The sequence below is a fragment of the Eretmochelys imbricata genome, chromosome 1, assembly GCF_965152235.1.
Source record: "Eretmochelys imbricata isolate rEreImb1 chromosome 1, rEreImb1.hap1, whole genome shotgun sequence".
Classification (NCBI taxonomy): Eukaryota; Metazoa; Chordata; order Testudines; family Cheloniidae; genus Eretmochelys; species Eretmochelys imbricata.
Window position 1 is genome coordinate 236,657,976 of NC_135572.1, and position 72,089 is coordinate 236,730,064.

General features: G+C 42.2%; 1 protein-coding gene across 1 annotated transcript; it reads right to left on the bottom strand.

Annotated features, from left to right (window-relative positions):
* Window positions 1-1,863: 1,863 nt before the first annotated feature.
* Window positions 1,864-43,427, bottom strand: LOC144269863 (1-acylglycerol-3-phosphate O-acyltransferase Pnpla3-like). The gene is made up of 9 exons (XM_077825831.1): window positions 43,236-43,427; window positions 32,344-32,576; window positions 31,248-31,313; window positions 26,241-26,450; window positions 24,957-25,017; window positions 19,301-19,516; window positions 15,964-16,096; window positions 12,317-12,433; window positions 1,864-4,171 (listed from the first exon to the last, which is right to left on the bottom strand). Exons 1-9 carry the CDS (start codon window positions 43,420-43,422, stop codon window positions 3,880-3,882), a joined length of 1,515 nt encoding a protein of 504 aa, XP_077681957.1. The 5' UTR covers window positions 43,423-43,427; the 3' UTR covers window positions 1,864-3,879.
* Between the last annotated feature and the right edge of the window lie 28,662 nt (window positions 43,428-72,089).

The window sequence follows — 72,089 nt, forward strand, 5'->3', positions numbered from 1 at the left end:
AGTTTTCCCCTCCCGAGAGAAATAAATATCCTAGAGAATCAATGTTTATATACAATTTCCTTGTGTGTCTTATTGTGAGTGCTCTTGTGTGTATCAAAGTAATCATCTTACCCTTATGCAATTCTCCTGCCAAGACTGTAAGAAAGCATTTCACTCCCTCCGCCACTCTCCTCCCAAAACCCCAATCCATTAATTGATCACTCCGTTAGCTTGGCATATTTAAGTGCTTTCTGAAAGTGAATTCAAAACATGGACTGTCTCAGCCTTGTAAACTGATGGATAAGAGGTCCCTCAAATAATAATACATTCAAATGGAAAGGAAAAAGGTACCCAGTTGTGTTTATGAACCTTTATCATAGTGGTGTCAAAAGTACAGCCCCAATGCTGTACTTGTGGGGCCTGCCTTACATGTTCTGATTCAGAAGCTAAGATATCATTAGAAAAAAGTTTCTAGCCTACACTGATGCAGAGATAATGTGAACAGACTATGAGTGATGCAATGTCATCTGTCCAAGTCTTAAGGCAGCCTGAACCAAGACTCAGATGTGAACACCTTGCCCCCTCTGACAAGGTGCCAGCTCTAAAGTCAAATGAGGATTCTTCAGAGTCAACCTTATCTATTTAAGCACTGATCATTTTAATGGAGGGAATGAGAGAGGAAGCAACAGACACTGGGTTGAGAACTGCAAGTTTCTGCAGGAAAGGAAATGCAGAGGAAAGAATAGAGACTGGGAAGAAGGGGAAAAAATAGGATGGAGAAGGAAGAGCAACAAAGGGTTGGAAGAGCAACGAAGGGTTTGAACAGCACGAGGGCAATTGAAAAATATTAAAATGCAAAGTTAAAAACATCATATGTGGCACTTTAGTTGGTAGTCTCAGCAGAGAAGCCTAAGAGAATGTTTGAAGCAAGGCTAATTAATGCACTAATTTCCGTGAAGACAAATAGATCCTTTAGCTCAGACAGGAAGCATATTGAGAGGCCAGTGGTAGGAAGCTTGCACAGTTGATCCCTTGCTGTATCTGTTACAAAGCTAAAAAATGGAGTCAAGGTTTGTTATTCCAACATTCTTCACTACCAAATTTCACATAAAAATTAAAAACCAATTAGTGATTTATTTTTAAAAGCTGATGGAGCTTACACAGGTGTAAAAGTGCATGTAGTGATAGGAAAAATCAGTCCAATACATGATTAGCAAAACAGCATTTCAGAGATCTCAACAACAGAGCTATAAGAAATGAAAAAGACAGCAAAGGGACAGCAAGGATTTTAAAAATTATCTGCTCTATCATTTTCTGGACAAAGATCCAGATTATATTAGAAAACCTACAGTATTAACCCTAGTAAAGTGCATTTTCCTGTAGTATGTATGAAACAAGACTGCTTATTAGCTACTTTGCCTTATCCAGTGATTGCAAAAAATGAAGCAGTCTACAATACTTGATACAATTGTGTAGTTAACCATACTTTCCAAGAATATCAGTAAATTTCCATGTATTTCCTTGCTATTTTGAAGATTCTACTATGATTTTGGACAGAAAAATTGTAAAACAAAATTAAATGGAGGCAGGGGATGGGGCGGTGGGAAGAGAACTGTGTTACAGGAAATGCAGGCCACAATCCTGCAAAGGAATTATGAATGTGTATTAGTCCCATTGAAGGCAATGGGGCTTCTCATATATGTAAAATTAAGTATTTTTGTAAGTCTGTAGTGTTGTGGACTAGATATCTCATAAAGAGGACATTAAAATAATTTACTAAAACAGTATTTTCTTACATGGCAAGAAAAAAAAAACCTCATTACACACTCCATAACATCAATTTGCCGTTACAAGTGAGACTATATAACCACAGCTTGTGTTTTATTTTTTGAAATAAAAATTAGTGGTTGTACCAATATTTTTCTTTTAACAGGTCACTGTGCAGAATCAAAGATATACAAGAGTCCAATAACAAAAATCAAGTACAATTTTTTCAAGTGAGATAGCACAAAAGATATAAAAATCTATATAATAATATAAAAATGCTTTAATACTTTATGTGGGGAAATACATTATAGTTTAACAACATTTTAACAATTTTTAAAGCATTTTAATGAGAGTTTATTCTTAAGATGTAGCACTTTGAGTTGTGAATTTTCTTTGAAAACCTAAAGAACTGCTTAACATTTAGTTCAAGTTGGGAACGTTAAGGTTTTGACAACTCAAAGACCTGGAGATATTCAAAATTTACACTATACTATTATAAAAAATATTTTTTCTTCTCTTGTCCCTCCCATCTCCAGTCAGTTTTATTTACAGGCCGCTCCCAATAAATGCTTGAGAGAGTTCTCTCTTCTCTAGGGAGTACAGCTCATTTACTCCAAATTTACAGTACTGTACTAGAAATAACATTTGGCCCTTAAATGCCAAGTCTTTTTCAAGCAAGCCACAAGAGGTTACTTCCATTTATGTTTTTAAAACCACCATTAGCCCAAAAAATGTTGCTTTAAAAAAAAACCCCAATCATCATTAAAACAGTGGTTTAATAATTATCTTCATAACTATCAGAGTTTTGTCAGATGAGCTCATAAAATACTTAATTTAAGGCTGTCTATACTGAGATTTGAAACCACAATGACACATTTATAGAGAACAGCTTTTATAAACTGTTACAAATTTCAGCGTGGATAGGACTTGATGTTTTGGGGAAAAGGGGCAGGAATTTTTTTTTTTTTTGAACAGTGGATTTAGACCTGCATGCAGCTCTTTACGGTATAATACATTTGTTTTAAACTTGGCTTATTCATTCTGATCTCAAGAAGGGCACAAATGTTAGGAAATTTCCCTACACTGCTTGAGATAAGTTAGCACAAGAAGTGCTAAACAAACAGAATGGAATCACTGGGATCTCCTTTCTGCTCCTCCAAGGAATAAAAAAGAAATAAGGCCTCCTTTTCCATCTTACAGAAAATGTATATAATCCACAAATCAGAGCACAAGCCTGACACTGTTCAGTGTCAATGTAATCTCACAAAGATGTTTTGCAATGGTTGTATTATGACAACTTCATTGTTGCTCTATACAGCTCCACTCAATGATACTACTGTCTTTTTAAAAGACCACTGCTCCAGCTATTTTTCTTTTTTAAATCTATTTAAAAACATTAGTTCAAATGAAGCCCTTGCGAAGCATGCACAAGTCAACAGAGTTGTGCCCCTTAACACTTATGGCTAAATGCGGCCCAGTTCTTGAGACTTTTTTCCTTCTCAATACTCAAGGAAAAGAGGCACTTTGTAAAACTTGTTGGGAATGGTGAACTTGGATTACAGTATGAATTGTATATTACAGTATGTAATCAAAGTTGGTGCCTTTTTTCCAGAAAACAGTACAGTTAAACAAAAGGCAAACACACTGATATTGGAGGCCCTCAAAAAGTTTCTAATGAACATTTCCCTTTATAAAGTACAAGTTGCCTGATTTCATGCAAGTGCTAAAAATTAATCTACCACCACCAAACACAACTATTTTTTTAAAGTATGTCCTTTAGAATGCAACTTTTCTATAAACGCTTGTTTCAGTCTAGAACAAGCCATTTATAGGGTTTGATTTCATGTAGCTTTTTAATTACTGGTAGCTTGGAGTTAAATCTTTTTCCAGATATTGTGCTATTGTAATTTTGAAATGAAGCTTAACAAGAATTTAATAGATTAACAAGAATGTGACTGTTACATAACAATGACAACTCTTCTGTATAATCCTTAGCATTGTAAAGGCCTGAAAGGCAATTTGTCATTGAGCTTAAACAAAACAGTCTTCCAATACTTATGGGCAAGATGGAAGAATGAGTTTGCTTCACAAGGTTTAAGCTTCTCTGTCAGACGGATTTCAGAACTTTCAAAATTAATCTTCTGAGGCAGTTTGGAAACTCTTGTCTGAGGAGGAGTCAAAATCCGTTTCCAAGCCAGATTCTTCAGAATTCATGAAGAAAATATGGTGAGAATCAGAGTCTGAGAGCCCCTTTATACCAACAGAAATTTGCTTCCCTGCTGAGTCTCTGCAGTATAGAAAATCCCAGAGCCAACCGTCAAGGTCTGCAGCAGAGTGTGACGCTTTAGAATGGCAATAGGGAGAATGGAACTCTGCATTAGGTGGAACAGTCTGACATTTTCTGAGTGATGCATAGCTCTCTTTACTGTGGAGGGGGGGAACAAAAACAAGTATCTATTAGCAATATTTTAATGAGGTTTCTATTTCAGTTCAAGGGGTGATGGAATAAGGGTTTTTCCTACATGCAAGGGAAACTTAGATGATACTACAGCATCTCCCAGGGAAAATAAATGTGGAGTCTAAATATATTATTTTTAATGGGGTAATAGAAAATAAGGCATCAAAAGTCTGAACTTACATGGAGCACATCTTACTGGAGGTGCCCACATAGTTTTGAAGTGTGATACAAGTAGTATGGAAGGGTTGTGTGAAGAAAGTAGGATGATCAGATAAACCTAAGATAGCAAGGCTAAATTTATACAACTCCTCTCCAGTGCTACTGAACAAAATCAGGGGTGATCAGTAGGTGACCAAGATCAGTAGGTGACCCATTAACCAACTGAGGAGAATCTGCAGTGATAAAATGCTGTGAAGTCTTACCTACATCTATTATAAAAAAAAAAGTTAAGTACCAGTAGGAATAAGCATACAGAATAGTTATTTTAAATGGATTTCCTATAAATAATGTACAGTCTCAATTTACACACATTAAAAATGTTGTTTGTGTTTCAGATACAATTCCGATTCCTTACTCAGGCAGTACTTGAAATGTTACAAATTTTAACAAAACAGAAGAGTCTTACCTGTTGGTTCGTTTCCTACATTTTAGAACAGTAGTTCATAATTAGCAAGTTATTCCTCTTTCCTCAGACACAGGAAAGGAGAGCCAACCACCAAAAGATATTTAGCACCATCTTCCTCTAAATTCCATCTCTCTCCTGGAGATTCTTTACTTTGACGATTACTTCCTTAGCTGAAATTTGGATGTGCCAGAAAACACTAACCACTAAGTTAAGATTTGGGGACCTTGTTAAGTTTCCTAACAGCACAAATTCCCATGAAAGTCTGAATTCTGACTCCTACTGAGAATTGAGAGATAGGGACTGTTGTCTTAAGGAGGAAGATGAGAAATAAAAAAGCAGAACTTTATGGAAGAAATACCTCCAATCATTGCGAGAGGCAGAAAATCCACCAATTCAAACACAAACTGAGAATCCCATAAGAGAAAGTTACCCCAGAATGCAAGGTGAGGTTCTAAACAAGAAATAGAGCTTTAAGAAATCATCACCAGAACATAAAGTCAGCCAAAGCAAAGGAAGAGCAGGACCAGGATTTTCCTTTTTACTTATTTTAAAGATGGGATGGAAATTATAGTTTCAAGCAACAGAATGGTATCTGATGAATTCACTGACTGTCTCCTCTAAATCCTCTTCTACAATATGCTTAAAAAAAGAATTTGCATGCATCAGACTAATGATTACTATGAGGCGAAGGTGTGGTGCATCAGAGCGGGGAATCCGGCGGTATGCTCAGAAAAACTGAAGAGGTACAACCAACAGCCAAGCTATCAATGAGCAAGTATTCTAAGAAAGCCGTGGTTGAGTATGGACCCCCCAAACCCCAAGCTCTAGAAGCTGTCTGTAGTGGGTTGCTTTACAAGAAGTTACTCACCTTGTGCAGTAATGATGGTTCTTAGAGATGTGTCCTCCTGTGGGTGCTCCACTCTAGGTGTCAGTGTGTCCCTGCGCCGGAGATCAGATATTTCTCGCAGCAGTACTTGGTCAGAGGAAGGGTGTGCACAGGAACTGCCTCATGCAGCCGTTGGCATCCCCTGTAGCGTGCGCACCCCCGACCATCCCCTCCATTCCTTCTCTACTGCACAGCTTGGCTGCATGAACTCCAAAGTAGAGGGGAGGAGGGTGGGTAGTGGAGCACGCACAGGGACACGTATCTCGAACAACCATCGTTACTGCACAAGGTGACTAACTTCTTCTTCGAGTGGTGTCCCTGTGGGTGCTCCACTCTAGGTGCTTATAGAGCAGTACCCCACCAGGGGTGGTACGAGTTCGGAGTTATGTATTAGTGTGTGATGAGAGCACTGTGAGACCAACGATAGAGTCTGAGACAAGGCCTTGGGTGATAGCATAATGCTTTGCAAAAGTGTGCTCCAATGTCCAGATTGCAGCTCTACAAATATCTATTAAGGGGACATTGTTCAAGAATGCAATCGATGCCACCATGGCTCACGTTGAGTGGGATCTGATGCCCGTGTGGGGTTCTTCGTGATGCAGGTGGTAGCAAGTTTGAATACAGGAAGAGACCCATTTGGAGAGTCTCTGTGTTGATATTGTAGAACCCTTGGAGTGCTCTGCTGTAGAGACAAATAGTCTTGGTGACTTGCAAAATGGTTTAGTTCTGTCCAAGTAGAAGGCTACAGCCCATCTGACATCTAACATGTGTAATGTTGCTTCTTGAGAGTCGTTATGTGGCTTGGGATAGAAGGCAGGTAAGTGTATGGTTTGGTTACTGTGAAAATTTGTAGCATCTCTGCAAGAATTTTGGGTGAGGACGTAACATGATTTTGTCTTTGGTAAATATAGTGTACGGTGGTTCAGCCATCAATGCTCCTATTTTGCTGACACGTCTTGCAGTCGCGATTGCCACTAGGAATGCAACCTTAATTGACTTATGTAGGAGCTAGCAGGTTGCTAGAAGTTCGAAGGGTGGTCTTGTGAGACATTTGAACACAAGACTGCGATCCCATGGTGGTGCAGGTTGGTGTACTTCTGAGTACATGTTCTGTATACCTGCTAGAAAGCGCCGTGTAATCGGGTGAGCGAATATTGAAGCCCCTTCTATCTGTTCATGGAGGGCTGTGATGGCAGCCAGGTGTACTTTAATAGAACTTATGGCTAACCCCATTTCCTTCAGTTCTAGTAGGTAGTCTAAGATCATAGATAGAGGAGCCATGGTCACGTCCAGCTGTTTTTGCTGACACCAAAGGGAGAATCTTCTCCATTTGTGGCGGTAAGTATTCCTAGTGGTGAGGCGACGGCTATTTAGTAATACTTGTTTTACTTTCTCCAAACAGTTCAATTCCCCACGTTGGAACCAGAGAGGAGCCATGCTATAGGAAGGAGTTTCGCTGGGTCTGGATGGAGCGTCAGGCCCTTGTTCTGTAACAGGAGGTCCATCCGGAAAGGCTGCGGTTGTGGGGCACAGACTACTAGACGTGAGAGGTACGGAAACCAAGTCTGTCTGGGCCACATGGGGACAATGAGAATGATGTATGCTCTGTCGAGTCGCATCTTGCAGATGACCCGTGGGATCAGTGGTATCGGCGGGAAGGCATACATGAGTGACGTTCCACAGGATGAGGAAGGCATCCCCTAACGAGCCTGGTGCCAGGCCTGCCCTGGAGCAAAATAGTAGACGTTTATGATTTGTCACTGAGGCAAAAAGGTCGATTACTGGGTGACCCCATTTTTGGAGTATCGTGCCGAGAACACTGTCGTGAATTTCCCACTCATGTTCCTGTGAGAAGTGCCTGCTGAGGCTGTCAGCTGTAGTGTTTTGGCACCCTGGTAGGTAGGATGCTGTGATGTTTATATTTTTGTGGATGCAGAAGTTTCATAGATTCATGGTTCCTACACATAACGAGTGAGACCTGGCTCCTCCTTGATGATTGATGTAAAACATGCACGCCACATTGTCGGTGAGGATAGAAGTTGAGGTTTCTCATATGAATGGGAGGAAGTGTCGGCATGCATTGTGTACCGCGCGGCATTCCAGGAGATTGATATGTAGTCGGGTTTCCATCGCAGACCACTTGCCTTGTACATTGTGGTGACCCAAGTGGGCACCCTAACCTATCAGGGAGGCATCTGTTGTAATAGTCACTGATGGGGGGTCTTGTTGAAAGAGAATCCCAGAGCATACATTCCCTGGCTGTGTCCACCATTGTAGGGAGAGGATAACCCTTGGTGGTAGCATCACATGTCTGTTGAGAGAGTGTTTGCTGGGTGCATAGACCATGCTCAACTAGTGCTGTAGACTTTACTATGAAAGTTGTAGCTGCCATATGTCCCAGAATCTGAAGGCATGTCCTCACTGAAGTTTGTGGGCTGATGATCACTGTGGAAATAAGATTGGTCAATGTAGTGAATCTGTGGTTTGTCTATATTACCTTGGCTTGTATGGAGTCTAGGTTGGCTCCAATAAACTCCAATCACTGGGTTGGTTCCAGGGCGGATTTCTTTTTGTTTATCTGTAGATCTAGCTGGTGAAACAGGTCTATTGTGGTCTTCAGCATGCCTGCCATTTCTTGTCAATTGGTATCCTTGAGAAGGCAATTGTCCAAAGAGGGGTAGATGATGACTCCTTTGCATCGTAAATGTGCTGCTACTACCACGAGCGTTTTTGAGAATACACGGGGAGTGGTGGACAGTCCAAAGGGAATGACCCTGTATTGGTAGTGGTTAGGTCCTACTGTGAACCGCAGGAACCGTCTGTGGGCAGGATATATTGTAATATGTAAGCATGCATCTTGGAGGTGGAGGACTGCAAAACAGTCCCCCCTGCCTAGCGCTGGGATTATTGTGGCCAGAGTAACCATTTTGAACCTGTGGTTGCGTACGAACCTGTTGAGTTTTCGAAAATCTAAGATTGGTCTCCATACCCCTCCTTTCTTCTCTGTCAGGAAATATTTGGAATATTTTCCCTCTGTACTGATGTGGTACTGGTTCCACAGCACCCAGCAGTAGGAGGTGGTTTACTTCCTGTTGCAGAAGGTGCTTGTGAGAGGGGTCCCTGAAGAGGGACAGGGAAGGGGGGGGGTAGGGGTGACGGCTGTGAAAGGAATGGTGTAACCAGATTGTATGATCTCCAAAACCCATTCATCTGTGGTTATCACAGCTCAGGCATGGTAAAATGGGTGTAGGCGGTGACCAAAATTGTGGGATGCGGCATCTGTTGGCATTAGAGGTGTGGGGAGGTCGTGCATACCCTCAACCAAGACTTCAAAATTGTGGCTTCAATGTAGATGGACGGGTGGACGAGGCCTGGTTCTGTGGAACTCATCGTCTCTGAGCCCGTTGTTTGGGTCTGTTCTGAGTGAAGTATCGTGGTTGTTGACTGGCATGGTGTAAAGCGAGGGTGTTTGTCAGGCGGTGGGTGTATGCCTAGCATACGAAGCATCGCTCGGGAGGCCTTCATGGTATGAAGGACGTCATCTGTTTGAGACAAGAATAGTTTATCCCTATCGAATGGGAGACCCTCCACTTTTAGTTGTAGTTCTTTTGGAATTCCCGAAGCCTGCAACCATTATGTTCTTCTCATAACCACAGCTGTTGCGGTTGTTCGGGCAGCTGTGTCCGCTACATTCATTGAGGCTTGCAGTGCTGTGCTGACCCTCATTGATAATGGTGTTGAGTTGAGGACGTTTATGCTCAGGGAGGTCCTCCACAAGCTCTTGTATTTTACTATAGTTAGAGTAGTCGTAATTTGCTAGTAGAGCAGAATAGTTGGCAACTCTAAGCAAAGGGTGGCTGATGAGTAAACTTTCCGCCCAAAGAGGTCCAGTCTCTTGTGTTCTTTATGTTAGAGTGAGGAGCAGAAATGAGGCTGTTTATTGCACTGATTAACAGCCTCTACTACCAGAGAGCAGGCTCGAGGGTGTGAAAACAAAAATTCCATGCCGTTGGCTGGAACAAAGTATTTTCTGTCAGCCCATTTGTTGGTGGGTGGTGCCGATGCCAGTGTTTGCCATATTACCTCCGCAGGCTCCATTATAGCCTCATCCAAGGGGAGGGCAATCTTGGTCAATAATGCCAGTTGTAAGATTTTTAAACAACTTATGTTTTTTCTCCTGCACCTCATGTAAGGCAATTTCTTGGTTGTTTGCGACTCTTTTGAAGAGTTCTTCGAACTGTTTCAGGTCACCTGGTGCCATAGGGGGACATGGCGTCACCGCTTCATCTGGTGCAAAAGATGAGTGGGGGGCAGGTGGTGAATCATCCAGGTCTGCCTGTGATAGTATCTCTTCCTCTTCTATATCTGTCTCAGGGGGCCAGAGGTTTCTCTGTGTGTTAATGATGGGTATACTCTGGAACCTCTTGTTGCTGGGGAAGGGGGACCAGAATAGGGGTTCTGATATGTGGGCCAAGGACCCCATTGTGGCCATTGCATGGAGTAAGGTAGTAATGGGTAAGGCCAGTGCTGTGCATACCAGGGCTGTGACTGCTCAGAGGGATGAGGCTTAGGCTTCACAGTGTTCCATGTAGGTCTCATCTGTGATGGGGATGAACGTTGAGAGGAGAAGCAGTTGTGCTGCACATCTCCTTCCTCACCACTATGCATGGAGAGTGGTGCAGGAGATGAAGGATGGTACCATGCTATGTAGCTCGGGGAGCGTTCGGTGCCGAGCAGTAGTGACTGCGGTGCTGAAGAAACTGCTACGTCCTCAGTGTGCAGGAGTTGCGCTGGTCCTGCCTTGGGGTTGCGGTTGACCTTTGGAGCGCTGATGGGTGCCAGGTTTGGTATGTTAGCCGGCATCAAGTCCTGGGTCGGTGCCGGTGGTGGCAGCATCGATTGCACTGCTGCTGCCTGTGCCATGCTTTGCACCCAGGTAGTCAGTGCCGTGGAGGAGACTTGATGCGTCAACACCGGTGCCGTGCGTTGGGACTCAGCAGGGGTCCACTGAGGGACGGTGCCGGAGGAGCCCAGTGCCTCGTAAGTGCTCACTCTGGATGAGTGGAGCACTGAGGGTAAAGACCTCGCTGGGGAAGCTCTCTTTTTCTGAGACCCTTGCTGGAGAGGTCGAGGTTCACTTCCTGACAGTTTTGGAAGTCTGAGCCTTATCAGAGCTCAGGGATCTCGGTTTATGAGACTCCCCAGAGGGCCTCTCTTGTGGAGGTTGGAGGGATTTCTCCAGCAGAAGCATTTTCAAGCGGAGATCCCTGTCACATCTTGCCCTTGTTGTTAAGTTGGTGCAATGTAAGCATTTCTGGGAGGTATGAGTTTCTCCCAGACAGCGAATGCAGGATGTATGGCCATCAGAGACCGGCATCGGTTCAAGGCAGGAGTCACACTTTTTAAATCCTGTTGAGCCTGGCATGACTGCAGTTAAGCCTCTCCCACCTCTCAAGAGATAAGGGTGGGAGTTAATTGTAATGGTAAACTGTAGAAACTTTTCCCAAATGGGGAGTTAAGCAGAGAAAAAGTCTTCTTTCTTCTTCTTCTTTTTTTTTTTTTTTGAAGAAAAACCTCTAAGAGGAACTAAAGAAACTATGATAAGAAGTTCCTATGTAACTAATAATTTTTTTTTCCTTTCAGAAAGTATCAAAGAGAGCAGGGCCGCGGAGCTCTGCCTGCAGCTGAGGACGACTGAGAAGGAACTGACGGGACCGTCGGGTGCACACACTACAGGAGGTGCCAATGGCTGCACAAGACGACTCCTGTGCACGCCCTTCCCCCAACCAAGTACTGCTGCGAGAAATCTCCAATCTCCGGCGCAGGGATGCACCAACACCTAGAGTGGAGCACCCACAGGGACACGGCTCGAAGAAGAACACAGCTTACTTCCCCACTTGCTATCAGAATCTCTCAGTAGCTCCCAGTTCCTCTGGGACAGGATTTTCCTGTTCCTCTCCACAAGCGTCCTGCTTCCCAGTCAGCAGTCCTTATCCCTGTGCATAGACGAAGTTGCTTGGTCTGACATTTCCACTCCAACAGTGGTGGACAGAGACAAAAGGGCCACACCAGCTGGGCTGTCCACCTGTCTCTAAAGACAGTATGGAGGAGCTCAAGATACTCCCAACACTCTGATGTTCATCACAGTGGAGGAGAAATCAACTTATTGAAGGAATTTTTTTCTGATGGAGTCCATCTTCAGAAGCAGAGAAAAGACAGAAGAAAGAAGCTGGGGTGCTGGAGGCAGGAAAGAGTGGTGAATCTAGAAAAATAGGCACTAGAAGTCCCTGCTGCAATTGCCTCAGCTATTATCAGTCCTGAGGAAAGAGCATGAAGCCATTTACTGAAGAAACCTCTTGATCACCAAACATGGTGATCAATATCAGGTCTAAAGAAGAGAGAGCAGGAAAACAATCCCTTAGTATACTGTAATACAGAGAGAACAGGGCTTTGGTAGAAGTGAAACAAATTTCTACTTACCCTTGAAATAACCTACTAAATGCTTGCAACAGAATATTAATAATTGCACTAAGTTTTGTTTTGACTGGCAAAATAAATGTAAAAGATACATCAGTTTGCACATAGCAGCACAATGATTTACCTGGATGTACTGAGTAGCTTATTTCTTGCCAGAGAATAAACTGTACTGACAATCCGACGTAGTTGTCCCTGCATCCATTGAAAATCATCAGGGATATCGGGAAACCAGTCTACTAACCTGCAGTCATCAAAAAATAAAGTGTTTCAGCAAACCTGAATATATGTTGAAAGTTCCATAAAAGGTTTGGAATGCAAACTTTCACCCATACGCACACACACCCTGCTAATGTGGAGGTTACTTACTGTAACTAGAGACTCTTAGAGATGAGTGGACCCTAACTGTATTCCACCTGTGTGCCATGTGCCTGAGTCTGGAAATTCTTCAAAGCAGTGTCCATTGACCCACATGTGCACAGTAGCTCTCCTAGTGCTCCCAGCCAAGGATATTAAGAGACAGTGGGGGTCAACATCTTTCCACTTCCTTTTCTAACCACAAATCCAACAGGATCTGAAGCAGAGGGGATGAAGGAATGCAGATAGGGATCCCTCATCTTGAAGAAGCCTCGAGTTATAGTAAGTAACTGTGATGGCCCCTATGTGTATTCCACACGTGGGTGATTGGAAAGCAGTGTTCAGCATGGAGGTGGGTGCAAGGAAACTGGTAGCAAAGATGCATGTAATACGCCCAATCCTACCGCTGCATCTGCAGCCAAAGCACGAACTAGGGCATAATGCATTGTGAACATGTGGATCAAACCGCAGGTGCCTGCTCTGCAGATGTCCTGCAGTGGAACATATGATAGGGATGCCATGGAGGCAGCCTCTACTTGCGTGGAGTGAGGTGTGACACCTCTAGGGGGAGGAATGTTTGCTACCTTGAAGCATTCTAAAATATATCCTGAGACCTATTTCAAAATCTTCTGGGAGGATATGGCTTGCCCATGCGAATTCTCTGGTATGGTGATAAAGAGTGTCGGTGATTTCCTAAATGGTTTGGTTCTTTGCAGGTAAAATGCCAGGGCAGGCCGGACATCAAGGAGTCTCTTGTCTTCAGAAGAAGCATGGGATTTCAGGAACAATACAGGTAACTATCATTTCATAGATGTGGAACTCAGAAACAATCTCAGGGAGAAACTTGGGGTATAATCAAAGAGAAACCTTTTCTTTGTGAAACACTATACAAGGAGAGTCAACCATGATGGCTCTGAGCTCCCTGACCTTCCTAGCTGAGATAATAGCTACTAAAGGTACCACTTTCCTGGACAAGTGGGCCATGGGACAAGTTGCCATGAATTCAAAAGGCAGATTACATAGTCTGGACAGGACAAGGTTAAGCTCCCATTGAGGGCTAGGTTTAAGCACTGCTGGGAAGGTCCTGATCAGGCCTTTCATGAATTGTACTGTAGTTGGGTGAGTAAAGAAGAGTATCCTTCCACCAGAGGAAGAAAGGCACTAATCGCAGTTAGGTGTACTCATAGCAAACAAATAGAGAGATCTGAAATCTGCAGGGACAGGAGAATGAAAACTACTGCTCTATACTACCTTTTTTCATTTGTGGACCCCTAACCATTTTTGAATGGAGATGCAGACCCCTCTGGAAATTCAACCTGTGGTCCGCAGACCCCTAACGTAGAAGTCTTAGATTGCATTCTGTTCAGTCAGTTTTCATTCGTTGGAGCCGGCTCCTTAGGTACCATTCATGATATGATCTGGACCAGCTCAGGGAAAAAACATGTTTCCTATGGACGATCCTAAATGGTGATCTGTCCTTGTCATAACAGTGCCCTTTACTTACAGGGAGCCCTGAAAGAGGAGTTCTTGGGCTTACATGTTGAAGGCTCTGCTGCAAGGCATGTACTTTGAGGGGCACGGGTAGGCAGCGGAGGCTGATGTACAGAGGGATCTCCCTGCCCCGGGTCACAAAGCAGTTTCATAGCCTTCTCCATTTGGTACTTCCATAGGCAAAACTCCTGGGCTTCTTGAGTTCTGAGTGGGAAGGAGTGACAGATGCTACACTTTGCAGAGACACACGTCTCACCTAGACAGTACAGTCAGCATTGATGTTCATCACTGATAGAGAAGGATCGAGGGTAGGGGATGCATTTCTTGATATGGTCCCGGTGCTGGGAAGGGGTTCCCCAACCAGGGAAACAAACTACACTATAAACTTTTTAACTACTAACTATTAATCTAAGAATATAACTATTTATAAATATTTTCTTTATAGGTAATGCAACGACATGAGGGAGGACACAATTCTGGCTCAGGCTATGCAGCAGTAAGAAGGACCTGGGGAAGCGTCTATTCGCACTGCCTCCTGTAACCTGAGCCAGGAGCACTAGCAAAGCTACTGTGCATGTGCGGGCCAATGGAGACTGCTTTGAAGAATTTCCAGACTCAGGCACATGGCGTGCATGCGTACCCATGTGTGGCATACATATAGGGACCATTACTCAAAGAAGAACTTTTAGCTGTATATTTCCTTCCTAATCCCTTCCAGTATTTTCTGTAGAGAGTTACTGTGATGAGATTCTGCTGTTTATGCACTGGGATGCCCTCCATCCTAGTACAGAGTTTAGGACCTCAGGAAAACTTCATTTCTTTGTCTTATGTCAGAGGTACACAAGCTATGGGTTGTAGAACGTGTTTTGACTCCACGGGCAGAATTCTACCCCAATAAATAAGTTTGTATGAGATGTAAGGGCTTGCCCACACAGTATGCACCGATCAGGGTGTAAATTCTAATGTGCACCAGTGTGTTGCACAATAACTGTCAGTGAGGACCCTACTGGTACACACTGAAAGCTCCCTAGTGAGCACTGACATAATACTTTTTGAAACAGGACTATGCCCACCTGCACTCGAAAACTTTTAGTGCATGACATGCTAGTGTGCCCACTAGAATTTACACCCCAGCTGGCATGCACCATGTAAACAAACCCTTAGTGCAACTCCGACTGCATTACTATAAAGATTTTTGATGTGGTTTTTAAGTGATTACAACATAAGTGACAATGTATAAAGGTTAATTATCACCAGAGAACAAAGCCGTGTAAATGAAATTGTTATATTTTGCTATTGGTAGCACATTAAAAGGGAATCTGTCTGAAGGCATTGTACCTGCTATAGCTGATTACTATAACTGAAAAAAGTTAGCAAATGAACAAAACAAACAAAGAAACCTGACCCTTTCTGACCTATTTTGTGTATAATCAGTTTCTCCCTTGTTGAAGAGACACTTAAGGGCAAAATAAATCCTTAATTTTTCAAACAGTCTAAATACAGAACTCTCTTTTTTTAGATGTTGCTTAGATATTAGAATTATTTTTAATCAGTCAATTAAAAGATATTTCATACATTAAAAAGACTAAATACATATGGAATTCTAGAAATCTCCCCTTTTCTCCATTTTTCTATCCATCTTTCTGTTAGCAAGCTTTTATTAAAGGCTGTTAGTTGTACACAGAAAATATCTGTAAGATGAACCAATATGGGGACGGGAAGCAATATGTAGCAATAAGCTACAATTTACATACGTGCTAGAGACAGTTCTAGAACTCAAAGTCGAGTCCTCAGTGCATTTCAGAACACTTAATAGACTGCTAGCTTGTTAGTCATGACTATACAAATAATTAATGAAAAAGAATAAAAGAAGTCTTAATGAGCCAGAAGTAGGAGTTCTATAGTAGTTCTTAAATAGAACCGCACCTTAAAGCAACAGAATAGGCAGACTCCACTGGCAGTGTATACGGCAGTATCAGATAAGACATCACTCGCATTGGTAAGAGTTTAGAGAGCTGTGCATAAAACCCACTCTTCTCTTTACAAGCTTCTTGTAATGCTGGAAAATAAGGATTTTTTAAAACAGCCTTTAGAATACATTTTTGTTTTTAAATTTACTGTTCAAACAAGTTATTCTAGGTGTGGTGATGTCTTTTAGTATTCTATAAGGGTGATTAATATTGAAGCACAATTGACAAGCAACATTAACTAAATGAATACTTAGTTTGTGGCAAGCTAGGGTGTAAATCTACCCCGCACTTGCATGCTGTGCAATAAGTGTCTATATAGACCTTGCTGACACACACTAAAAGTTTTCTAATGTGCTTTGATCAACTCCTGTTTTAGGGAACTTATAGTGCATGGCAACACATTTAGCGGGTGGCACACTAATGCGGGATGCATTTACACCCTAGCTTACTGTGAACTAACATGTTCATTTAGACAGCCCTATGTCACAAAATATTAGTGCTAAAACAAGCTTTTTCTATTTAAAATGCATCACACTACAGAGGAAAGTTATAATAGTACTTAGCCCTTCTATTTGCTTTTAAGCTATAGACCTCAGACTACATTACAAAGATGGATAAAAGTCAGCATCCCTACTTTACTGACCAATTAAAATCAAGCACATTTGGTGTGGGAACATGGACAAGTCACCTAACGTCCAGAATAGAGCTGGCAATAGCACCCAGGTTTTCCCAAATTCCAGTTTTGTGTTCTGTCTATCAAACAACTCTGCTTTCACAATTTTCGTGTTTCTTTATGTAATTTACTTGTTTTCCTAAATCACAAGTCACATATTTCAGGCTTTGAATTGCTGGTAATGGTCTATAGACACCTAGCTAACCTAAGGTAAATTTAGGGACATTAACCCAGAAATGTTTAGTGTACATACCTGTTAAGTTTTGTTCTCTGAAACATCAGGGTTTTATTTAGTCATTAGAAAAGTCATTTAGGTCATTAGTTTTGATGATGACTTCAAGTTCTTACTTATCCAATTTTAGTTAATGAATTATAATTAAAGTACTAGTGATTAAAGATTTAATTTGTAAGGTATTTGAAATACTTCTCACATAGGATTGTTCAAATCATGTTACCGTGGTTATTATTAGAGCTGTCGATTAATCGCAGTTAACTCGTGATTAACTCAAAATAATTAATCACAATTTTAAAAAAATAATTGTGATTAATTGCAGTTTTAATCGTACTGTTAAGCGACAGAATACCAACTGAAATTTATTAAATATTTTTGGATGTTTTTCTACATTTTCAAATATATTGATTTCAATTACAACACAAAATTCCAACTGTACAGTGCTCACTTTATATTATTTTTGATTACTAATATTTTCACTCTAAAAATGATAAAAGAAATAGTATTTTTCAATTCACCTCATGCAAGTGGTGTAGTGCAATCTTTTTATTGTGAAAGGGCAAATGTAGACTTTTTTTTGTTACATAACTGCACTCTAAAACAAAACAATTTAAAATTTTAGAGCCTACAAGTCCACTCAGTCCTACTTCTTATTCAACCAATCACTCAGACTAACAAGTTTGTTTGCATTTACAGGAGATAATGCAGCCTGCTTATTATTTACAATGTCACCTGGAAATAGGGTGACCAGATAGCAAATGTGAAAAATCGGGACGGGGGTAGGCAGTAATAGGCACCTATATAAGAAAAAGCCATGAATATTGGGACTGTCCCTATAAAATCTGGACATCTGGTCATCCTACCTGGAAAGTGAAAACAGGCGTGTTCGCATTGTACTTTTGTAGCTGGCACTGCAAGATATTTATCTGTCAGATATGCTAAACATTCGTATGCCTCTTCATGCTTCGGCCACCATTCCAGAGGACATACTTTCATGTTGATGACGCTCATTAAAATACAAAAAGTGTTAATTAAATTTGTGACTGAACTCTTTGGGGGAGAACTGTATGTCTTCTGCTCTGTTTTAACTGCATTCTGCCATATATTTCATGTTACAGCAGTCTTGGATGATGACCCAGCACATGTTGTTTGTTTTAAGAACACTTTCACTGCAGATTTGACAAAACGCAAAGAAGGTACCAATGTGAGATTTCTCAAGATAGCTACAGCACTTGATCCAAGGTTTAAGAATCTTAAGTGCGTTCCAAAATTTGAAAGGGACGAGGTGTGGAGCATGCTTTCAGAAGCCTTAAAAGAGCAACACTCCAATGTTGCTACAGAACCTGAACCACCAAAAAAGAAAATCAACCTTCTGCTGGTGGCATCTGACTCATATGATGAAAATGAACATGTGTCAGCCCGCACTCCTTTGGATGGTTATTGAGCAGAACCTGTCATCAGCATGGATGCACGTCCTCTGGAATGGTTGTTGAAGTATGAAGGGAACATCTGAATCTTTAGAGCATTTGGTACGTAAATATCTTGTGACGCTGGCTACAACAGTGCCATGTGAACACCTGTTCTCACTTTCAGGTGACATTGTAAACAAGAAGTGGGCAACATTATCTCCTGCAAATGTAAACAAACTTATTTGTCTGAGCGACTGGCTGAACAAGAAGTAGGACTGATTGGACTTGTCGGCTCTGAAGTTTTACATTTTTAATTTTTTTGTACATAATTCTACATTTGTAAGTTCAACTTTCATGATAAAGAGATTGCACTACAGTACTTGCACTAAATGAATTGAAAAATACTACTTCTTTTGTTTTTTACAGTGCAAATATTTGTTATCAAATAAATATAAAGTGAGCACTGTACCACACTTTATATTCTGTGTTGTAATTGAAATCAATGTATTTGAAAATGTAGAAAACATCAAAAATATTTTTGATCAGAAACATCAAAAATATTTAAATAAATGGTATTCATTATTGTTTAATCGTGCGATTAATTTTTTTAATCATTTGACAGCCCTAGTTATTATAAATATATTCACAAAACTAATCCATTTATGGCACTACACCTCAGTTATGCTCTATAAACTACAGTTAAGTGATTTATGAAACTAGCTTCCATCTTGCCAGTTTCTGAAACCAAATACAGCTTTATTTTTCTTATATGATCATACCTTATAATTGTATTTAAAGAACTGCTCTGGGTTACTTTAATCAATTAAAAACTATGGTAGATTTTACATTGTCATCTTATGCAAGATAGTTTTGTATTGTCTCTTATCAGAAGATATTGTCAAGATGAGAACTAGTTAAAGTCATTTATAAAAACATTACTGGCATTCAAATTTATTGGAAGATATTCCCAAGCCTATACCTTTACGAAGTCTAGGAGGTAGATGCTCAAAAATTCTTTCATCCAATGGCCATGTGTTTAGCTTTAGCTGGTTACTAAGCATTTTTGTCTTCAATATCTCCTCTGTGCCCTTCCTCTCTGGAATAGTTTTCTTGTTTGTAAAGTCAGTGTCCTCTATGAGTTCCTGAGGGTTTTTCTTTAAGGACAAGTCGACATAAACTGAATCATTAAGAATATCTGGGAAAATAAGAAAGTCAGAACTTACATTTATGACAGCTGTCATCCAAAAGATCCCAGAATCCTTTACAACAGGTGTTCTAAACCTTTTTCTTTCTGAGCCCCACACCCAACATGCTATAAAACTCCATGGCCCACCTGTGCCACAAAAAATGTTTTTTTGCATATCCAGTAGATTAAAAGCCAGGGCCAGTGTTAGGGAATAGCATGCAGGGCAATTGTCTGAGGCCCCGCGCCACGGGGAGCTCCGCGAAGCTAAATTGGTTTCATCCCCATGCAGCAGGGTGCAGGCTTCAACTTCAGCCCGGGGAATTGGGGCTCAGGCTTTGGCTTTCTTCCCTGGGGCCAAGTGACTAACTCTCTGGTTTATTTTGGCGGCCACCCTGAAACCTGTTCATGGCCCCCCAGGGGGCCTCAGACCCTTGGTTGATAACCACTGCTTTACAAACAGGCAACACTTCATCTACCAGAGGTGAAATGCAGGACTTTAAAAGAAAATTGTAAGCATGGGCCTGATCTTGAAAATCCTTGCTCACATGAGACCCTTAGACACTTCGCAGGATCAGATATCATTTTAGGATAGGAAATGAACAAAAAATGAAAGCTGTCAACTGAATCTACACAGGGAATATATATAGTCAATCACTGATGTCATAACCTGGCAAAGGCATGCGACCACTTAGGCGGGTAGCAATTCTGCAAAAAAGGGCCTTATTTTTGGAGTTTAATGTACCCATGCAACACACACCCACATCATAAATCATTTGCAAGTTTATTTTATATCCATTTAAATGGAGGCATGATGTGGAGCTGTCAAATATAAGCCTGCAGGTAAGGTGAAACAACAGTACCCAAAATGAGAAAATGCCACTTTTTGCATTCCAGAAACAACTGCAACATGACTATGACTATAGTTTTTATTGTTTCAGTTAAGTTCAACTCCTTAATGCAGTGTTCACTGGTCAAAGCTGCCAAACAATGTATTAAAAGGAATTTATTGGTTTTGCCTGGGCAAGTTCCCCCACACCCCTGGGAACGATGGAGCAGTTTAGCATGTGCAAAAATGGCAAATACAACATTGCGGGATATCTGAACCTGAAATGGTTTTACATCGCATATTCTTAACTGTCAAAGTATCACAAGTGATAACTCTTTTCTATATTTAAGTAAAATTTGCTAACCAGATCAGTCTCTCACTGAAAGTTATGCAGCAGTAGAAAATCAATTGTCTGACCACTGTTTGTACTGTATAGTGCAGCGGCGGGCAAACTTTTTGGCCTGAGAGCCACACTGGGTTTCCGAAATTATATGGAGGGTTGGTTAGCGGAGGCTCCGCCTCCCCAAACAGCCAGGCATGGCCCAGTCTGCGCCCCCATCCGACCCCCCCCTGCTTCTCGTCCCCGAAGGCCCCTCCGGGACCCCTGCCCCATCCAACCACCCCTTCTTGCTGACTGCCCCCGGGCCCCCCCACCGTGCCATCCAACCCCCCCTTCCTTCCTGACTGCCTCCCCCAGGGACCCCTGCCCCATCCAACCACCCCTTACCCTGTCCCCTGACCGCCCCCGAAGCCCCCAACCCGACTGACTCCTGCCACCCCATCCAACCCCTTCTGTCATTCCTGACTCCCCCCCATCCACCCCCACGTTCCCTGTCCCCTGACTGCCCCCAGAACCCCTGCTCCTGACTGCCTCCTGCCACCCCATCCAACCCCTCCTCTCCTTCCTGACTGCCCCCCGGGACTCCTGCCCCCATTCAACCCCCCTGTTCCCCACCCCGACCCCTATCCACACCCCCAGCCCCTGACCACCCCCCCAAACTCTCTTGCCCTCTATCCAACCCCCCCTGCTCCCTGCCCCTTACTGCACTGCCTGGAGCACCGGTGGCTGGCGGCATGGCTGCACCAGGACAGGCAGCCATGCCGCCTGGCTGGAGCCAGCCACGCACTGTGCAGCACAGAGCTCTGGGTCAGTCCGAGGCTCTGTAGCTGTGCAGTGAGCTTAGGCTGCAGGGGAGGGGGAACAGCAGGGCAGGGGCCAGGAGTTCAGGGGCTGCACAGAACGGTCCCGTGGGCCGGATGTGGCCCGCAGGCCATAGTTTGCCCATCTCTGGCATAGTTGCTAGATTATAAATGTATGTGAATGCCTAATGTAATGTTTCTCTATACAATGTAGCAGTAGTCTGCCTAGTAGAAGGTTTTAATATATAATTGCCTATGCATGCAATATTACCCTTCGAAATATTCTAGACATTAGCTTTTTAATTCTATGACACTTATGCACAGGTCAGTGTTTATGTTAGAGGTGACAATACAGTTTCATATTATGACTATTCAAAAGCTAGGAGAGAAAGAAGTGGGCTAACAAGAAGCAGTGAAGACGAAGTATGCAAACAAGTCCTTGCCTCTGCAATGAATAGGAATGAAGACCATGTTACAACTCTCACCAACCATGTCATCAACAATATGACAAACCCATCTGACCCTAAATCTCATCAACAGGTGATCATCAACATATTTACTGGATTGCATGTAATATCAGTTGTGAAAGTCTCTACCAAAAATAGCAGATGTTGGTGAAGAACAAATGGAGAGATTTGTAAGAGGTGCACTTGATTCTAATGGGACATGTAGCTTCCTCAGTCCAGTCAAGAAATCTGGCATCAAAACATTTGTTGAGATGGCCAAGAAGACCAAATTTAAGTCTGGCAAGGTAGGAACAATCACAGCAGCTATCAATACAGAAATTGTTTTCTACAGAGCCCTTTCTTTAGCAAGATGCAGAGATGATATTTCAATGGCAAAGGTTAGGTCACCCAATAGGACCTGTGTCACCCAATAGGACCTGTGCCTCTGTCCCTCTCCCATGCTGACGGAACAATGAGAAAGACAGACAAAGCTGAACTAGGGCATCAGCTTGAAGCTCAAGCTGAAAGAATCCATCAGTTAAGAGCATGCAAAAAAGAAACCACAGTATACGTTAGGTCCACATCATACCTCATTTTAAGGGAGACATAATAAGCTTTCAAATGATGTGCATGTGTGTAGAGGGGGGTACATTAAGTCAACCAAATCAGTGGTGACTGCTGCACACCTGTTTCCGTCTATGCTTGCAAAATGTGCCATAAGTTTTTTAAATGACCCAGCACTTCGATTTTACATCTCATCTGAGAGTCAATGCCACTGCACTCTATTTTGGGACACGAGCTCCCGAAGGACCCAGTGCCACTTTGGGACACAAGCTCCCAAAGGACCTAGTGCTACTTATTGTATCTACAACACTTTCAAGGTGTATCCAAGTATTGACTGAGCCCAACTGTTTATCCTGAGAAACTGTGCCCAACATAAGGTGGTACAGATGCATATTTTCCATATCTTACTGCCAAAACGTCTAGCAAAGTTCTTTCTGAAAATAGTGCTAGCTATTGAGTGCAAAATTAAGTATCCAAAAATGTTCTTTGAGTTCTCAATTTCTAAAAGAGCAGCAAAAGTAAGCCACTGTTTATGCAGTATTTCTATTTGCATACAAGAGCTGCAGAACTTAGTTAGGTGACAATATAATGCATATTGCACTTACAGGTACTGCTGGAAAACCAAAAGCAACAGTATATAATATAGATATGTGAAAATTCTCGGCTGAAGTGAAACTAAATATATAGAGAAGTGTTTATTAAAAGGTATCCAATTTTGATAACATTCGGTAATTTCAACTATAGGCAGACTTTCAGGAGGAAGATAATGATTGAGGAATGATTTTTTTGGAGGATGTGGGGGATTTTGTTACTGTAGTAATTCACGGGAAGGCTTCTGATTTCCATATATACTTACTGTATTTTGATCAATTGTTAATGGTATCAGACCATTGTTAACCAACCTTTTGTTTGTTTGTTTCTTAAAGATCTAATTAACTTCAACTCCAAGTTCACAAGCAGAAAATTCTTCATGGAATTTGAACTGTTACATACAGCAATGCAGTTACAGTAAGGGAATGAATGTATTTGGCTAAGCCTATACTACACAGCTATACTGATGCAAATTGCCATAGTGCAATGCATCCATACAAGGCATCCTATGCCACATTTTTTCTATTTTTGCATGTGTGCGGAAGCGTTCTGATAATACGCTGGGAGGGCCAACTGCACAAATACAGTTGCCGTACTATCACTTGATATATATGTCAACAGTGCACCAACAGAGACTGACATGCCGGTAGACGATGTGGTGGTGATTTGCAACTGCTCAGAGCAAGCGTAAGCCAAGTGGTAGCATGACTGACTATGCACTGTTGGGACCTATTGTGTTTGTGGATGAACGGTATGTTACAGGGAAGCAACGGTGTCCAAACAGTGGCTGGCACATCTGTTTTTCTAGTGCAGAGAAGGCCTCACATAAGGAAGGGGACAATCACTTGCCACTACAGACGATAGATGATGATTATGAGAGCAACAATGTCAATTTAAAATATCAGACATAGTACAGAAATGATGTTGTCAAAATGCATCACAGACCAGAAGCAATTCATTCACCACTTATCTTGGAACGCTCCTACCAGAATCTAGATTTTCCATCTTTTTTATGAACACAAAATGTCATAGTTTGAACATGTTGCTTGTACCAACATATCTTAACACTTAACCTCTACATTTAGAGATACATTAATTATAGTCAAGAAGCCTCTGAAGTTGTATATTAGGATACCAGTGCCACTGAAAATCTTAAATTTTCTAATCTCATTTTCAAGTATCTTATTTCTGTTCAACCATAACCCCCAGTATTTTATCTAGCACCCAAAAACTTTTCCAGGTTACATTTCTAAGAGACAGACAAATATTTAAGTCCCAACAAATAGATTTAAGAATGCTACAGTCAATAAGCTTTTTTATTCCATGAACAGGACTATAGGCTCTATTTCTCTGACTTTGCAGACAGATCTGAAGTTCAGTGGGAAGTTACAAGACAATCAGGCTCTTGATGATGAAAGCCTCCCAATTCCATGTTCTCATATTCCTCAAAAGTACACCCATTCCTTTACTCCACTCCTACAATATTTGTGTCTTTGAATAGTCATTTAAATCTGTGCAAAGTGGGTATAACAGTCTATCACTCTTAACTGGTGTCATTTTACACCCCCCTCCCCTTTGCACAGGTATGAAAGACAGTAGAGAATCAGACTGTAGGAAATCTGTAAGATTAAGACTGTAGACTTAAGGTAGGACCTCACACAACAGCATGAGGACAGCAATTTCACTAACTTAATAAAATTGCTCAAGTAAATTACTATTAAAAGGTTATTGCCTACTGAATGGCTGAACTAAACTTCTTGTTAACTTTTCATGATGACCTTCACTTTGTCTCAAAGGAGCTTTGTTTTAACCTGCCAAAAACAAATAATAATAAGTAGAGAGTCACATTAAGTATTGATAATGACAAACAAATTTAACATACCATTTTCTTTCAAAAATCTAAGTGCATCTGAATATCCTTGTTCACAGATTTCTCCTAGTACCTGCAAACACAGGGTACAGCAAGTCAGTCAGCCATCAGAAGAAAGATTCAAAGTGAAAACTACCAGTTTACAGAGCGAATGGCTGCTGTATTCACTTAAAACTAGTCATATGAGGAAGACAATTCCCATGATCTTAAGATTGTCAAACTATAATAAAAGTTTTGAAGTGATGAATTCACATCTGCTGTGACGATACCTAGATGAAGACATCTTTCAACTTGCAAACATATGCCACTGATCAAGATATTGCTAAACTTATAACAGTGCTTTTCCAGTTGTACCAGAGCATCAAACAAACATATTAAGCTTGTAAAAAACTTCTTTCCTTACTGTCTCCCTAAGTAGCTTTTCTGATCAGACACACAAATCACCCCTCTCAACTCCCTCCCCTTGCCACTTCTGAAAACTAAAGAGAGCCAACTCTGCAATTCTCCCAGGGAGGCTGAATTTCATGATTAATCCCAAACTTGGGTCTCTCAGATAACCGGTGTTACCAGCTGAACCACAAGGCCACCTAGTATTGCACATTTTCGAAGTCCTAGACAAACAAACAAAAAAAGAAACAGAATGTTTAAAGCCTATGTAAGCAGAAAAGTTTAAGAACAGAATATAGATAAACTCATCACTTACAAGAGTGTTTGTTCACAACTAGCAAGAAAAAAATTGATTTTAAAGCATCCAAAGTTATCAGGTATTTGATTATTAAAACACCATCTTTTTTCTCTAGTACCTCCCATCCCCAGACACCTTCAGCAGTCCCCATTCAGAAAGAGGACAAGTTCTGTGGTGGTCAATAACCACTTTTGAGCTGTTCTGGCTGCATCATGCATGCATCAACAGATTTTTGAAGACCTTTAGCTTTAATAGTACCAGTTTCAAAGCCTGTGCTGGTTGGTGGCTGGGTATGAACAGGCTATAACCTTGCACACTCTACTTTAGATTTGTACACTAATGCTTACACAGGGTAACCTGCAGTGCTAGAAATGTAAACACAGGAACCCAAGAGCAAAATATTTTATTTTCATCTTGAAAAGCAAAACTAACATAAAAAAATTAAGTGTTCACGGAAGTGATGAAAGAAAAGAAGCAACACCAGAAGCCATCAAAAAGCTTATTTGGCTAGATGTTAAACTAAGATCCTTACCACTAACTGCTTCCGCAACAATTTTGGCCTTTAATTGCAAAACATTCTATTATGAACCATGTAAGAGGATATGTATTACCTTGGGTTCTGGTGGAAAGAGTGCTTGTGTTAGACGGTAAAGGTTCCCTAAGCTGAACTGAATGCTGGTATTAGTAACATTCATTTCATGGAAGTTTGCAGAGTTCCCCTTTGGGCAGATATCGCACTCCCCAGAGAAAGGAGAAATCGTGATGGTATTCTTAGATTCATACTGAGGTAAGTTGTCACTGATTCCACCATCAACATAACGCTGAAAAGAATAATAAAAAAAGGGAGCTTTTAATGCCACACAAACTATTTCTACAAAACCAAACTCCCTGTATTAGTTAAATAGCATCTAAGATTTTAAAATAGAACTTAAAATCAGTAGTTTGTCTCTGCATATGCACAGAGGCTAATTTTTTTGATTTTGTATAAAAATATGCTTCCTTATTGCAGTTTTAAAGCCAACATACTTCCTAATTCTCTGACAAACTAGAATACTGTTAATAAATATGCTTGAAGTATAGTAATAGAAAAGAAATTGCTTCATGCTTTGTGTCATAATTCTGCTCTGCACAGAGCAGGCAAGGTTGGAGCTTCCTCCGCTTCACCAGAACAGGACATAATCCAAGAATCACCCACAGTGCTCTCCCACAAAAGAAAAACACAAGATGAAATCAACTCTTTAAACAAAATTCTAAGTATTGGAAGCTAAAGTTGAGTTCCTTGGCAATAAAGTAACCGCTTTCCTAACTATAAAAGGTGTTAGACTTTCGGAAAAAACTATTTCAGGCTATTATTATAAAAAAGCTCCACAAACAACTAGAAAGGAAAAAATTGCAAGTAAACCTTAACACTCTAGAAACCTTTAAAAAATGATACTATCTTAAGAGCTAGTCATTTTAAAAATGTGAGTTTAAGAAGTGGTTTCAGGTTCTACACCTGATCCCACCAAGTCCAACTGCCAATTTTGGTATTTTGACAAATATTTTGGTATTTTGTCTTGCACCTCTAACTTAGACATGTTCCACATATGTAATGTTTTCTAATCTTAGAGCTTAATATTACTGACAAAAGGATGAAACACAGTCAAGCTAACATTGCTGTAAAAACCTTAAACTTCATATTTCTTCAGGTACAATTTTAGAAAACATAACTAATGTTGTAGAATAGTTCTGCAACATTAAAAAATGTTCTCAGAATTTTTGTTTACGAGATACTGTTTATTGGTTTGGAATGTCAAGTGTACGTGATGCTGCTAAATTCTTCTGAGCCAGATTACAAAGACCACCCAGCTCCAAGGTTAAACTATTCAAGGCAAATGGCTACAAATTTCACCAACAAGCCTTCTCAAAAGACTCCTATGCACGAACTCTTAAAATTAATCGTTTTGGAATTTCTACAATATCCCATATTTGATAAGATGTTACCAGAAAAATCCAGCTTTTCAAGATGTGAAAAGTCTCTACACTTCTATCCAGAATTCTCATATCCGAAAGAGGTCTTGCTTGATTACCAATCACTGTCCCACAAGAGAGCACATTCATAAAGTTTCAAGCAGAGAGGAATTTCAGTATGGTGGTTGTGTGTTAAATGAGGCTTATAATAGCAACAGTCTTTCAGCCTCAAGCCCCTCACTGGGAAACACTTGGGGATGTGCATACATGTTTGCAGAATTGGGGCCTTAATTATAAAATCTCTGACTCCACAAATTAGCAAGCTAAATCTCCTCTTCCTGACCAGGGCTGGCTCTAGGATTTTTGCCGCCCCAAGCTCTGAGAGCGCAACTGCCCAAGCAAAACATTTGGAGTCCTCAAGAAAGTTTCCACCTTGACACAGACACATTTAATTTTTCACTTCCATCTCCCTGCAAACAAGAATGCAAGAGCCTGTTATAGAATCTTTATTGGGCAGAATAGGTCAAAAGGAGGCAGTCACCTTCTTATACAGGGAGGATATTCAGAGAATCAACACTTGCATGTTTTTGTAGTTTGAGCTAAGCCCTTTTAGATAACATTATTGTCCAACCAACGAGAACTGAACAGCCAGATTAGCCTGGATCCACCTAAACCTTGGATCCAGTCCAACGTCCTATTTCATAACACTCTGCTCCAGCTTAAAGAGGTAAGGATATAGAAAAGCTTTAGAAACATGCATAAGTCAGCTTTTGAGTCAACTTGAACACTGCTGCTCTTTGATGTTACTTAAATACGAAGGGGAGACTATGTTTTAATGGTTGTTATCTTTCAGCAAGTCCCAAGGAACAATGTTTGTAAGGCAACATATTTCAAGGCCATTCTTAAAAGTGAGAGATATCCCAATAAAGGCTATCAGAACAAAATGCTGCAATGAACCATTATTTGAAATGCCTTCAGTTTTCCTTCAAACACTTTACCCTCTTCCTTCTTCCCCGTTTTTACTAAAAAAAAAAAAAAAAGGCTGATGAAAGCAAAACAACTAAGCTGATGCAACATTATGGTTTACCACAAAACAGATTAAGGTAGTAAGATTAACTTTTTCCCCACAATGCACATGCATGTCTGACTTGTTTGTGTTAAATTATAATGTTGCAATAACTTGTTTGGCTTTAAACTTCTCTCTTTTTCACTAAAAAAGAGGGGAGTGGAGGGGCAGCAGAGAATAAGTGTGGCATGTGTGTTGCAAGAAAACCTGAGCCATTCCAAGCAATGGCTCCTTGCAATGATTTGATGTAGTCCAGGGGTTGGCAACCTTTCAGAAATGGTGTGCCAAGTCTTCATTTATTCACTCTAATTTAAGGCTTCGGTGCCAGTAATACATTTTAACGTTTTTAGAAGGTCTCTCTATAATATATAACTAAACTATTGTTGTATGTAAAGTAAATAAGGTTTTTTAAGTGTTTAAGAAGCTTCATTTAAAATTAAATTAAAATGCAGATCTTATCAGTTTAGTGTGATCCTTGCCCTTGCTTTTCCTTGCTAAGTTTTCCAATGTCTGGCACGTATTTGGATAGTTTAAGCTGCACAGAGGCTTCTGAGTGATCAATTGTTAACTGGCCCTAAGAGGGACAGAGAACAGATTTCATGTGTGAAAATACCTGCTCACACAGGTATGTGAATCCAAATGCTGAAAGCATTGCAAACGCAATTTTCTTCAAACAGTTAAATTTCACTGGCAGGGACATCCAGCAGGTCAGAATAGAGGCCCCATGATCTCTCTCGGTAGCTTTAAGTGCACTCTACGGATCTCCTAACTTTGATGCCCACAATTCTAAGCTTTTTAACTGAATGAGCTGCATTTCGAAATCTTCAACACACATCCACTGAAATACAGACAAATCCAAGTCGCTTTTGTTGAACTTTTCAAGTTGAATTAGAAAAGAAAGCATTGGGCCAAATCGCTGGAAATCCTGAAATCTGTCAGAAAATTCTGATTCCAGTTCTTGCACGTACATTCCAATCTCATCGACACTGACAGTGCAATGTGTCAATGGCTCTTTTATGTGTTAGAAGTAGCAGAAAGCCGAAGTTCGAATATCCCGAGAAAAAACAGCTAGTTTTACAACAAATGACTTCCAGGTTTCATAAAGATCCAGAACCATTTGCCCTGCACCCTGGAGACGGAGGTTGAGTTCATTTACGTGAGCCGTGATGTCAGTTAGAAACATGAGCTTACACAGCCATTTGTCATCGTCCAGTTTGGGGTAGTTTTGTCCATTTTCTGACAAAAAGGCCTTGATTGCATCAAAAGAGTTTACGAAGCGCACCAAAACCTTGCCACAACTTAGCCACCAAATGTTGCTGTGAAGTGAAATGAACGGACATATAACTTTGCTTTCTTAGGAGCTGACATTTTGTCAAATGTATCCTTCAACTTACAGTGGGGGAAAAAAATTGTGACAGATGGCACACACAACGTCAAACGCAATGTGCTGTTCCACGTGACATGATAGTGATGTAAGCAGCAAATCAAGACTTAAAAATATTCCAGTACAGTGGCGCTGGAACAATTTTTAAGGTGGGGGTGCTGAGCTGTGCCCTCTTTTGCCCTTGTCTGCACCCCTCACTGCCCCAGGCTGGGGCCAATGGGCCACAGCTGAGGGCAGCTTCAGAACCCCAGGCCGGTGGCCGGGACCCCAGTATGGCAGCAGAGTGCCCAGGACCGGTGGCTGGGACCCAGGGCTGGCAGCGGGCTGAGCGGGGCCAGTGGACGGGACCCCGGGTGGGAGGGGGCCGGCGGTAGGACCCTAGGGTGGCAGCAGAGCTGCCAGGACTGGTGGCTGGGACCTGGGCAGTGTGAGGGCCACTCAAAATCATCTCACGTGCTGCCTTTGGCACACATGCCATAGGTTGCTGACCCCTGATGTAGATAGTCATTAATGTGAGATTTCAAAATTCTAAGGATGGCTTTGAAATATGTTGCTTTAAGAAAGAGGCCTTTTAACCATTACTCCTTGGGATGTGCTGAAAGAAGAGAACAATTAACACTTCACCTTTAAAACAATCTCCCCATACTGAAGTTAGTTTGAGTTTTCAATTTAAGTTATATCCTGTTTAAAAATGCAACTTTAAATGTGCATTAAATAGCTTACTTGCATTCATGTTACTGTGTATTAAGTGGCTCTGTTGTGAAACATACAGAAGTGCAATATGGTCTGTTACTAGGATACTTATTTCCTGACAAGTGTTTAAGAGACCAGCCCTGCACCCTTACTCACATGGATGGTCTCACTGGCTGTGTCTACACTAAACATTTTTCTTAAGCTTTCCTACAATTGCTAAGTGCTCATTTAAATAAACCAGCCTTTTAGTAAGTGTGTCACCTAACTCTGCTTAGATGAAAATTTAAGGGGAAAAAACTGCTGTAAACTAGGCCATTATCTTCCCTTTCGCATCTTCTTACATATGTAATGTTACTTTACTATATGCAAAAGTTAAAGCCAGATATAGCTTCAGTACCATGAACCTGAGTAAAGTACTCATTTTTAGTAAAGTAACCAAAAATATGTTCATATATTACCTTTCAAAATTTCCTACATGGTTATCAAACTAAATTTAGCACTTAGGAGGAAACAATGCAGACTTACCACACCTCTGAATGATGGTGGAATTAGGCCACAATAAATAGGAACAAACGAGCTACAAATTAAAGCCTATGGAGAAATGAGATTATATAGGTAAATTAAACAGCAATTTCTCTAGTATTGAAAACTACTGTATAATGACGATACACATGTGTCTCGGTTTAATGTTAAAGTTTATGATAATATTAAAGGGACATCGAAATCTATTTGAAATAAATAAAGTTGACACTCACTTTTTGAATTAGTTTAAATATATACAGCTGCCCCTTCCCACTCTCCAGAGTACCTATGCCAATTTGTAGTTTTGCAATCACTTTCCTTTTTTAAAAACAAAGGTTTCTCTCCTACTGTTCTGTGAAAATTCCACAACACCAGAGGAAATGACTGATTACACAGAAGAAGTGCTGTCAAATGCATAAAGTAAACTAAAAAAAAACAACAACTGAAATTAGAGGGAGAAAAGTATTATTTTAACAGTAGGAGGTGAAATATTTCCAGACAGAAGTGTTTTGTTTTTTTTAAAGTGTCCCTCTAAATAGGTCTAGATAAAACCCTCGTACCCCAGTATTTATTAATAGGTGTCTTTACAAACCAGAAGCCAAAAAAATTAACCACTCCATCTCCACAGAGATACTCTGAGTATAATAGGAATAGTATTAGATACAACCATTGCATGCTTGCTCTTTCATTATGGATGAGATAAAGAGCTCAAAATAGTCAGCAGCAGTATTCTTAGTTAGTTCTCAGTCATTTTTGATCATGACATAATTGCCTTTCAGCTTTTATAAATAAAACAGTTTGCACCTTAATTGGATATGCAATTGTCAAGCAAATGTTCATTCTACAATATTAATCTTTCATAATACAACATATATGGCATCATTTTTGACGTTTAGTTTTCCCAATAAACATAGCCTCAAGAACACACATCATGACAAATCTGAGGTGACCATTCCATCATTGAGGGGGTTATGCCATGATATTTCAAGGATTAAGCAAAAAGAAATTCCAAGGATCAATCTACACTTCGACTTAAAACTTAGAAAGCTAAATTGTGGCAACTTTTAAAGTTGTCATAATGGTGATCAGGAACACATACCTGAACAATTTCTTCTTTAGAGTTAAAATTGGATACCAACACATTTTTGCCATCTGACACTCTGGTCAGTGAAATACACAGCTTGCCTGCTGACAACTGGTGAGTATTTTCTGGAAGGTTTTTGAACAGTCCATCTCTTATTATCTTAATCACATTAAAAGAAGGATGAAGTGGACCAAGACTTCGCTTTCTGGCTTCTTTGGCTAACCCCAGAACATCTGCACAAGCTTCAGCTGAAAAACAGAATACGTTTCCTTTGAGACTGGAGGCAATTTCTACAGTGGATAAAAGTATTACGATTATTTCCACAGTTACATGGTCTCAAGCGTCTAGATTTTCTCATGCTTGTTCAGATCACTAAAACAAAAACTCTGCATAAGGTACAGTGATATTACTATTTATGACTCATCTAGTTTAAGTCTAAACTTTCAAGTTCAAGTTGCTAAACTTGTAATTTTGAACACTGCCACTAGATTACTTAAGTATGTTGTTTATTGTAATACAAGATGAAAATTCTTTTTAAAATGTGATTTATATCAAGAGCGTACATGCTTCATTATGAAGTCTATTGTAGAGTTTAGGCTCCAGAAGCCTGCCCTTTTACATAGCAACATGGAAAACTCTATTATTGTTTTCCTAAAGTATACTACTATGGAAAAGACAATGAAAGCTTATAATGTACATGGCACACACATTTTACAGTGATTATTCAACAATATACATTAAGATACCAGAAAACCTAGGGATCACCTCAACCAGCTATACTTGTTGAAATACATCTTGCCTTGTCTAACACTATGGTTTTAGGGCGTTAGCAGACATTTATTTTATTCAACATATCCTCAGTGATGGAAGGTAATTCCAGAGTCTGGACTCCACCACTGACGGAATTCCTGCCACCAGAAGCTTATTAGCTCAGGCTCCCAAGATCCCAACTGTAACTAGAGCACATGGGATGGGAGGTCCTTTTGTAGCAACTTGCAAAGCCCTAAATCACATACGGTTTTATAAGTAAGTCAGTATCTTGAACAATACCCAGAAACAATTAACTAAGTCAAAACACAAGTGCAACATGCTCCCTGCAATTACCACCACAAAGCTGCATCACACACCAGTTCTGGAATATCACATTTAGTGAGTAGAGGGCTATGTTAACATCTGTGATTCAAGATAACCTCCTTAGATTTATGCAGAAATTACATTTCAAAAACCACAAACAGGTCATCTTGTAGAAGAACTTGGACACTGATATTGCATATCATACTATGAACTTCTGAATGTAATTTGAAATTGTCTGCTCTACAATCTTACGTTTTTATTGCTTACAACTAAGGCTAAGATTTTGTCATGGATTTTTTTTAGTAAAAGTCATGGACAGGTCACGAGCAATAAACAAAAATTCACGAAGCCCATGACCTGTCTCTGACTTTCACTAAAAATATCCCTGAGAAAATGGGGAGGCGAGTCTCCCCCTACCCCACCTGGGCACCTGCAGGGGTCCCCCCCAACCCCTGCCATGGCTGGGTAGCGGCGGGGGGCAGGGGGGAATGGACGCCTGGGACCTCCAGCCCCGGGGCAGAAAATGTCATGGAGGTTACGGAATCTGTGACTTCCGGGACATAATCGTAGCCTTACTAATAACCAAGGCTCTGTGTTTGTCACAGAAGTCACATGAAAGTCACGGATGCAGTGACTTCCTGCAACCTCAGTGACTTCTGCAGCAGCTGGTATGGCTGACCTCAGGGCCGCCCAAGCAGCTGGCCCTGCTGGGGACAGCTGCTTGGGCGGCCTTGGGGACAGCCACACAGGCTGCTGATGGAGCAGCTCTGCAGCCAGCTGCTTGGATGACCCTGTAGCCAGCTGCACCAGCGGCTGCTCTGGGGGCCACGGGGCAGCAGTAGATGGGGCTGGCCATGGGGACTGCCTGAGCAGCAGTCCCAGGGGCAGCGGGAGCAGCCACAGCTCAAAGGCTCCTGGCAGCGATCCTAGGGTGGCCAGAGCAGTGGCTGGCCCCCTCGTGCTCCTGCCGGCAGCGGCCAGAGCTACCGCTGGCCACCCAGGGCTTCCCCTGCCCTCCCCAGCCGCACCTGGAGTGGCAGCGGGACCGTGGGGCTCCCCCCCACAGCGCCCCCCCCTTACAGTACTCCCACAGTACAAGAGTCAATCAAGGGTATTTATGGTATAAGTCATGGACAGGTCACGGGCCGTGATTTTTTATTTTTTGCTCGTGACCTGTCCATGACTTTTACTAAAAATATCCACGATTAAGTCGGAGACTTAGTTTTAACCCATCTCCAGCAAAAGACAACCTGCTGACAATGGTGTTGTTTCCATACACAATCAGGGCACAAAGCAGCAGTACTCATCTTATGACATATCCAAGAGATTGGTACCTGAACTTTTTCTTACACCATCTTAGAACCATTCAGAGATGCATAAACTAAGACTTGTCTATATTTAGGGAATTTTAGGGGAAATTCCCACCAGTTTTGTTCAGCATCCATATAAGACAAAAGCCAGTACACAGACCGGTTTGGGAACTACCTCTCTCTAAAATCTTCATGCCAATGTAGATCTGCTTGACAAATGTTTTACAGAAAGATTCAGTTACTTCCACTCCCTGAATTTTTGCTTTTGTTTATCTCCCCAACTGATAAATTTCACCTCCACAGAAGTTTCAGCCAGTGCACCCAATCATTTATACCATAGCTAAATAGGAATACATTTAGCTGCACCACGAAGATAAAACCATGGCAGGGAAGACTATATTCACAAACACTTAAACCATCCCAACAGTTTCAAAACTGGTCAGAAGTTACTCAGGATAGCAGCCCATTCAGATACACTCTTCTCTTATTTTGGTAAATATTTATTTAAATTCTTATACTGAGTCTTCTGTCTGTACTTTACAATTGGTTTAAGGAGCTTCCCAGTGCTTAACAGGCAGATTTGCTTGTCTTAACAAAAAAAACAAAAAAATCCCAAAAAAGAATGACAAGTTCACAAATAACAGGTTATTATCCCTAAACTGACATGCTGCAAGGTTATCTGAAAATGTTTTTCAGAACTTATCTATTTAGAAGTGAGTTATGGAACAAAAGTATATAAGGATTGACCTGCTGAAATAAGTGTGTGCAGATCACCCTCAATTCCCAACAAGATTTACTCTTCTACCTAGGTTTCAGAGTAACAGCGGTGTTAGTCTGTATTCGCAAAAAGAAAAGGAGTACATGTGGCACCTTAGAGACTAACCAATTTATTTGAGCATAAGCTTTCGTGAGCTACAGCGAAAGCTCATGCTCAAATAAATTGGTTAGTCTCTAAGGTGCCACAAGTACTCCTTTTCTTCTACCTAGATGACTCAGCTGATTTATGAAAGTAGCCACTTTTTGCTACACTTCTCGGACCTAATGTGCAGCAGTTTGAAATTTACTTACTCCTGGCTCAATGAAGCCAACCCTGATACTAACAAGTTGTTTTGGAAACACTCACTCCTACAGATTAAGTGTTCTTGATTAATCCAATTTCTACTCATGAGTTAAGCCTGTTTTATTCTTCTCTCTAGACATAAATCTTGGATATGCTTAGAACTACACGGATCAGTGGTCTTTTAAACTCAAGATTTTTAGCACAACTGCACTTGCTTCTATATTTGTTTCCAGGAACTGCTTATAGAGGTAAATACTCTCTCAGGTACAAACTAACAAAGAAATTCTAAAATAGAGATTATTCAATTTTGATCACTACAGCATGTCAGCTACACTACAGTAGCAGTCTATGGTTCAGAGACACTCATTTTAAAACACTTTTTCAGAAGTTAGAGCTTCCATCTTTATGTATTTATTCTTAAAAAGGTAAAAATTATGAAGTTGTCTAAGGAAGAGGAAAAATCAAATGCTTTTTCATGCTTTAAGGAAGGATATGCTATTTTTTGTTGCATCTACATAGCTCAGTGGCTTAGTTTTCAAATATTGTATGCATACAAGTGTGCCCAAACAATTATTCTATCCAGTGTGGAAAGTATATTATGTGTCAAATGGTGTGCTACTTCAGAATTGTAGACTCCAGGCTTCTAAACAAATAAGCAGCCAAGAAATTTTCTAATGTATTGAACAAATTTCACAACCCGGCAAATAAAATAATTCTCAGTATCATCCATTAAAGACATCAGGATTTCACACTATAATGTAATGAAATATTTGACTGAAGTTTCATAACACAAAGACAGCAAAACCACAGTCAATTTAAAGCACATTAACGGCATGCTACTCATCTTGAATAGGTGGGCACATATCTTATTGCATGTGTTCGGAAGTGCTACAGTTAACAGGGCTTCCTATGTGCACAGGGATCCAACCTAAGCAAACACTATTTTGCAAAAAGAAAAGGAATACTTTTGGCACCTTAGAGACTAACCAATTTATCTGAGCATAAGCTTTCGTGAGCTACAGCTCACTTCATCGGATGTTTTGCAAGTGTGGCAGTTGACAGAATAAGGTTGAGGTCTGATTTTTTTAGAGGTCTTGAGCATTCAAACCTTCATTGTGAAGTTTGTGGTGTCCAGTACCACTGAAAATGAGGTCCTAAGTGACCTAGCCCACAACAGAAATGGCAGGGAACACAAATCTCCAGACTTTTCAGCCTTGTACTCAAGGGCAGATGTACATTACCCCACACAAACACTTATGTTGAGTATTAAGTAAAGTGGTACTTAACATAATTGTTTAAAGTGACAAGCTATAAGATTCACACTATGGCCACGATGATCAGAAGCAATTAGTGATTTTAAGCAACTCAATTCGTGTGTACTCAATATTAGATATCTTAGTTTTCCTGAAGTCCGATTTACTGAGGTTGAGTCTTTTGCCCTCTTTGAAAATCTGGCCCATTTAAGATATCAATCTGGGATCCAAAATCATTACTCACTTTTGGAAATATTGTCCTATATGTAGAGAGACTCAAATTAATTACTAGTTTGACAGTAATATTATTCTTAGTATTAACTGAACATTGTATGCTGTTGTACAAAAAACAAACAACCCACAACACAAAAAAACAAATAGCTGTCAAAAAAGGTTCCACTTTCAGTGAGAGAAACAATGTCTGAAAATCAAATACTTCTTTGCAAACTGAAAGTTTCTAAACAGACATATAAACTTGGATTTCTGCTCTTACTGGAGTATTCTAAATTCAAACCATCATTCAATTTTTTGTTTAAATCCTCACACTTCAGAAATTATTTGCTAACATCTTTGGTCTGGGTTTCCTCTCCCACCTTGCCCCTGTAGAGTAGAAATTTGAGCAGGTCAATGATCTGCAGTAACCTTGTCTCTAGTGTCAAGTAATCAGTCATACCACAAGTCACCCGAGGCTCAACTCACCCTTCTTGTCCAATCACAGGGCTGAAAACCAACAGTTTACTAGGGCTGCTATTCATCAATATCAGATTGACATTTTCCCTTCTCCCTGGCTTAACTTCCATAAAGGAAGTTAAACTATCCAACAGAATGCAATTTAACCTAGAAATTTAAACCAATAAAAGTTTACTCAACCCATATATGAGAAGTACACAATACTTAAACATAATTAAGTAGTAAACATTGGGAAATCTATAAATAAATATTTTGCCATTTACCATTCAGGGAGAAACTAGATAGGAAGGTTCCGAAATGGTGGGCATAAAAAGGACTACTGAGGTAAATCCCCACTTAGTGAAATGCATCTATGTGGTACTACTGATATACAATTGTGAAAGACTTATCTGGAGCACGTCACTGTACTAAATGTGTAAAATCAAGTATTGCCCATTAAGTGTACAATTTTTAAAGACTATTATCATCTCTGATGATATCCCATTATTACACCATTTCTCTTACAAGAACAAGGACACACAATGCAAAATAAAATAAGCAGAATCACAGAGAAATATAATTTTCCTCCTGCTTCAAAAAAGTAATAGACACCTGAATATATGGGCTTATAAGAGAAGTGTCTCCTCAACTTAATGACTAATAATTATTAATTGTTCTACAAGAGACTAAAAACCTGTCACCTACTCATGATGACTAACATTTCTAGTCAAATGTAGAACATACTTTTCAAACAGAATAATCAAAAACATTTGTATACAAGAACTAATATTTTAGTAAATGATCATAGCAGAGACCATGTTAAAGCTAATGGATTCTGAAACTGGCACTCTATTTCACAGGATAAGCTGGAAATTTGACAGGGGGTTAAAAAAAATGCACAAGTTTCATTTGTATATAAACTACTCCAACAGCCTTTTCTAAAGTCAGTCCATTTTCCGAGACTGCTTTAAGCAGGATGGATTGATTTAAATCAAACAATTTAAATCACCAAGCAGGAAACCTTGATTATTCAAGTCAATTTTAATCTTGTTTTGCATTTGTACTTTTAGTTATTGTTCTAAAGACAGGATGATTCTCATTGGTTGCTAACCATTAAAATGCTGCTTTGCAACTAAATATAGCCTTTACACTAAATTTAGTGCTTCTTTTTGCTATCGAAGAGAATATATATTATTTATTTAAACAATTATATATCTTAGCTTACCTTTATTCAATTCTTAATTTTTACATATTTTATTATGTTGGAAAATGGCAACTGATGCCTTTCGTATTCACTAGATTTTTTTTTTAAACTTGTGGTTTGTGTGAAGCTATATTTGGATGGAAATTTGAAGTCCATTAAAAATAAACAAAACCAGCATTTACCTTTTTTTTAATTAGTTAAAACTATCTTAAATACGCTGGACACATAAACAGTATAAAAAGCTTATCAAAGCATGTTTTGAATATAAAACTAATTCACTTATTAATTGGATTGATTGTTTCTAGTTCCCTTCAAGATTTTTAGGAGTAACAAATCTCATCATCTCAGACCTAGCTTTTATTCAGACCTAGCTTTTATTTTATTCATAGAGGAAAACAAGCTTTCCTGCTTTTCAATTCCCATTTGGTTTCTCAACTTTGAATAAGCTAATCGTTGAACTGAAGTCGTTAAATAAACTGAAATGAAGAAACTAATCTCTCTGCACCTGCAGAACAGGCTACTGATCTCCAAAAACTGATATAGCACTTCAACAAGCTCTGGTTCCATGAACTTAGACTGTGACTTCCATCATCAGTTCAGTGCCCTGACTTGCTTAAAAATTTCAGCAAACATGTATTGTTTAATATTTTTTATTTAAAGTAAATGATTTAATAGATTCTATTAAGGCCTTAACATAGGCTGTAATTTCAAATTTAACTTTAAATAGGTGTGTTCTTAAAAACAAATCTGTATTTAATTTTTAAAAAAATCCATTTATTCCCCCCCCCCCCAGAAAATTATTGATTGTTATCCACCCTGGTTTTAAGTGTATGTTCAACTAAAAACTAAAAAAACAAAAAACAAAAACCAACATTTCTAATCACGTGCTCCTAATGCTATTTGAGCATTGTGAGTTGACTAAGGCAGAAAATCATGTTAAAACTAGCCTAAGCTCTGATCTTAACTCTCTAAACCCTACCCCAAGAACGGAGAAGCTTTAGAGAAAGCACGTTATAGCTAACTGAAACCTTTACATAGAGTCAGTCAAAGAGAATTAAAAGGAGAAGAGAGAGAATCACCTCTACCTAAGACAAAAGGAGCAGATGAGAATTTATTCAAACTCTCAGTATTTCTACTTTGTTTGACAGACAGGTGGGTGGGTGGGAGAAAGATGGAATGAACAGAACTAGAGTTTCAGCTACCTCCTTCTCTTCCTACAGTATTCAGTTTTTCTATGTTTTTATTATTATTTTGGGGTTAAGGAATAAGACCCTTTGGCCTAGATACTGTTCTCCCTGAAGTCAGTAGGATTATCTTGTCATTGAAGCCAATGACAACTACAGGATTAATCCACAAGAAGGAACAAACGTGTAACTCAGGGGTTCTCAAACTGGGGGTCAGGACCCCTGAGGGGATCACAAGGTTACTACATGGGGGGTCGTGAGCTGTCAGCCTCTACCCCAAACCCAGCTTTTCCTCCAGCATTTATAATGGTGTTAAATATATAAAAATATGTTTTTAATTTATATTGGGGGCGGGGGGTCGCACTCAGAAGCTTGTTATGTGGAAGGGGTCACCAGTACAAAAGTTTGAGAACCACTGGTGTAACTCTTAGGAGACATGCATGAAAGTCATATACACGCAAAAAAACCTCTTTTTTTTTGGTACCTGCCACTGCAGTATTTAGCTGCTACTCACAGCACATCTCATTGTGTCACAATATATTTAGCAATTGAAAATACCCAACTGCAGAATGGTGTATATAGGGTAGCTGATGAGCACATTCCCTGAGGCTTTGAGGTTCTGACAAGTATCTTATTTCAGCGAGGGACGGCAGGTTTGTATAATTTTTGATGGTGCCCAGAATGGGTCTAAGTCCCGCCCACCCCCCACACCTGCTTAAGGCTTTGGGAGGGAGTTTGGGTGCTGGAGGGGAGAGGGGTCAGGCTCTGGGAGGGAGTTTGGGAGCAGGATCTGGGCTGGGGCAGGTTTGCGGGAGGGGGTGAGGTGCTTATGTCAGGCATCTCCCAAAAGCGACCTGCACACCCCTCTTGCGGCGGCTCCTAGACGGGGGGGACAGGGTCTCAGTGCGCTGCTGCCCGTAGGCACTGCCCCCGCAGCTCCCATTGGCCGCAGTTCCAATAGCAGAGTCGGTGCTCAGGTTAGGGGCAGCGCGTGGAGACACACACCCCGCAGGGGCCGCAGGGACACGCCGGCCGATTCCAAAAGTGGCATGCCGCATGGAGCTAGGGCGGGAGAGAAGCTGCTTTAGCCCTGCAGGTAATGGAGGCGGGGGCCCCTGGGCCCTTTTAAATTGCCCAGGGGTGACAGGCAGGGCTGGGAGACGCTCCAGGGGAGGCGCGCAGGGGCAGCAGGCAGGGCTAGGGAGAGAGACCTGGCCCCGAACATTTGTGGAGCCTGGCCCCCCATGCTCTGAATATTCCTGGAGCACAGGCACCGCAGGGCCATACAACTCGCCGCCCCTGACTTTTTCCTCTCTGCACCATACATGGACTCAAACCTTTTAAATTCCTCTAACCCCTAAAGAGAAGAAGAAAAAAGGATTAGAAGACTTTAAAATCACTGCAGGTCTCATTCGTTCAAGAAGGAGAGTCCTCTCCTTTAGGATTAATTTTAAAGCACGTTTTTAGAAGTTTCTCCCACTGGAGATATACATGTGTATTATATATACACACACACACACACACACACACTTAGGAGATAACTACACAGGAAAATTTACCAGCATAATTACACTGATATATATATACACGTCTAGTTATTCTAGTATGGCTCAACATATAGATGCTTTTATTCTGGAATAAGAGCACCTTTTCCCAGTTTAGTTATCTTACACTGCTTCCAAAGTGACAAACTGTAAAAATGCCACTCTTACTCCAGAACAAGTACTGTCCCATAAGGGTGTAATTTATAACGTCATAAGTTAAAAAAAAAATTAAAAAGGGACAAATGGCTGAAAACTTAAAAACTGAATGGTAACAGACCACAAACCCCAGTAATGATTAAACATGGTGATATTCTAAACAAAAACTCTCAACCATGCTTGTAGTGGTTTCCATCGCTTCATACTGACTCTACACACATATCAGCTTCAGAGTGATATTTGGGGTTATTGTGCATGGGCTGCATTAAACTGGGAGATCTGTGCAGATTTGTGAAGACTGAATAGGGATGTGTGTTGCAGTGAGGGTGTGTAGGTGTTTGTGGTTATTGTAAAAAGAAAAGGAGTACTTGTGGCACCTTAGAGACTAACCAATTTATTTGAGCATGAGCTTTCGTGAGCTACAGCTCACTTCATTGGTATGCATCCGATGAAGTGAGCTGTAGCTCACGAAAGCTCATGCTCAAATAAATTGGTTAGTCTCTAAGGTGCCACAAGTACTCCTTTTCTTTTTGCAAAGACAGACTAACACGGCTGTTACTGAAACCTGTGGTTATTGTGTCTTGTATAGCGTGGGTGGCTGTGCTTTGATTTGTGTCTGGAGCATTCTGCTGGGAGATTTGTGTTTATTTGTACCGGTGGCAGTTGGATCCAGTAATCATCATCTGTGCAGCCTCCCTCCTACAACCAGTGAAAATTTTGGATGCAAGTGCTGCGGAGTAAAGGTGGTGATTGGCCGACTGGTCTAGGACTCCCAGCGTAACACAGATATAAGCTTTGCTGAAGCTGCCGGGGTGTCATTCGTAAACACGGAAGGGCGGAGGACTTTCTGACCGTGGATCCCAGACCGTGGACCCCCAGCGATGGCTGAACCAGGCGACGTTCAGAACAAGAGCAGCGGCAGCGCGGGTCGCTCTTTCCATCCCTTCCGACTCATGCGACAGCCCAACTTCAGAGCAACCCTCCTGCGGCCGCTGGAGGCTTGAGCCACAGGGCAGGCTGCCGGGGAGTTGTCCCTGCGCCGACAGGGCCTTACCCACGTACATCATCTACTCCAGATGGGCCACTTCTGCTGAAACAATTTGCTGACCAGCAGAACTTGGCACCAGAGTTTCCACCGTCCCGTCCCCCCACCCTCGCCTTTGGACCCGATGTGGTGGTTCTGTCAGTGACACAACCAGACTCAGCTCAGACCTTCCCGCCTGCCCCGAAACACCTGGGACCCCCCACCCCGGTCCCTCCACACACGGACCCCGCTCCCCTCACGGTCCCCCCCCCCCCGCCGAGTCCCGGATGTAGAGCACCGCCTCCGTCCTCAGACCCCGCGCCCGCCGCCCCCGCCCCCGCCCCCGCGCTCCATCCCCTCTCCCTCCCCCTCCACCCCCCACATCCCGGGGCCGCCGTCCCGGGGAGGGTGAGGGGCGCGGGGACGCACCCAGAGAGCCGCCTCCGACCAGTACAGCGCCGGCGAGGGCCCCGGCAGAGGCGCCGAAGATCGTGCGGGCGTCGCGGACGAGGTGCGGGGCGCGCTCCTGCAGGCAGGTGGCCGCCCCGATGTGGTAGACGCCCAGGAAGCCGCAGCCGGCGAAGGAGACGCTCCAGCCGCGCTCGCGGTCAAACATCCCGGCGCGCGAGGAAAGGGGGGGAGGGAAAGAGAGGGGGGGGAGGGGGCGACCCAGCCTCCCGGGTCACAATGAGGGGTCGCTTCCGTGGCCGCAACGCGGCGGATGACGCGACAGAAGCGCTGGAGCCGGCCTCGCGAGCCGGCCGGTTACTTAAAGGGCCCTGGCGACAGACGCGGGGAGCGGCCGGGATGGCACCAGGAGCCCCAGCCAATCAGCGGGGATATGCAAATAGCCGAACCCCTCCCCAATCCTTCGGCCGTAACAGCAAGGGCCTGAGCACAGGCGCTCGCTGTCCTGCGCTGCCCACGCTGGGCTCTGGGGCGGGGCGAGGGGACGGCGGCGCCGTGACCCTGTGCGCGGTCCGCCGGCTCCCCAGCGTCCCGTCAGCTGTCCGCCTCGTGCGGGCGCCTGGCCTTCCCTTTCACCCCGGCTCCCCCCTCCCCCGCAGCCTTCTGCCCCCGGCTGCACGGGCTCCTCCCTCGTTCCACCCTGCGCCCCCCCTCCTCCCGCCCTCGCCGCGGCCGCCAGCCCGTGAACACCCCCCCACACCGCAAGAGGCCATCCACCCCCTGCACCTGTTCCCACCCCTGCTTCCAACCCCCCATCCCCTCACGCCGTGGCCCCCGCTCACCCTGACCCATCCCCACACTTATTGCCCCCTGCAGAGCCCGCATCTACTCATTGCTGCTTTCCCCCCTCCACCCCCATCTGCTCACTCCTTATCTCCCTCTTCCTTCGGAAGCCGCCCTCCCACCACTGCCCTCCTGCTGTGAAAACTCCCTGCCTTCCACCTGGACAGCGCCTAAGCCCTCACCGTTCCTACCTTTGTACGGTGCAGATTAGTGCTCAACCATTTTAAGTGTTTAAATGGGTAGTTTTTTAAAAGATCAGTTCTCTAGGAGTTTTATGTGAATAGTATTTTGTGTAGTCTCTCTCCAATGATTCAGTACATGGCTTTGTAGTGGGTATATTAATTCCTTTTTATATCATCACTAAACAGAGTTATGATGTTCTTAATTACTTGATTGTGAATTTGAGATTAAAACAAAAATCTTTTACAAATATTACTGAAGAATGACAGACTTCCACCACAAATTAATTCAGACAGGCAGGGAGAAAAGGTAATATTTGTATGCATGGAGAGTTTATCAATGGTATTTATATTAGAGAAGGCTTTTTAATACTTGGGGTCTTCTTTGTTATTTCAGGAAAAGAAAGTGAATAGACAGGTCTTGGCTCAAACTCTGTAGATGTGAATCATTTTGGTTTTCCCATGTGCCTGCTCATTTACCTCAGAGGTTAGGGCTAGATTGTGCCTTTAAGGATAGTCCTGAGTACAGTGCCACCGCAACCCAGGATGATCTTCAGGTGAGTGGTAGTTACTACCAAACACAGTTCCTATAACCATGAGTATGGCCCTATCAAATTCACGGCCATGAAAAATGAGTCATGGTCTTAAATCTGGTCTCCCCTGTGCTTTTATCCTATACTATACAGATTTCATGGGGGAGACCAGTGTTTCTCAAATTGGGGATCCTGACCCAAAAGAGGGTTGAGCATCACAGTGTTGCCACCGTTACCTCTGGGCTGCCTTCCGATCTGGGCATCTGGAGAGTAGTGGCTGTTAGCCGGACACCTAGCCCCTAAGGCAGTGCCCCACCAGTAGCAGGACACAAGAGAGGGTGGCAATACCTTACCATGCCATCCTTGCTGCTGCTGGCAGCTCTGCCTTCAGAGCTGGGCTCCTGGCCAGCAGCCGCTGCTCTCCAGCTGCCCAGTTCCGAAGGCAGGGCTGCCACCAGCAGCAGCGCAGAAGTAAAGGTAACTGTACTGCAACACCCCCCTACAATAACCTTGTGACCCTCCCACAACTCCTTTTTGGGAACCAGGACCCTTAAAATTAGCACACCATGAAATTTCAGATTTAAATAGCTGAAATCATGAAATTTTAAAAATCCTGTGATCATGAAGACAGGTTTCAGAGTAGTAGCCATGTTAATCTGTATTCGCAAAAAGAAAAAGGAGTACTTGTGGCACCTTAGAGACTAACCAATTTATTTGAGCATAAGCTTTCGTGAGCTACAGCTCACTTCATCGGATGCATTCAGTGAGCTGTAGCTCACGAAAGCTTATGCTCAAATAAATTGGTTAGTCTCTAAGGTGCCACAAGTACTCCTTTTCTTTTTATGATCATGAAACTGACCAAAATGGACCGTAAATTTGGTAGGGTGTAAGTGAATGAGGTCTTTAGTATATAAACTCACAAAATACATATTTTAGACATGAACCCATGAGAGATGCATAGCTAAACTGAACAACCACTATACAACCTGGTCTTCTAGTCTCACAAGCACATGCCCTTCCTTTGTTGTCAGCATTCATGTGTACGTTTAGGGACCAGGCCTGCAATCCATTTACAGGGGGAATCAATGGGATTGATCGCATGAGTATGGATTGTAGGAACAGGGCCTTAGACTGTAAATTGAGGCAAGAACTGTATACTTGCTCTTGCACACTTACATTGCTGTATAATTTAATACTTATTCCAACATAGAGGCAAAGGCAGAATGCAAAAGTTATCCCAGAAAATATTTCCCCAAACCTTATTAATCCCAGGGGATCTCATACTTTCCCCAAATACATCTTCTGAGGGTATGAAAGTGAGCATCTTTGCAAAATTGGGCTCATATGTCAAATGAGGACACAGGACACTGCAGTCTTCATCCTGGAAACAAAACTGCAGCAACAGCCAGCCTGAACATGTTTTTCATTCAGAGTAGAGAAAGAGTTCAATGGGAGTCATTGTTTCATATGCCAAGCTGTTTGGGTCCAGATTAAAATATTTTAAAGATTATTTTTTAACATTACTGAATCAGGTCCTTTATGTAACAAAGAGGACTTAAAATGAACAGTTTTAAGTCTCTGGTAGAACCTGACTGAATCCAGGCTTACTCCTTTTGACTAAAGTAATCACTAATCTTCATTATCTGTGAGGAGTTGGAAATTTTTAAGCCTGATGAAGCTGTGATCCAATTACTTCAAGATACTAATCAATACACAGTCTCAGCTTAATAAGTATGTACTATTTATATTGAATCAAAACCAGAGACTCTTACCTATATTGTACTCATGAAATTCAATGGGAGTTTGCCTGCATAAGGGCTGAATAAAATCCCAGCTTTAGTCTGTCTGTCATCTTAATATTCCAGTCTTTTTTTTTTTTTTTTTTTTTTTTTGCAGTATTTTAGTGGTCAGAGAGTATCTTGCCAAGTAGACAGAACAGAAGGTAATTACTCAAACTGGATTTTATCCAGGAAACCAAAACTAAGTCATTTTTACAGAAAGCATCATATGGGTTTTAGTGACCCAAAGAGAGGTCAGGGCTTGGAGACCACAGTTCTACATTTCATCAAGGGCTTCCAGCAACATGTAGGAATAGTGCCACTATTGATTGAGGGGAAAGTTTTGCCTGTCCCTTCATCACAGCTTCCTGCAGCTTTTGCCTGTCCCCTTATCACAGCTTCTTGCAGCATTTGGGGTGTTACTGACTTGTTCTGAATCTATTTTGTTTATAATATCTCAGGAGATCATAACCCAAGGTCATGTAGCCACAGTCCACATAAGATAAAAATTTAGAATGGCAGTCGGGTCCTGGCACGTGACTAGATCTCCTAAGCACTACAGTCATACAGATAATATAAACAATAAATGGGAATTTGTTATAGATTAGTCATAAGGAGGGACGTGTAAATCTAATAAGAATTTGATATGGTCCAACATTTGGGCAACATAGGATAGTAGGATAATTTTATACACTGTTAACGTTAAGACAAAAGAAAGAGGCAAATGTTTAGGTATTTTTAAAGATTGTTAGGGAAAGGTGGATAGGAAAGACAAACCTTGCCATATTACACCAGAGCCCAACAAATACATCCTGGGAAAACAGGAAAGTGCAGATTTTTTCAATTATCCTGGTTATCAGATACTCAAAGGAACACGTTGTGGTTCTTTATATATTCATTTGTATTGCATGAATTGCTTTAAGTACAGGCATTGTACAGAACATTAGAAGAACTTAAGTTACAGTAAAACTCATAATACTTCACACTGCCATAGTGTTTTTCTTCCAAGGATCTTAAACAATCTTTACAATTTCCACTTAGGCATGTATTATCCACATTTGACAGATGGAGAAATAACAAGCTTAGAAAGAGTAAAGGCCAGATTTTCACCACTAGATTCATATCTGCATCTTTAAGCACATAAATACCTTTGAAAACCTGGCCCAAAGTGATTTAATAAAAACTCAGTGACCCAAGAATCCTGACTTCTAGTCTCTTGCTCTAACCCCTAAACACTGGTATGCTAGCCAACCTTAGTGCATCCCTATAAACTTTTGCAGACGAACATTGACACAATACTAGTCCAGCCACATAAGTCAGCAAGTCATACCATTTGTCCATTATTTTGGCCAGGGGCACCGACTTTATAATGTGCCGGAGGGTACTCGACCCCACAGCTCTGCCTCTTCCTGCCCCTAGCCCACCTTTTCCCCCAAGTCCCTGCCCTACCTCTTCCCACTCTGCCGCTTCCCGCCCCACCTCTTCCTGCCACATTCCGCCTCCTCCCCTGAGGGTATCCCCCCCCATTGTTCCTCCCCCTCTCCCCCAGTGCTTTCTGCACACTGCAGAACAGCTGATCTGTGGCGAGCGGGAGGCGCCGATTGGTGGGACTACCAGTGGGCAGAAGGGGGAGCTGGCTGCCGGTGGGTGCTCAACACCCACTATTCTTTTTCCCCCTGGAGCACTCACAGAGTCAGTGCCTATGATTTCAGCCTGGATCCATGAAAGGACATAGGGGTTGCAACATGTAACTTTAAGGTTAGATAGGCACTCAGTGGGGAGATGGGATACCCAGGGTCTAGTTCTCCTGCTCCAGTCAATCATTCTTTCGTTATTTACCCACAGTGGAACAGATTTAAGAGGAGAGACTGAGGGAGCCCCACATCAGAATATCCCATAGCTCAGTGGTTAGGGCACTCTCCTTAGAAAGGAGCTTAACAGCAGTCTCTCATGTCTCCCCATTAAGCAGTGTGGGGAATTGAACCTGGGTCTCAGGCCTGAGGTGAGTGGTCTAATCACTGGGCTAAAAGTTAGAAGGCAGGTGGTACTGCCATCTCCTTCAGCAGCCAGATTATAATGGGATTTGATCCAGTAAGCCTACTGGATCAGGCACCACAGGGATGATAGCTGCTTCTCCACCTACTTTCTCTCAGTACATGGATTTTACTGGGGCTTAGGAAGGAGATAGGCATTCAGATGCTTATAGTGAGGCAGCATGACATATACCCAGAGAGGCAAAAACTTAGGTTCTAAAATTTAAATGCCAAGTGAGTTTAAGAACCTACAGGATTACACAGCAGCTGAGAGTTTGTGAATTGCAGTGGAGCCTAAAACTAGGACACGCGGTATGTCTGTACTATAGAGACTATACTGGCATAACCCTATAGCAACCTACACTGACAGGAAGGGTTTTTACTCTGTTGGACAACCTCCCCAAACAAAGTTAGCCATGTCAACAGAAGCTCTCTTCCATCAGCATAGGGGATTTGTCGATGTAGCTACATCAGTCAGGGGTATGGGGTTTTCACATTCTTATATAGTGTGCTATATAGTAATAATTGGAAAACTTGCAGTGCATGAGTTGTGAAGTGCTTTGAGATCTTCTAAAGGAAAGTGCAATATAAGAGCTATGAGGGTAAAGATAGTGTTTTAAATGGGAAGGAATGGATTGGTATAGTGAATTATATGACTGTTCTCCTTTGCACTCAAAGATGGAGGGACAGGTAGCTATGGATGGCAGGCAAAAGGCAAAAAAGTTGCGGTGAGAGCTTGGCCAGGATCCTGCTCATCTACCTCATGTTGAGAGGGAAGGATACCATCCTCTCAAAGTAGTGATAGTCCCTGTGTGGAAACATTGTGAAAATCAGGACCTGGTCTGTAAGACCTTTGATTTTTCAGAGAATAACGATAACCCATAGCTCTTATATGGAGTCTTGCATAAAGTACTTGACAAAGGAGTTAAAGATCATTTTACAGTTAGGGAAACAGGCACAAAGCGGTTAAGTAACTTACCAAAGGCTAGTGGCAGAGCTGGAAAGGCCTTTTTGCCTCTAGCCATCCCTTATTGTAAGCCATCCCTTATTGTTTAGCCATGAAGGCATTTTATTTGGGGGCATACATTTAGTTTGAGCCTCTATTATGGTGTTTTTATGTAGTTTCCATTCAGTTTGCATGCAGGCCAAAAATAATTTGAAGACCAACTAGCAAAAAACAAACTAAACAGCAAAAAGAAAGTAAGTGCATCAGAAGCCTACCAAACAGTCAGTGCGGCCATGGATGACAGATGCTAAAGGAGCACTCAGGGAAAATAAGACCATTGCAGAGAAGCTAAATTAATTCTTTGCATTGGTCTCCACTGCAGAGGATGTAAGGGAAAATCCCACACCCGAGTCATTCTTTTTAGATGTCATCTCAATCAGGGACAGTTGCTCAGATGTGTCAATAGGTTTTGGAACAAACTGATAAATTAAACAATAAGAAGTCATCAGGACCAGATGGTATTCACCCAGCAGTTCTGAAGGAACTCAAATAGGAAATTGCAGAACTACCAACTGTGATATGTAATTGCTTAAATTAACTTGTATGCCAGATGAATGGATGACAGATAATGTAGTGCTGGGTTTGTTAGTTAGTTAAAAGGCTCAAGAGGTGATCCAATTACAGTCCTATAAGCCTAACTTCAGTACCAGGCAAATTGGTTGTAACTATAGTAAAGAACAGAATTCCCGGACACATAGATGAACACAATGTTGGGGAAGAGTCAACACAGCTTTTGTAAGTGGAGAGGCATGCCTCACCAATCTATTAGAATTCTCTGAGGGGGTCAACAAACACATGGACAAGGGTTATCCAGTGGATATAGTGTACTTGGACTTTCAGGAAGACTTACTAGGGTCCCTCACCAAAGGGTCCTAAGCAAAGAAAGCAGTTATGAGATAAGAAAAATCCTCTCATACATAAGAAACAAAGTAGGAATAAATGTCAGTTTTCAGAATAGAGAGAGGTAAATAGCAGGGCTACCCCCCTCCACAAGAATCTCTACCGGGACCTATGCTGTTCAATATATTCATGAGTGATCTGAGAAAGGAAGTGTAAACAGTGATGTTTGCAGATGAACAAAATTCCTCAAGCTAGTTAAGTCTAAACCAGACCTTGACAGAACAGATGCAAAACCTGCAGATACATTTCCACTGCTACAATGATCAACACCTCCCCCCCCCACAACACACCTTTCAAGATCAATGGATCCCACACCTGCCTATCACACGTGATGTATCTCATCCAGTGCACTATATGCCCCAACAACTAGTTGGGTGAATCCAGACAGTCACAATAGTCTCAAATGAGCTCACACAAGAAAATAATAAAATAAATTACCTGTGGGTGAACACTTTTCACAAAGCAGTCACTCTATATCTGACCGCTCAGTCCCCATCCTCAAACCAAACCTGCACAACACTTTCAAAAGAAGAGCTAGGAGCTTAAATTCATAACTTTACTAAACACTAAAAGTCATGAACTGAATACAGACATTGGATTTATGGCTTATGACTGGAGGGGTGTTAATGAGCCACCTCATCTTGAACACATTTCAAGAGATCAACTACTTTATGCTAAACAATCTGTTCAAATCTTGTATTTAGCAGTGACACTTAGTTTCCCAGACCTGAAGAAGAGCTCTAACTCATTGTAAGCTCAAAAGCTTGTCTCTCTCACCAAACAGAAGTTGATCCAATAAAATATATTACCTCACCCACCTTGTCTCTCTAGTATCCTGGGACCAACACTACAACAACACTGCATACTTTTACAGACTGTCTGCTGAAGACCCAGATTGCATATTTCCTTACAGAGCCCACTAGTCTACAAGCGTAATCGGAAGCCCCTTAAAATGATCTCATCACTTTAAGTTTAAGACCATTTTCCATATACCACAATTAACTAGCAGAAATGATCTTGGCTCCTTCCGTTCACCTGAGTAATACAAGGTGAGCATACTAATCTAGAAGGTCAGCTGCTTCTGGAGCTCACAGAGCAGCAATAGCTAGGAGTGTTTTAACTCAACTTCAGAACCTCACTAAGTAAAGATTTCTCCTGGACGCAGACCTTGACATAGTAATGCAATACCTTTGGAGCCTACAGGTTGAAATACTGCAATACACTCTCTATAGATCCACACCCAGAAAATACATCTAATGCAGAATGTATCTGCTTGCTTGTACAGAGGAATGTCTCACAGATAGCACATTTTCAACCTGTGCTCCATGATCTGCTCTGGCTCCCAATTTGTACTGAGGTGCAATTTAAAGTGTTGCTTTTAAGCTACTTAGTGCTTTGTTCGTTAGGCTTGTGGTGCTCACTGCTTAAACTTACAGCCCTCTGTTTTAATTGGCAAGGGGCTGGAGGCAGGGCATTTTCAGTTCTTCATTGTTTCCCTTGGGCTTAAAGGTGGGCTACGGTCAACACATTTTTGTTGGGGGGAGTTCTTTGCGTTGGTGGGGAGTAATATAATCCAGGTGGATAGATTATTTCCTTCTTTGCACATTTATCTTAATTTGTTGGGCATTTTGTTTTGGTATATACCCTTTGGACTTTAGAGGAGTGCACACTTAAGTTAAATAAAATGAAATACAGATCCATATAGCAAAGGACTGGTCATCGGATGACTGAAGGTGCAAAGGTAGACATTACTGATCCAAGTGGAAAAAAACAAAAACAAAAGTAGTCTCAGATAATGGCTTTTAAAGGCTGCCACTTTGTAGTAAGCTACTCCAGTGGATGCTGGAGGAGTACAGTGTAAGCTTGACAGCTCAGTCCAGTAATATATGAGAAATCATTCAGGGTATAGTAGCCCTTTGTGTTTGTGGGGAAAAATAGGTCCATGTCTGTACAAATGAAATGAGCCACTTAAGTTTTTCAGAGCAACAGTATCCACATTTAAGAAGTTTGGGAGTTTTCGGTAGACTTTTGCCATAGTCCATTCTTAAAGGGGTGAGAGGGTGGGGAATCTCATTAAAAAACCAAAAGACATTTCAAGCTCTTCTTGTTGTGATGTCTGTCAGTCTCTCTCTCATATCCCCAACCCGCACCTTACAACCACACATACAGCTCCCTCTGCTGGACACTCCCCACCCAGTAAACTGGACTAATGTGCTTTAAGTTTCCCTTGGCTTAAGTGGGCTCTAACACGGTTTCTGTCCAGCATATTTCCTAGGTCCAGACGCTCTCTCTGTTACCCCTTTGTTATAAAGGCACCATACAACCCAGCTGCCCTTGGCCCCCAGGACCAATGCTGACCCCTCCTCAAACTCCCTAGTAGCTTAAGCACAGCTTTTCCTGGAGCTCCAATCCCTGAGTTCACAGTTCCCCTATTCAATCGACACAGGATAGTAAAGTCAACAGACAGACTTTGCACAGGATTCTAAATACAGTTACTCTTTACTTAGATACCATGAGAGATACACACAGTTCAATACAAAGCAAATGGGTGTGTGTATTTCCTTGCCTCAATTTCCTCACAGTTCTGGAGCATTCTTCAGGCATAGGCAGAATCTTCTATAGAGGATGGTATCCTTCCTCTCCTTTCTTCCTGCGCATGGCTTCTCATCCAAAACATCACATCAATTCTCACACCCACCCGGGGGAGTGGGGGAGCTGAAGAGGGAGAGAGAAGCAGCTTGAACCCCTTTCTTTAACCTTCAACACCTGTTGTCAGGTGACTCCATTATCAGCCTCATCAGGTGGGGAAAATCCCTTGCCAGGTGATTCATTGCTTAATAAGTTACTACCACCCTAGAGTTTAGCCTTGAAAAACTGATTTGGCTTGGGCAGCTGCCATTTCTTGGTCCAAAGGTGCTCAGTTTAAATGAATGATCAAAGTTTAACAATTCTTTATTATTAGCCCCGTACATGAATTTATTCTATTGCTTCTTGTGGGTTTTAGCTCAATATGGAGGGGAGCAGGAACAAAGACAAGAAAAATGGAATTTGCATTCTGACCTAGATACAGGGAGAGTCCCCAATATCAAATTCATAAAATGTACATAGACTCCCCAAATTGTCACAGTAGCCTTTAGAGCTCACAGCTGGATCCCGGTGTGCTCTCATGTGCCTATGATAGGATAGCAAATTGGGACTTTAGGGCCAGATTTGAAAATCCCTGAAACACTGGCAGACGAGGTGCCACCTCTTTCCAAGGCTTTAGGCCTCAGCAGAGCACTGACAAATTCATTTCTGGAAACCAGTATGTTTCACCTGTGTGTTAGTATGGTTAAGATGGGTATTGAACTTGTGGTGGGTTTACCTGCCCCACAGGGGCCATGTGATGTACTGGGGTACAACTGAGCCCACCTGTTCCACCAGTCTGGGCTTCTTTACATTGTCCTGCTGAGCCTCCTCCAACACACAGGTAGGGACACACCCAGAAAGATAGACACTGAAATCAGCACTGCATGGGAAGGCTTCAGCTATGGAATAGCCCAGTACTCAAGTGCACATCCCCTCTGGAGTATAAGCCCAAAATTGTATCATCTTGTGCTGCACAGAGATCTGTACAAAGTAAGCTCATCAAATTCGCTCCCTCCCTCAATGTGGAGGAAGATATGCACAGCTTTTTCTCCCCTCCACCCCCGTTATGAATTTCACAAACTAGTTTTAGAGAAAACAGAAAAGATTATTAACTACAAAAGATAGATTTTAAGTGATAAGGGTTAGCAGACAGATCAAAGCAGATTACCTATCAAACAAAATACACTAAGTTTAAAGATACTAAAGAAACTGGTTACAAATAAAAGAAAAGGAGTACTTGTGGCACCTTAGAGACTAACCAATTTATTTGAGCATAAGCTTTCGTGAGCTACAGCTCACTTCATCGGATGCATACTGTGGAAAATACAGAAGATGTTTTTATACACACAGACCATGCAAAAATGGGTGTTTATCACTACAAAAGGTTTTCTCCCCCCCCCAACTCTCCTGTTGGTAATAGCTTATCTAAAGTGATCACTCTCCTTACAATGTGTATGATAATTGAGATGGGCCATTTCCAGCACAAATCCAGGGTTTAACAAGAATGTCTGAGGAACGGGGGGGGGGGGGGGTAAGGAACAAACAAGGAGAAATAGGTTACTTTTTATAATGAATCAACCATTCCCAGTCTCTATTCAAGCCTAAGTTAATTGTATCCAATTTGCAAATTAATTCCAATTCAGCAGCCTCTCGGAGTCTGTTTTCGAAGTTTTTTTGTTGAAGGGTAGTCACTTTGAGATCAGAAATCAAGTGACCAGAGAGATTGAAGTGTTCTCTGACTGGTGTTTTGGGGGCGGTGGGGGAAGACCTGGATTTGTGCTGGAAATGGTCCACCTTGATTATCATACACATTATAAGGAGAGTGATCACTTTAGACAAGCTATTACCAGCAGGAGAGTGGGGTGGGGAGAGAGAAAGCCTTTTGTAGTGATAAACACCCATTTTTTCATGGTCTGTGTGTATAAAAACATCTGCTGTATTTTCCACAGTATGCATCCGATGAAGTGAGCTGTAGCTCACAAAAGCTTATGCTCAAATAAATTGGTTAGTCTCTAAGGTGTCACAAGTACTCCTTTTCTTTTTGCGAATACAGACTAACAGGGCTGTTACTCTGAAACCAGTTACAAATAGTAATTTTTCACCCTAAATGTTGTTTTAGGCAAATTGCAGTGGTTCTTGAAGGCAAGCTGCTCTTGATTGAAGCTTAACACTCCAGGATTTCTTTCACAGGCCAGACACCTTTCCAGCCTGGGCTCAGCTCTTCTCTCGCCCCCACCCCCAGCCTTGTCTTTGTTTCTTACATTTTCACAGCAGTCATCTTGGGTGGGGATTCAGTGAGGAATGACCACAATTATGTCACTTTGCTGCCTTAAATAGGTTTTATATATGGGCAGGAATCCTTTGTTTCCCAGTGTGATTCCCCCCTCTCAGTGGAAAAATACTTGTATTCTATCATGGAGTCTAGTACCAGATGACTTGATCAAATGACCCTGCAGTGTCAAAGCAGCCATGAGTCAGAGATGGTTTGTAGCATCCCAGGAAAGCTCTCACAAAGGTGGGAGATTAGCATCTTCGAAGACCTACTGTTCTCCCTAATGGTCCATTGACTTGTTCCCAGCTAGCCAGCCAGACTGATTGCATTCTGTCTGGTAGGTGTTCCCCAGGTGCAAACACTTGTGTACTACAGATGTATAGTCAATATTCCTGACTTTAGATACAAAAATGATACATGCATATAAATAGGATAATCATTCAGTAAATCATAACCTTTCCAATGATATTTCACAAGACCCATCTTGCATAACATACATTGCAATGATTATGACACAATCATATCATAATATTAGTCTGAAAATATGCAAAGCAGTGTCACAGAACTTATAACAAGGTCTTTAGTGTTTAGACTTTGTGAAATGCTTAAGTGAGATTAATGCATGCATCATTTTACAATACTTATCACATGCTATAAGGTAATATTTAAATTTTTGCTTTGTAGCTCTAAAAAAAATGTTTGGTCTGAAACTAAACTCAGGAGAAATCAATTGACCATAAAGAAGGCCAATCAAAACTAAGAGGGCCATTGTGGGAAAGCACAATACAAAGACATTGTGAATTGCCCCTTTACAACCATGAAGGGGCTCATCTGATCATCTTGAATTCTGGAAAAGGGCAATAAAAATGCAGACAAGAACATTTTTAATCTCCTTTCCTGTTTGAATTCTGACAAGGCTGGAGCTACAAAACAGATGCAGAGATGGCCACGGTCAACCTGGCTTAGCCCTAAAAAGACAGACAGTCAGAGCTGGCAGATTACTACAACTCTGTCATCTTTTTGGAACCATGGATTAGAACTCATTAGTTTATATATGCTTGCCTGCTTTAACCCTGTAAAAGCTTTTAGTTTTTTAGTTAATAAATCCTTAGATAGTTTATTGTAGGATTAGCTATAGGCATGGTCTTGGATATGAAATTTAAGGTACAAATGACTAGTCCTTTGTGACTGGGAGTACTCAGAATATTTTGTGATTTTTGGTATATAGCAACCATCTATCACTAAGTCAAGCTTGCCTGGGTAGCAAAATAGATTGGAATGCCCATGGGGACTGTCTGTGATCCCATGGTGAGACTGTTACAGTGCTTTAGGAGTTAACACTTGTTACTGGGTGGGTGAAATCTAATTATAGATCATACAACCAGTTTGGGGTCTCTGCCCTGCTTCTTGAAAGTCTGCCCTAAGGTTAGCACTCAGTCATGAGCTACTCCAGAAAGTGTGACAATCCCAATGTTGGTGTTGAAAGTGCTGGAAAATCTGGGCCCTTCATTTTGGAGCCTGAATAGGAACTGAGGTCTCTGGAAAAATCTGGCCACTATTATGTAAATTGAGGCATGACAATTGCTGAGTTTGAAGTTATATATACACAGAGAGAAGATAAACCTACATGTGAATGCTATTCTAAAAATTGTAACTATTTCAATGCAGCAATTAATCAGCATCTAGCCAAAAACCACAACCAGCCACCTCATGCCAATAAAAATATACCCAGTCTGACTGCATTTTTTGTCATGGGAGTCATGGATTATGTTTATTCCTAAAAATAAAGCTTTGACTTTTGACATTTTAGATTTTTTTCTCATGTGGATGATGGGTGGATATGATGTCAGTCAATTTATTTGGCAACCAATTTAACTGAGAATTGAGTGCTGCTAAAACCTCAGGCTACACAGAAAGTGAACAAAGCAACCTCTCAGCACACAGTGTGGGGACAAAAAGAACCAGAACACTGAACTTTCAAATCTTTAATTTTTCCCCAAGGGTGATCACTCTTCCTTTTCAAAAAAAAAAAAAAAGGAGTGGAAAGTTACAATAGGTGTACAAAAGTCAGCTCTGATACAACTACTACATTAAAATCATATCACAGAACAAGCAGTTATTTACATGAACATGGTAAAATAAAGGTTATTTAGAGCAATGGTTTTCAACCAGGAGTCCAGGGCCCAAGGGGCCAAGAGCAGGTTTCAGGGGGTCTGCCAAGCAAGGCCAGCATTAGACTCATTGGGGCCCAGGGCAGAAAGCCAAAACCCCCTGCCCGGGGCTGAAGTCCAGGGCCCTGAGCAATGTAGCTTTGCAGGGGCCCCAGGCAAATGCCCAGCTTGCTACCCCCTACCGCCAGCCCTGGCTTTTATATGCGGAAACACAGTTGTGGCACAGATGGACCATAGAGTTTTTATAAAAAGAAAAGGAGTATTTGTGACACCTTAGAGACTAACCAATTTATTTGAGCATAAGCTTTCGTGATGCATCCGATGAAGTGAGCTGTAGCTCACGAAAGCTTATGCTCAAATAAATTGGTTAGTCTCTAAGGTGTCACAAGTACTCCTTTTCTTTTTGTGAATACAGACTAACACGGCTGTTACTCTGAAACCAGAGTTTTTATAGCACGTTTGGGGGCCTCAGAAAGAAAAAGGCTGAGAACCGCTGATTTAGAGTATAAAACAATGTCCATGACACTTGATGTTGTTGACCATATTCCTACTGCTTTGCATTTTCACAGCCCTGGATAAAACAGCACTAATGACTACATAAATATAGCTGGATAAGAGTAAAATTTTAATTTCAGTCATCTCCTGACATTTACATTGCTTCATTGATCCTTTAGGATCCCAAAGGACTTTACATACTCTACAAATGATAGACACACAACACTCACCACTGGGGTGGAATGCAGATGTTTAACAGTTAACTTGACAGGTAATAGTTTAGGACAGGCAATGGAGAGAAATAGTTATAGCTACTTGAAACTGCAGGAGGAAATTTAGGTTGTCACAGACTTAGATTTTTCAAAATATCATTTTACATGAAAACCCACACTCTCCCTCCTGCAATTCCAATTGGCTGTAGCAATTTCTCTGTTTCCTATCCTAAACTAATAGCTATCTAAACCACTTATAACCATACATTTTGAAAATTAAAATATTAAATAATTTTTCAGTGACAAATGTCTGCCTTTAAGGTTTAATATCTTGGAATCAACCAGGCCAAACAACAAATATTTTATACCAGTGCTTAAGGTAGATTCCCAGCTTCCAAATGTGGTATAAAATGCTCATTTCCATCCCAAATTAAAACTTGCCACTTCTCCAGGACTGAATACGTTCCCTTCTGGGCCTGAGCTGGTGTAATTTGTGGGGAAAAAGAGAAATGTCTTCACATTTAGAATCAAGCAGGCTGTTTTCTAAAAAAAAAACATTTTTTGAATCTGCTCAGAGGTTTGGAATGTTAGATTAAGTCTCGGGGAGAAAGTGAGCTGAGTGCAGATGAGGATATGACATATAGACATATGCTCTGTACATTAAGATGCATCTTTGCCATGACCTATAGATTTACCTTAAAAAAAAAATCAATGACTTGAGATTTTATACATTGTTTTCCCCCCATGTAAACTGGTAGACATGGTGCTAAACAGCTGAACCATAAGTGTTACTAAACCAAACTCCAGGTTGGATGAGGATAACAGAAAGCAAAACTCCACAAATACTGTGTCAGCCCAGATTAGTTAATTTAGAAAGCTTTAATTCTTTCAGAATTGATTAGGTTTCTCCCTTCCTGAAAGAATAAAAATAATTTGGCACCCTTCCGCCAGGGCTCTCAAAGTGTTTATAATGGAACTGGTCATGTCTGTATTATGACCATTAAATAATAAAACACCCATCCACAAGAGTACCTGGAATGCTCAACTAATAAAAAGAACACCCCAACCTCAGCAAAATCACAGACAAGATGACTAAACAAAATAAAACAGCAGCAACAATGGTGGTAATTTAAAAACACTTCTGGAAAAAAGTTTAGATGTTTTTTAAAGAGAGAGGGAGAAATTAAGTGAGACATTCCAGAAAGGAGAGAGTTCCACACCAGTGGGACTGCTGCAGTGAAAGCTCAATCGCCTATGATTTTAATTGCAATTATAGAACTACTTAGCACTGGCAGTGTACAAGTGCAAAATGAAAAGACCTATCAGGTGGAAACTCAGGAAGTAGGTCTTCAGTTTAATTAGGGCCAGTCCCATTCAGAGCTTTATAAACCAGCAAAGCTAATTTAAGATCAATCTTCCTGTATTAGGGTTCACTCACCACTCTGGCACCTCCTTCTGGCTGTCCTGGGAATTAGCTCTGCACCCTCTTCAGGTAGTGTCTCACCACCATCACTCCTGCTCTAGGATCCACATCTCTCCAAAGACCGCAGTGACCTCTTCAGCAACACAGCCCTCCAGCCATGCCACACACTGTGGTCCTCCCTTCCAGGGGACCTGCAGTCTGCTGTTCAGCCACTTCCCTTAGTGGCTGCTGCTGCAAATTGTCTGGCCATTTCCTTGTGGCCTCAGCATCCTCTTTGCCCTTGCTTCAGGACCTCAGCCTGAAAACCCCAGCAGCCAGCCAGGAGCTGTCTCTCACTCCCCCAGTCCCTGCTAGTAGCACTGCTCTGTCCAGGGTGCTGGCAGTTCTCTCAGCCCTTCAGCAACACAGTCCTTCCTCCCTGGGCTCCCAGCAGAGAACTACCCTTTTCTTCCTTGCAGCTCCCTTTTTATATGGACCTGCTTGGCCCTGATTGGCTGCTCCCTTCAGCCCTTCTCTGATTGACTGCCTTCTGCACAGCCTCCCTAAGGCTCTATTAACCCCTTTTCTGCCAGTGAGGGGCAGCCAACCCATCATACTGCCACATACTAGGCAGCCAGTGTCAAGAGTGTAAAGCAGACTGAATAGGATCTTGATACCTCAAACCCATGAACAATCATGCTGCTGCATTCTGAAAAAGCTGCAGTTGGTGGATCAGCCTCACTGATAATCCAGCGAAGAGAGTATTACAGTAATCAAGCCTTTGAGTCATATTTCTGTTGCCAGGTTGTCACAAGATAAATAAGAGTACCATCTATGCAAATTGTGTAGCTGAAAACCATATTTCTAAGCCATGTCTAACACACGGCTTTCCATGAACAGGGAGCAGTACAAAGTGATGCCAAATTTGTAACCTGAGTCAGCCTCTGTATGCGTCCCCTCAGAGGAGGAATGAAAGAGGAGCAAGTCATCTTGTAAAAATATTCTCTCTCCACTTGTCTTCCCAGCACTGAGAACAAGCTAACTTTGATGCATTCATCTAGCAATATCATTCAAGCATTCCTCCAGAACAAAGAACAAACTCTCAGGTTCCACAGGGCAAGAAGGCAAACTCTCAGGTTCCACAGGGCAAGAAGTCATCAGCATACTGAAGGTACTCTACCCCATGCTTTGCAATGATCTCCCTGAATGGCTGCATATACATATTAAACAACAGGGTAACAGATTGACCCCTGGGGATAACAGATTTCAGGTCCATTGGTGATGAGGAGAAATCACCAGTCACACCAATTTTCCCTATTCTTCCAGGTAAGACCAGAACCAAAGTGCAGTTTCAGAACACCAGCAACATCCTCCAATCACTGAAGCAACAGCCTATGATCAACCGTATCAACAGCCACCAAAATGTCCAGCATAACTAAAATAGTTTGCTGGCCTTGATTTAATATCAGCAGGAAATCATTCATAACCCTCACAAGCATGGTCTTGACTCCAAAGAATGGCCAAAACCTAGACTGGAACCTGCCCAGAATACCATTTGATTCCAGGTGCTCTTGGAGTTGAAGAACCACCACCTTCTCAGTTACCTTCCACCTATCCTACCAAAAGCTTAAATCTAGTTGTTTGTACTTACAAAACAAATGGGGTGTATAGTAATGAATGAGACACCTGATGTTTTAGTTTTTTTAATTCATTCTCATTCACCGTGAACATGACTTGAGGTTTCCTAAGGATTGCCATAATAAAACATTATCTATTATTATTACAATTTGAAAAAAAACAAAAAACATTTAGAACCAGATCTTCACCTGGTATAAGCTGGCATAGCTCTACTGAATTCAGTAGAGTTACACCAGTTTAAACCATCTGATGATCTGGTCCTTACTTTGAATTTTGCAAATGGTAGGCCATATTCTGCCACCCTTGCTCATGCTGAATAGTACCTTACCCCTTGAGTAGTCCCACTGACTTCAATGAGACTAAGTAAGATTCAACTATTCAACTACTATTCAACAAGAGTGAGGGTGACAGAATCTGGCTATCTATCTGAAAAACAGACAAGAAGTGGCCTGTTTTGGGTTGCTGGAGGGAGACTTAACCTTGGAAAAAGAGGAGACGAGGGAAGATGTGACGGAGAGACTGCCGAGACTCATCAAGCCCTCGGATCGCTACCCCTTCCTGTTCTCCATGTGGGCACCAACGACACTGCCAAGAATGACCTTGAGCGGATCACTGCAGACTACGTGGCTCTGGGAAGGATAAAGGAGTTTGAGGCACAAGTGTTGTTCTCGTCCATTCTCCCCGTGGAAGGAAAAGGCCCGGGTAGAGACCGTCGAATCGTGGAAGTCAACGAATGGCTACACAGGTGGTGTCGGAGAGAAGGCTTTGGATTCTTTGACCATGGGATGGTGTTCCAAGAAGGAGGAGTGCTAGGCAGAGACGGGCTCCACCTAACGAAGAGAGGGAAGAGCATCTTCGCGAGCAGACTGGCTAACCTAGTGAGGAGGGCTTTAAACTAGGTTCACCAGGGGAAGGAGACCAAAGCCCTGAGGTAAGTAGGAAAGTGGGATACCGGCAGGAAGCACGAGCAGGAGCATGTGAGAGGGGAGGGCTCCTGCCTCATACTGAGAAAGAGGGGCGATCAGCGGGTTATCTCAAGTGCCTATACACAAATGCACAAAGCCTGGGAAACAAACAGGGAGAACTGGAAGTCCTGGCAAAGTCAAGGAATTATGATGTGATTGGAATAACAGAGACTTGGTGGGATAACTCACATGACTGGAGTACTGTCACGGACGGATATAAGCTGTTCAGGAAGGACAGGCAGGGCAGAAAAGTTGGGGGAGTTGCACTGTATGTAAGAGAGCAGTATGACTGCTCAGAGCTCAAGTATGAAACTGCAGAAAAAACTGAGAGTCTCTGGATTAAGTTTAGAAGTGTGAGCACCAAGGGTGATGTCATGGTGGGAGTCTGCTATAGACCACCAGACCAGGGGGATGAGGTGGACGAGGCTTTCTTCCGGCAACTCACAGAAGCTACTAGATCGCACGCCCTGGTTCTCATGGGAGACTTCAATCACCCTGATATCTGCTGGGAGAGCAATACAGTGGTGCACAGACAATCCAGGAAGTTTTTGGAAAATGTAGGGGACAATTTCCTGGTGCAAGTGCTGGAGGAACCAACTAGGGGCAGAGCTCTTCTTGACCTGCTGCTCACAAACCGGGAAGAATTAGTAGGGGAAGCAAAAGTGGATGGGAACCTGGGAGGCAGTGACCATGAGATGGTAGTTCAGGATCCTGACACAAGGAGGAAAGGAAAACAGCAGAATACGGACCCTGGACTTCAGAAAAGCAGACTTTGACTCCCTCAGGGAACTGATGGGCAAGATCCCCTGGGAGAATAACATGAGGGGGAAAGGAGTCCAGGAGAGCTGGCTTTATTTTTAAGAATCCTTATTGAGGTTACAGGGACAAACCATCCCGATGTGCAGAAGGAATAGTAAATATGGCAGGCGACCAGCTTGGCTTAACAGTGAAATCCTTGCTGATCTTAAACACAAAAAAGAAGCTTACAAGAAGTGGAAGATTGGACAGATGACCAGGGAGCAGTATAAAAATATTGCTTGGGCATGCAGGAGTGAAATCAGGAAGGCCAAATCACATCTGGAGTTGCAGCTAGCAAGAGATGTTAAGACTAACAAGAAGGGTTTCTTCAGGTATGTTGGCAACAAGAAGAAAGCCAAGGAAAGTGTGGGCCCCTTAATGAATGAGGGAGGCAACCTAGTGACAGAGGATGTGGAAAAAGCTAATGTACTCAATGCTTTTTTTTGCCTCTGTCTTCACGAACAAGGTCAGCTCCCAGACTACTGCACTGGGCAGCACAGCATGGGGAGGAGGTGACCAGCCCTCTGTGGAGAAAGAAGTGGTTCGGGACTATTTAGAAAAGCTGGACGTGCACAAATCCATGGGGCCGGATGCGTTGCATCCGAGAGTGCTAAAGGAGTTGGTGGATGTGATTGCGGAGCCATTGTCCATTATCTTTGAAAACTCATGGCAATCCGGGGAAGTCCTGGACGACTAGAAAAAGGCTAATGTAGTGCCCATCTTTAAAAAAGGGAAGAAGGAGGATCCTGGGAACTACAGGCCAGTCAGCCTCACCTCAGTCCCCGGAAAAATTCATGGAGCAGGTCCTCAAGGAATCAATTCTGAAGCACTTAGATGAGAGGAAAGTGATCAGGAACAGTCAGCATGGATTCACTAAGGGCAAGTCATGCCTGACTAATCTAATTGCCTTCTATGATAAGATAACTGGTTCTGTGGATGAAGGGAAAGCAGTGGGCATGTTGTTCCTTGACTTTAGCAAAGCTTTTCACACTGTCTCCCACAGTATTCTTGCCAGCAAGTTGAAGTATGGGCTGGATGAATGCACTATAAGGTGGGTAGAAAGTTGGCTAGATTGTCGGGCTCAACGGGTAGTGATCAATGGCTCCATGTCTAGTTGGCAGCCAGTATCAAGCGGAGTGTCCCAAGGGTCGGTCCTGGGGCCGGTTTTGTTCAATATCTTCATAAATGATCTGGAGGATTGTGTGGATTGCACCCTCAGCAAGTTTGCAGACGACACTAAACTGGGAGGAGTGGTAGATATGCTGGAGGGTAGGGATAGGATACAGAGGGACCTATACAAATTGGAGGATTGGGCCAAAAGAAATCTGATGAGGTTCAACAAGGACAAGTGCAGAGTCCTGCACTTAGGACAGAAGAATCCAATGCACCGCTACAGACTAGGGACCGAATGGCTAGGCAGCAGTTCTGCAGAAAAGGACCTAGGGGTTACAGTAGACGAGAAGCTAGATATGAGTCAACAGTGTGCCCTTGTTGCCAAGAAGGCCAATGGCATTTTGGGATGTATAAGTAGGGGCATTTCCAGCAGATCGAGGGATGTGATCGTTCCCCTCTATTTGACATAGGTGAGGCCTCATCTGGAGTACTGTGCCCAGTTTTGGGCCCCACACTGCAAGAAGGATGTGGAAAAATTGGAGACAGTCCAGCGGAGGGCAACAAAAATGATTAGGAGACTGGAACACATGAATTATGAGGAGAAGCTGAGGGAAATGGGATTGTTTAGTCTACAGAAGAGAAGAATGAGGGGGGATTTGATAGTTGCTTTCAACTACCTGAAAGGTGGTTCCAAAGAGGATGGATCTAGACTATTCTTGGTGGTAGCGGATGACAGGACAAGGAGTAATGGTCTCAAGTTGCAGTGGGGGAGATTTAGGTTGGATATCAGGAAAAACTTTTTTACTAGGAGGGTGGTGAAACACTGGAATGCGTTACCTAGGGAGGTGGTAGAATCTCCTTCCTTAGAAGTTTTTAAGGTCAGGCTTGACAAAGCCCTGGCTGGGATGATTTAATTGGGGATTGGTCCTGCTTTGAGCAGGGGGTTGGACTAGATGACCTCCTGAGGTCCCTTCCAACCCTGATATTCTATGATTCTATGATTCTAAGAATGGGTGGGAGGGGCAAGACACACTGAGAGGAGTAACAGGAAAGAGATGGCCGGTAGGTGTCACTACACCTGCCATATGCTATTATTAATTTGTTCTCTGTCAACAGAAGTGCCTGACTTCAGCCAAGTTCAAACACAAGGTCTAAAGTTTAGCTCACTGCAGTCAAGTTCTGAAGAAGAAACCCGCCCTATTTTCGTCTCACTCCAGCCCTGTTTCTGGAAACCTTGACTTTCACAGCAAATCTTTCTTACAGCATGCTGGGGACACGGGTGCTGGAACAATTTGTATAGTGGGGGTGCTAAAAGCCATTGAACCAAACTTTAAACCCTGTATATAATGGAAACCATTCAAGCCAGGGGGTGCTGCAGCAATCCCAGCACCCCTAGTTCCAGCACCTATGGCTGGGGGGAAATTAATTTCTCCACATTTGGCTCAATCGTGCCAACCCGTAAATCGTTGCACTCAGGGTAGGTAGCTATCAGTCCCCCTAACCAGAGGGAGATTAATCTTACAGCCTCCAGAAGGGGGCTTTACACCCCATTTGCAGTAGATAAGAACAGCTGTTTACTACCACTTTCAGAACTCCCCTGCATCCTAGGGCACAGGAAGCTTTGAAAGATTAAATGTAAGGGGACTGTTGCCCCCTTACTAACTTTCGGTGGGGGTGTTTTGGTTGGCTAGCTCCCAACACTAAAAGGGGAAGGGTCTATGGGAAATCAGGACCCTGAGACTGACAGCCCCCAGGAACAATGGGGAGAGGCCAGTGCTCCAGGTCAGCCTGAATGACAGGGCGGGCAGGCTAATCAGGGAGTCAGGAGGCCAGGGCGGTCCAGTCCTCCATGTGAGCTGGAATTGCCTGGGTCAGACAGAGTGGGGCTGAGCTAAGGAGAAAGCAGGGGCCCAAGCTAAGCTAGGGAGCAGAGCTGTGCCGGATCCAGAGAGAGCAGACCCTGTCCTGGGAGCAGAGCTGCAGCCCAAAGCCAGAGGCACAGCCCAGAGAGAGCAGACTTGCCCTGGGAGCAAAGCTGCAGCAACCAGAGCCAGAGGGGCCAGAAAAGCAGCCCAGGAAGCAGGTCAGTGCTGGGAGCAGAGTCACAGAAGCAGCCTGCAGAGCAGACCTGTCCTGGGAGCAGAGCTGCAGCAACCAGAGCCAGAGGGGCCAAGGAAGCGGCCCAGCGGCTGAAGGCAGAGCGGCAGCAACAATGCAGAGACAGAGTGGTGGAGCTGGGGTTGGAGCAGTCCGGAGCTGGGTGCGGTGAGCAGCTGGGGAGAGTGAGGGGGACCCTGGGGGCCCAGCACAGGGAGACACCTCAGCTAAGAGGCTCTGCAGGCCAGGCTTGGATCGTAACCCCGACAGAGCGGGGGCGGCACTGGGAAGAAGGGTCCTACCACTTAGAGCCTGAGAGTGTGTGGCCACCACCAGAGCAAGTGTCCGACCCACAGCATCCCTGCAGCACAGCCAGGGCCTGAGAAGGAGGCCTGGGACATACAAGGAACAGACTGTGAACTGCCCTGACATTCCAGAGACCCTGTGTGTGACGTTCCCTGCCACAGAGCGGGGTGATGTGTTTCCTTTAACCTTTCCCATTTTTCCTTCTTCTTTTTAAAATTAATTGTTGATTAAATAACTTGCATTTGCTTTAAATTGTATGTAATGGTCAGTGGGTCAGAGAAGTGCCCAGTGCAGAGAGAGTACCCTGGAGTGGGGACACCTGAGCCCCTGTTCTAGGTGACCACAGCAGGGTTGGGGGTTGAGCCCCCCAGGAATCCTGGGCCCAGCCTTGTAGGGGTTACGAGGACTCTGCCAGACAGGAGAGTGGAAGGGGAGTCCTCAAGGGCAGGGAGGCCTCTGGGTAAAGGAAGTGGGAGCAAGGACTCAGATCCTCTCGCTAGCCCACTTCACCGGGGTAGTGCAGAAGCCAGGAAAGTTCCCCACAATAGCGGGACTATTCCCCCGCTTACATAAAGCTGCGTGTCATGTAGGCAGATACACACCCTCCCCTCCCACCCTAAATGCTGGCTCACATATTCTGCCCACACCCTGCCCACATGAACACACAGATTCTTCTGCATTCAGGGCCTTGTATTTTTCCTGTAGGAATAAGGGTCTTTCAATGTTTTTACTAAAAGCAGTATAGCACTGAAGACCATTTATTCCACCATTTCTAGGTGTTGTGCAAAGGGTAAATTAGCTCTGGCACAAAGGAATGATACTGCTTTTGTTTCTATCCACTGACTAATAGGAATGAAGATTAGCTCCTAAAGGTTAAAAAACCCTATTCTCTCTTTGCATGGCCTCTTCTAACCTTATTTGTTGCCAATGTCAACACATAGAAGTTCTGTTTATTTAAAAAAAAAAAATCTTTAAGCTTCACTCTATATTCAGTTTGTGAAAACAGAACTACTCTAATAGCTCCGTTGATTTTCTGGTCTGGTTTCAAAATTCAGATTGCTAATCTTCACACACTATGTGCAAGAGTTTTCAATCAATAGTCAGGATAATCTGTCTTTTCAATACAATCTTTACGCTGACAAGACTCCTGTTGAGTACAGGCTAGTGTATTTCCATTGTCCAAGCTGAGAGAAATGCAGAAAGCGAGCACATGGCATAAATGGTGAAAGGCCATTTAGATTTGTATTTTTTACCCATACATTTTAATAATCATTTAAAGTTTATTGAGCCAGATCCTGTTTTCTCTGAACACCCCAAAACTCCCAGAGACTTCCATGATTTGGCTTATTACCAACATTACAAATATTTTTATTTGTTTGTTTGTTTGACCTTGGTGTCCATTTAATTTTCTTGGGCTTTTTTCTAACTTCAAACAATACTTTAGTTTTGCAAATAGTAATATTCCTAATTTTCCAAGTGTGCAAATCTAGGACCATAGCTTCAGTTGTGCTGGAAGGGAGCTTGGTGCACTTGAAGAACTGGGGAAACTACAGGTGTTACACCTTGCTGTGACCAGTCATGATTACTGATGTGATGCCAAATATGATTTGCACTGATCTTCACAAACATGGGCAGCTAATGGATTTTTCATATTTGTATCTGAATATGAAAAACTGTTACATGGACAAGTGCACAGGGGACTGTATTGCAGCCTACAGCCTCCTTCTTGTGGGTAGGGGGAAAGTAAGCTGTTTTCTTCTTCAAAGCCCTGCAGACAGCCACAGGGTGCATTTCACCCATTGATGGTTATCCACGTAGATGTATGCTTATTACAACAGCACTGAGAGGCTGCAACTGAGATCAAGACCCCATTGTACTAGGCCCCGTGTAAACACAAATGAGAGGCACTCCCTGACTCAAAGAATTTATAATCTAAACAGACAAACGAAATATTATGATCCTCATTTTACAGATACTGTCTCTGTGCTTCAGTTTCCTAAGTGACTTGCCTATGGCCACGTAGGTAGTCTATGGTAGAGCAGGTAGTTGAACCAAGTCACTCAAGGCCATCTTCCTCTCTTCTGCCTATACTTTCCTCCATCCCAGATCAATCAATCCCAGAATCAGAATAAAGTCTTCTTTAGTCTTCCTTTCCCTTTGAAAACTTCTTTGAAGGCTGAATCTGAAAAGAAAAAATTCCCCTGATCCTACTGCTCTCTCTCCTTTGCACAGAGTTAGCTGGACTACTAGCGCCTTAAAGTGCCAACAGAAGATACTCAACATAGCACTAATGTTCATGCTTTATATATGTTTGTTTTGAACCCCAAATTAAACCTTTTTAGGAGAACCACTCCCTCTTCTTTCTCCCTTTCTTTGTACTTGGTCCACTGAGGTTGTACCATGAGGAAGCCTGAATTACTAGAGTGAAAAGCATTTCATTTTAATCACTTACTGGCAGAGCCCCTGCCTTTCATTTCCATCCCAATGAAAACTCAGATTAATATAAAAGAAAATGAGGACTTTCACTGAAAGAGATTGAAGTGTTCTCCAACTGGTTTTTGAACGTTATAATTCTTGACGTCTGATTAGTGTCCATTTATTCTTTTACGTAGAGACTGTCCAGTTTGGCCAATGTACATGGCAGAGGGGCATTGCTGGTACATGATGGCATATATCACATTGACAGATGTGCAGGTGAACGAGCCTCTGAGAGTGTGGCTGATGTGATTAGGCCCTGTGATGGTGTCCCCTGAATAGATATGTGGACACAGTTGGCAACGGGCTTTGTTGCAAGGATAGGTTCCTGGGTTAGTGGTTCTGTTGTGTGGTGTGTGGTTGCTGGTGAGAATGTGCTTCATGTTGGGGGGCTGTCTGTGAGCAAGGACTGGCCTGTCTCCCAAGATCTGTGAGAGTGATGGGTCGTCCTTCAGGATAGGTTTTAGATCCTTGATGATGCGTTGGAGAGGTTTTAGTTGGGGACTGAAGGGGATGGCTAGTGGTGTTCTGTTATTTTCTTTGTTGGGCCTGTCCTGTAGTAGGTGACTTCTGGGTACTCTTCTGGCTCTGTCAATCTGTTTCTTCACTTCAGCAGGTGGGTATTGTAGTTATAAGAACGCTTGATAGAGACCTTGTAGGTGTTTGTCTCTGCCTGAGGGGTTGGAGCAAATGCGGTTGTATCGTTGAGCTTGGCTGTAGACAATGGATCGTGTGGTGTGGTCTGGATGAAAGCTGGAGGCATGTAGATAGGCATTAATATATAATATATAAATATATTAATATATAAAGGCAGCAGCAAGTGCCCTTCTCTTCCTTTTCAAAATGAAAATAAGATGATTGATTTAAAAAAAAAATAAGATCAAGTGGCAAGTCCCTGTTTTAAAGAATTTCACTTTATCTCCAAATTTTCCTGTTTCATTTTGTTTGCTTAATTACTACTTGTAGTGTGTAAAGTTAAATCAATGGGACTATGTAACGGCCCTGGCTGGTTAGTGCTTCAAATCAGGACCTGTTATATACAAAATTTCTTTTATAATGAATGATCTACGTAGAAAGAATTTTATCTCAGCTTCAGTCTTCCATGATTAGATTTTATTTGTGTCTACACAAGAGTCCTTCTGCCAAATAAACATGGTTCATTTTTGTGTTCCCAGAAATTGGGAGAGGATTATCGTTTATGGGAGACTTAAACCAAGGACTCACCATCCTCTGCATGTAATTACATATCTTACCAAGATAGCCAGGGCTGTCAAAGGTTTATTCAATAATTAGGAAAGAGTGTCCAGGAAGGTTTAAAGAAGCCCTTAAATGCTGACAACTCTTAGAAGAATTACAAAAAGAACAGCTCAAAGGTGAGGAACTGGGCCAGTACATGCCATTGCAGTATATGCTATTGCCATAAACTGCTTGATAAATAAATGTCTTTACAGGTACAACCTGCAAAATAATGCCCTGAAAGTAAATGCAGAAAAGGCTCAGTCTTGCAGCATTTCTGTATGAAGCATTTAAAAATAAAAAAGGCTGAAGATATTTCCTTGCTACAACTCATAAGATACAGTCACAGAGTTGTTTTATTTTACTTTCACTTAGTTTTCTTTACAAGAAAATTTGCTTTATTTTAATTATGTTAAAGGAAATTCAAGGTTCCAATTCACTTTTTTCTTTAAACATTTGATTTCTGATTATTGCAAAGGCAGATAGAGACAGACAGCTACACAGAGTTACAGCTGTATTAATGTGTAGTCAGAGGATAAGTCAAAGTGCACATAAAAAACCCCACCTTCCCATATACCCCATTCTAACCATTTCATTTTCAGTCAGGTTTGAGATCTGCCCCTGCTCGATCACTGTTTCCAGGTAATAGGTAGTGAATATTTAGAGAGACAGCTCTCCATTAGTTTAGGCTTTAAATTTAACATAAATTTGATATATTTTGACAGAGAATGCTATCTGGAGTAAAAAAAATAAAATAAAAATCTCTATCTAAATCCATCACTGACACTGGAGAAGAAAGAAAACAATGGGCCAAATTCTCAACTGGTGTCAAATGACATAGTTCCAATGAAATTAATGGAGTTATGCATTCACCCCAGTTGATGATCTGGCCAATAGCTATTGCTTAGGAATGACTAATATTTTCCTTTGTAGTTGCAAAGGCAGTAGTCTAGAAAGCAGGTGCAGCACAGATTAACGTAATCCTCTTCCTAGAGCTGTGCTGATACTCTCAGTAGTAAGTGTTAGAGGCTTATTCCTGCACCCACTTACTTCCCTGGTCCTTCTCGCATGAACAGAGAGCAACAATACCCAAAGTCCAAAGGTGCAAACAATTCGATGTTGATTGGCGTGAATTCCAGCAAGCATGATTCCAGTTTCCTTCCTTAGTGTCCCCCTTCTCAGCTCTGACACCACAGAGCCTTACCTGTGTCCCTGTTCCGATTCTCCCCCTTAGCAAAACATGATTCCAATTTCCCCACCCCCATTCCCTGTTCCCATTCCCCCTCTTACTTCCTGATTGACTGCAGACTATATAGTAAAACTTGAGTTCTGCTTAGCTGTACCTTAACCAATCATTTTCTTGAAATTTAACTAACCAATCCTAACATATTGTAACATGATTATTTAACCAATTGTATCCCACCACCTTAATTAGTTTACACCCAGCAAAATTAATTAACCAGACAGAGATTATACAGACAAACAATAGGGAAATGGGGACTACAGTGATAGAACAACACAGAAATGAGGATTTCACATCCCAGCTATTGATAAGTGAGTTCTTGCCAGACAGGATGCTATCAAACTAAGTTTCCTTTTTCATTTTCTAGGCACTTTCCTTTCTCTGGAGGTGATAGGAATACAATCCTGTCCTGATAATGCCTAACAGCCCAAGAGCACCTTATTTCAATGAGACTAGTTTGGAATGTAAAGATGTGACTGTTCGCTTCCCAGCTTATGGCTGCCTCTGCCGCTTAGCCAAAGGCCTTAGCCTAAGAACAGGGCCCCAGACTGT

Coding starts and splice junctions, on each gene's coding strand:
- LOC144269863 (XM_077825831.1), bottom strand. CDS start 43,422: ATGTTTGACCGCGAGCGCGGCTGGAGCGTCTCCTTCGCCGGCTGCGGC. Junction 32,577..43,235: donor GGTCGGAGGCGGCTCTCTGG/GTGCGTCCCCGC, acceptor TCTGTTTTTCAG/CTGAAGCTTGTGCAGATGTT. Junction 19,517..24,956: donor TAGATTTTTGAAAGAAAATG/GTATGTTAAATT, acceptor TTATTTTCCCAG/ATATTCTTAATGATTCAGTT.